At 40.7% G+C, this 71,853-nt stretch overlaps 4 protein-coding genes across 6 annotated transcripts; 3 read left to right on the top strand and 1 right to left on the bottom strand.

The window, feature by feature from the left end:
* Positions 1 to 29,425: 29,425 nt before the first annotated feature.
* Positions 29,426 to 39,612, top strand: synpo2b (synaptopodin 2b). 3 transcript variants are annotated; one of them, XM_068322660.1, is made up of 3 exons: positions 29,426 to 30,082; positions 31,375 to 32,666; positions 38,024 to 39,612. In XM_068322660.1, exons 1-3 carry the CDS (start codon positions 29,458 to 29,460, stop codon positions 38,546 to 38,548), a joined length of 2,442 nt encoding a protein of 813 aa, XP_068178761.1. In that variant the 5' UTR covers positions 29,426 to 29,457; the 3' UTR covers positions 38,549 to 39,612. The 3 variants fall into 3 exon arrangements, with proteins under 3 accessions (XP_068178761.1, XP_068178762.1, XP_068178760.1); XM_068322661.1 differs by lacking the exon at positions 38,024 to 39,612 and adding an exon at positions 35,375 to 38,013 and having other exon boundaries at positions 29,430 to 30,082; XM_068322659.1 differs by lacking the exon at positions 38,024 to 39,612 and having other exon boundaries at positions 29,435 to 30,082; positions 31,375 to 34,645.
* A 763-nt stretch (positions 39,613 to 40,375) lies between these two features.
* Positions 40,376 to 44,626, top strand: myoz2b (myozenin 2b). The gene is made up of 6 exons (XM_068321918.1): positions 40,376 to 40,515; positions 41,567 to 41,683; positions 42,307 to 42,473; positions 42,903 to 42,996; positions 43,876 to 44,041; positions 44,123 to 44,626. Exons 2-6 carry the CDS (start codon positions 41,602 to 41,604, stop codon positions 44,346 to 44,348), a joined length of 735 nt encoding a protein of 244 aa, XP_068178019.1. The 5' UTR covers positions 40,376 to 40,515; positions 41,567 to 41,601; the 3' UTR covers positions 44,349 to 44,626.
* A 4,363-nt stretch (positions 44,627 to 48,989) lies between these two features.
* Positions 48,990 to 66,899, top strand: usp53b (ubiquitin specific peptidase 53b). Its single transcript, XM_068321754.1, has 16 exons — positions 48,990 to 49,098; positions 49,226 to 49,389; positions 49,555 to 49,647; positions 49,752 to 49,886; positions 50,295 to 50,408; positions 50,517 to 50,599; positions 51,460 to 51,565; positions 52,799 to 52,945; positions 53,273 to 53,422; positions 53,507 to 53,675; positions 56,136 to 56,255; positions 56,331 to 57,057; positions 57,327 to 57,388; positions 59,373 to 59,451; positions 59,590 to 60,446; positions 62,973 to 66,899. The coding sequence occupies exons 1-16, from the start codon at positions 49,023 to 49,025 to the stop codon at positions 63,047 to 63,049; spliced, it is 3,159 nt and encodes a 1,052-aa protein (XP_068177855.1). The 5' UTR covers positions 48,990 to 49,022; the 3' UTR covers positions 63,050 to 66,899.
* A 1,156-nt stretch (positions 66,900 to 68,055) lies between these two features.
* On the bottom strand, positions 68,056 to 69,755 carry fabp2 (fatty acid binding protein 2, intestinal). Its single transcript, XM_068322087.1, has 4 exons — positions 69,515 to 69,755; positions 68,939 to 69,111; positions 68,482 to 68,589; positions 68,056 to 68,273 (listed from the first exon to the last, which is right to left on the bottom strand). Exons 1-4 carry the CDS (start codon positions 69,579 to 69,581, stop codon positions 68,223 to 68,225), a joined length of 399 nt encoding a protein of 132 aa, XP_068178188.1. The 5' UTR covers positions 69,582 to 69,755; the 3' UTR covers positions 68,056 to 68,222.
* Positions 69,756 to 71,853: the final 2,098 nt, after the last annotated feature.

Genomic DNA, 71,853 nt, shown 5'->3' with positions numbered 1-71,853 from the left:
AGAGCAGATGTAACTTCTGGGTGCTTCTCCATTCCTTTCATCACCATATTCTCAATCACATTATAGCCGATAATTGGTGGCTCTGCTACACCAGGTTCATTAGAGACTAGCACTGGTACCGTTATCTCTGACTGTGGGCTTCCATTGGATTTAAGCTTGAACTTCAGCTCAACCCAACCCGAAAAGGGGATGACGGTCTGGTTTGCTGCTCTGCCAACAAGGGTCTCATCTTCCCTCAAGAGCTCATTCAACCTACGTAACCGAACGTGTGGGAAACAGGACTTTCTCCAGCTTTCATTAATGATTGTGACCTGTGAACCCGTATCCCACAGCGCTTGAGTGGCTACTCCCTCAAAAAAACAATCTACCATGCACTTTTTACCGATAAGGGCATTCAGCTTAGCTTAGCTTGTAAAGAGAGATGACTGGCATAGGTAGCACCCACAATCTGTTCAGCCCTCTCACTTTTCTCTAACTCCACCTCTAGCTGCCTAATTCTATCACAGAGAAGCTCATGCACCTTGTCATCTGGTTCAGCTTGTCTTGAGGCTGAAGAATTTGGGGGCCCACCTGTCTGAATTACCACCTTCATGCCGTCAGGTTTCCCAGGCAGCCTCCTTTGTCCTCTGCAGCCCCTTGAGAAGTGCCCAGACAGTCCACATTTGAAACAGTGTTCACACTGGTCACCTATTCCCTGTTCCTGGCACACTTTACATCCTTTCTTAACACTCGTTCTCGCTTGGTGGCTAGACCCTGGAGTGTTAGTCATACTTTTCCTTATTTCAGCCATTTCTTCTCTCAACAACCTGATAGTCTCACAAAAGTCAGAGTCTCTTGAACTGGCAACAGCAGGTGTTTTGCGACTTTTAAGCTTAACTTCAGCGGCCTGTTCCTGAACACCCACCCTGGCTTCAGCTGTATACTGACTCTGCTGACTGGTCTGTCTTTCTGTCTGCATTTCATTTACTTTAGGGACTCTGCTGCTTGCACTTTTCTTTTGTTTCGATTGTCTTTCTGATTCAACACTAGCTGCTTCATTCATTCTGTCAATGAGTACTTCATCTGTCACTCTCTGATCATCCAGATAAGGCTTGAGCTGAAACTTAATATGATCACTTAACAACCCAGTACTTACTGACCTCAAGAATTTCTTCTGTATGAGCTCAGGACTGTACTGTTCATCAGATCCCACTTCTCTTGAAGCAAGCAACAGTCTCTCTTTTAACTCAATTGCTCTGAAGAGAAAGTTCTGAGGGGACTCACGACTGTCTTGCGTTATGTTTACTAACTTGTGATACAGGTCTGTTGAGCTGTCCTCTTTGAAATGTCCCTTTAATATTGTCTTCAACTGGGGGAGGGTCAGGTCACTTTTTATCTCCAGCATATCACGAATACTCAAACCTGGACTAATTGACTTGATCACAGCTTCCACAACCTCAGCCTCACAGTGTCCTTTATTCAGACCTCTCTCAATCTGATGCATCAGGTTTGTATAGGAGAGTCTGTCTTTTTGTCCCTTCTCCCCAATTTGACCACATATCTTGAATTCTCGTCTTATTGTTACTTCCGGGACGCGATTCACGGCTGCAGGAGTCATATTCTGTGGGGCTGAAACTTGGCTTGATGATGCATTGTCCACTTTTTCACTCAGCCGCCTCACTTCATCCTGCAATGCTAGACTGTTTAGCTGGAGCTGTGAGTACTTTTCTGCTAAACTACTTTCGTCAGTTGTGTTTTCAGCGGTTGGTGCTGTGCTCTCTGTATTTACTTCACTGGTCCTATTGTCTGTAACTTGCTCAACATATTTCAGTAAAGTCTCCAGATGATGTATTGCAATATCCGGTTCTTCATCATTAATTACATTGTCCATATTATCTGTAATTTTCCTGATTAACGCTCGCCTCGTGATGACATTTCCACTCGGGATTTTAACCTCTGCACATACCACTTTGAGCTGGTCCAGGTGCAGCATCCAGAGTTTCTCGGACACGGTCTCTGCCAACGCCTCCAGATCCATTGCGTTGTGTGTCCGCGCTCCCGATGCTGCGCACCCGTCGTCAATTAAGGTACTCCCGCTTCTCGTCTTTTTTTCACACTGACCGCGACGTTAACCATCCCAGCGGTGCCTCCAATTATTGTTGCATACTTGGACGTAAATAAACGGACTTCCAGGCGTGCATGAGTTTTTACGTTCTTTTTACTTGAAATATGCTGAAACACACAGACACATGCACATCAGCCTCTTCTCTGTGCGCCGCAGGCTGTCCATATACACAATATGGAATAGCTAATCACCCCGCAACTACTTGAAACATTCCCCATATTCTGTACATTCATGCCAGTTGTATTTTGTTCAGAAGGCAACACATTCATACGCAAATTATACATCCACATCCTTACTTTAATGTACTTTTGCCTACCTGAAACACACAGACACATGCACATCAGCCTCTTCTCTGTGCGCCGCAGGCTGTCCATATACACAATATGGAATAGCTGCACGCACCTTCCTAAGGACCCCTAAGGCCACCTGGCTGCCCAAAGTGCCTGTGTGAACTCTGCTCATTGTACCCATGCATTCGTTACTAAAATACTAAATTTGACATTGCACCTGAACAGAATATGAGCCGACAAAATCATAAACTGAAATAATAAAAATTACAAAAATAATACAGGTTGATAGGGGGTGCTTAGTGTCTTAACATGTGTCCCACATATGTCGATGGTTACCTGCTATAGATGTGGTAACCGTGGTCATATGGCAAAAGCCTGCCACCAAAAGTCAGAACCCAAATGGTGCAGCTTCCACAAGAGCTCAAGCTACACTGATGAGACATGCAGAAGGAAATTAAAGTTCAAAGAAGATTCAGCAAACCAAACTAGGGAAATCAGAGACGAACATGAGCAAGATGAGCACACCTATTCAAGGTCACTCAAAAGATCCTCCCAGAAAACATAAAAGAAAATGGACTGATGGTGGACTGTGGTGCCACGTCACACATTATTACAGAACAAGACAGATTCACAAGATTTGACGAGTCTTTTGACCCAAGGAGACATTACATGGAGCTTTGGGATGGAACCAGAAGGAACAACATGGCATTAAAAAGAGGAGACTCAGAGGTGCTCCTTCAGGACGTCGATGGAAAACCTGTCTTGGTGACCTTAAAGAAAGCCTTATACATCCCATCATATCCTCAGGATTTCATCTCTGTGAAGGCAGCCACAGCTGATGGAGCAAGTGTGATATTCAAAGAAGGACAGAACAGATTCATCACCAAAGAAGGGACAGTGTGCAGCATAAAAGAGCATGAGAGACTATACTATATAAGAACGGTAAATAACCAAAAGAAATTGTAATGACATGTTATCCAGGGATAACATGTCATTACATGTTATCCCTGGATAACATTTACATTACATGTAAACTTGACTTGTGATGTGAAAACATGGCATGAGATTTTGGGGCACTGCAATGTTAAATATGTGTTAAAATTACCAGATTTGGTAGAGGGTATGAAGATCACAGGCCAGACAGAGGTTAACTGTAATGTATGCACAGAAGGTAAATTCACCAGGAGCAGGAATAGGCAGGCTGATGCAAAAGCCAGGTCACCTTTAGAGATGGTACATACAGACTTGTCAGGTCCTACTGACCCAATTGGCCTAGAAGGGCATAAATATGTAATTTCATTCACAGATGATTTTTCAGGGGCAGTGTCTGTCTATTTTCTCAAAAACAAGAGTGAAGCCACATTAGCCACAGAGAAGTTTCTTGCAGACAGTGCATTATACGGCAGCGTAAAATGTATCAGATCAGACAACGGCACTGAATACACTGGAGATGCCTTTCAATCTCTCTTAAGAGAAAAAGGCATAAGACATGAAACATCATCCCCATACTCTCCCCATCATAATGGGACAGCAGAGAGGAAAAGTAGGACTCTATTTGAAATGGGAAGGTGTTTGCTATTAGAAAAAGGGTTACCAAAGATTTTATGGCCTTATGCTGTCCAGAGCGCTGCCCATATTCGAAACAGATGTTATAGTAATAGACTCGGACATACACCATACTTCATGTTAACAAGGCAAAAGCCTAATCTCTCAAAAATGTGGGTGTTTGGGACCAAGTGCTATGCATACAAGTATGATAGTAAAAAATTGGATCCCAGGCATGAGAAAGGAATATTTGTGGGATACAGTAAGAGCAGCCCTGCATACCTGGTCTATAATCCACACACAGAAAAAGTGTCAAAGCATCGACTAGTAAAATTCATCGAAGAGAGCCGAGCTGAACAACAGACACAAACGGATGATTGTGATTCTGAAGTCCATGTATATGAAAGCAGAAAACCTACAGATGAGAAGACATTGGAAACCACACAAAATGACAATGAGGAAAGTACTAGCACAGATGCATCACAAAATGATAAATCAGAAGAAAAAGTAACAAATGAAAAGGAGACAAATTCAGACACAAAATCCAGGTATAGCCATGTCACTCGGTATCCTAGATGAGAAAAAGTTGCTCCAAAATGCCTACATGATTATCAGACAGACCTTAATGATAGTGATGATAGTCACGCAACTGTTGATTATTGTTACAGGGCTGTGAGTAGAGTCCCTCAGACTTATAGTGAAGCAGTGAAGTTACATGAGGCACCCGGATGGAAATGTGCCATGAAGGAAGAAATTGACTCACTTAAACAGAACGACACTTTTGAACTGACGACTTTACATGTGAGGCTGAATATATTGGCCTAGCCACCACTGCCCAAGAGAACACGTACCTGTCTCAACTACTGAATGGGATGGATGATAGGGTGTACAGTTGTACAGTAATCTATGGAGACAATCAAGGGGCCATTTAGCTCAGTAAAAATCCTGTGAACAGACAGATCTAAACACATTGACATGAAGTATCACTTCATTCGTGAAGCAATCAGTGAGGGTAAAATAAGCCTTGTCTACTGCCCATCAGAGGAGATGATCGCAGAAATCCTAACAAAACCCACAACAAAGTCCAAGCTAGATAAATTTAAAAAGTAGCTCTTTGGGAATTTAAAAAGGTCTAGTTATGTTTTATGTCTAAATGTCTAAAACGGTTTTGATGATGAGATCAAGAGGAGGTGTTAAGATATGTGATCTCATTAATCTTTATATCTATATTATAATATTGGGTGGAAGCTCTCATTAGCTGCTGTATTTATGTTTTAGTTTTACGACAGTAACGGACTTTACGTTGCATTGGTTTACGTCAGATGGGATACGTGATATTTGGCCGGTGTTTCTCTAGGTGATGTGCCACTAATTTGGTGTGTTGTACCGTTGCTGTGAGTGTGTGCTGCTGCGGCTGAGAAGACTACCCAAATAAAAGTTACGGATGTTCAACCAATGTACCGCCACATAATTATGGATGAAGAGGAATTTGGAAATCATTATGCAACACATACTCATTAGTTGCATGGACTTAGTTGGCTGGTGGACTGGTTATACCACTGGAGAGAACTATGTGAGAAATTTGACTTGTAACTTGTAGGATGCTTTTTAAGAATGTTGGGGTGATATATGGCCAGTACCATCCTAAAGAAAGAATAGTCTGTCTGATCCAGTCAGAAGAGAGGGAGATGCAACTGCATTAACTGCTGAGTGGCTTTCGAGATAAAATCACTAAGCAATGAAAAATATTAACTCTGCATAACAATTTGAATCAGAAGAAAAAGAAAGGTACTTTATTGATCTCATGATGGAGAAATTTTCTTTCCTATCTACTGATATACATGCATATATATTGTATGTATAAGCCCCTGAAACAAACACAGTCACACACAAGGGGGTCTGTAGGCATGCAAATTAAACACAGTGGGAGGTAGAGCGATGTGCCCCTAAATGAGCAGCACCTTGCTCGAGGGCACCTTTGCAGTGACCAGGAAGTGAGCTGACACGTCCCACTGTGAGCTCACGCTCCGTGTGGCTGGGCGGTAGCAGGAATTGAACCGCTGATTTATGGATCATAGAACGACCTGCTATACCACTGAGCCACTGCTGTCCCTGCCACTGCCCACAGTTTTCCAAGAGTTCCATATTCTAGAAACCAATAATGGAGGAAGGGTCACATCCTTTGCTAAGGCTGACTGGAGTGAAATTGGTTGACAATTGCTTCAAAGATTGCATGGCATCCATCATTGTTGTCTGGACTGTATAGGCAGCATACAGTTAATTCCCAACTATGGCACAAGTTCAGAAGCTCACTGTTCTTAGTGACCCCGGCCCATGAGAACAATGCTATTGTTATCTTCGGGTCAGTCAATCAATGTTTAACTCATCAGGAACATCAGAGCCCCAGAGAGTATCATGGGGTTCAAACCCCTGAGGAATAGCCACTTCTCGACGACCCGGGATGGTTCACTTAATTTGGAGATCATGATGGTGTGATCTGACACGTATACTGGGGCACAAATGGATGACCCAGTGATTGGAAGAGAGGTATAGACATCATTTTTAGACAGACACCAGTTGTTAGTCTCTGGAAATATGCAAAATTTCCTTGGAGCTGCATTCTCATGAATGGGGATACAGTTGATGATGGGAAATGGTCCATGGCCTATCTGTTCAATCAATCAATCAATCAATCAATCAATCAATCAATCAATCAATCAATCAATCAATCAATCAATCAATCAATCAATCAATCAAACTTTATTAATAAAGCACTTTTTATACAAGTGAGTAGCCCAAAATGCTTTACATAAAAACAATACAAAAACAGTTTACATAGGAAAAATCCCCCCTCATCCCTAACACACACACACAAGCTAGACAAAAAGGTTAAAAGTAATAAATTCATTCATTCATGTTCTGTTGCTTTATCCGCCGTAACAGGTCACGGGGAGCTGAAGCCTATCTCAGCTTGCATAGGGCGTGAGGCGGAGGACACTCCAGGCATGACGCCAGTGCACCGCGGAAAGTAATGATTTAAAAAATTCTAAAAAAGGAAATAAATAACTGGATAAATACATTTTTAGTTAAAAGCCAAGTTAAAAAGGTGGGTGTTGTCCACAATCTCTGTTTTCCTCAGGTCCTCAGGCAAACTGTTCCACAAATGTGGGCCGTAGTGGTAAAATGAGGCCTTGCCATGTGTTTTGGTTAAAACTTTTGGAGTAATTAAAAGGGGAGTGCCTGAAGACCTGAGAGATCTAGAGGCCGTATATGTTAAAAGCAAATCAGATAAATAATTAGGACCAAGACCATTATTGTATATTGAATAAGAGTAAACAAATTTTCCTTTTGGTTTTCCTTTCCTTTCCTTTTCCTTTCCTTTCAAACATTCCATGGTTATTTTACCCCCTGCATCTGGCAATGTATTATCATAAGGCTTATTCATACAAGAATAGCTGTGTTTAGAATTGCAGTTGCATTGCAATGATCATTTCTTTCAATGGGCGCTCTTAAAAAATGTCTCTTCATCATGAAAAGATGCACAGATTTTGCATTGTGGACCTGGTCTGGATAATTTGTCAAGAAGAAAAGGTGTCTAGGGGCGGCACGATGGCGCAGTGGTTAGCGCTGTCGCCTCACAGCACGTTGGGTTCGAGTCCTGCTCTGTGCAGAGTTCGCATGCTCTCCCCGTGTCCCCGTGAGTTCTCCAGCTTCCTCCCACCTCCAAAACAATGTGCTTCAGGTTGATTGGTCGGTCCCAAAATTGCCCGTAGGAGTGAGTGTGTGTGTGTGCGTGTTTGTATGTCTTTGTATGTGGCTCTGCGGTGCACTGACGTCGTGCCCAGAGTGTCCCCCACCAGCTGGGATAGGCTCCAGCTCCCTGTGACCCGCTACGGCGGATACAGCGCCGGTACATGAACATGAATGAAAAAAGAAAAGGTGTCTAATTTGTCCCCTGGAAGTCAATGAATGGGATATTTCAAGACATTCCGCTTTGAAAAAGCCTATAGTTCGGAACCACATTGATTTCTTTAGATAAGCTGCTATAGGCTTCGACTGCTGAGGGTGTTTCTCTCTCTACCAGTAAAGGGAGTCAGATCAATAGCTTTAGGAGCATCTATTCCATTTCTCTTTCTTTCCTTTTCTTATTCATACAACATTGAACATGTGAAGGTTCAATGTATCTTGCAAGCATGTGCTTGCAAGATACTGCTGCTATCTATGTGCTTCTACTTGACAGGTGTGAACAAGTATAAAAGACAACAGCCTAGGAGTCAGTGAACGCAGCCTGAAATTCCCGTCCCCACTGTATCTAAACTCTAGACAGCGACTCTATATAGCCCATCTGCCACTACGTCACTCTCTCTCGCTTTCCCTTGACCTGTCCCTATTTATATTGTATATCTTTACCACTCAACCGGTCAAGGGGATGGCCGTCCTCCAGAGTTTGGGTCCTGCCCGGAGTTTCTGCCTCAATGAGGGAGTTTTTCCCTGCTACTGTTGCTTATGCTTGGTATGGAGGGTTCTGTTGGGTTTCTCGGTCTGTAAAACTGCTTTAAAATGTCTACTGATGTATTTAAGTGCTTAATTGATTGCTTGATTGATCGATTGACTGATTGATTTTGTGGCACAAGTGTTAGTTGTCCTCTAGCTGAGATGTCTTGAGTCCAATGTCCAGGGCAAAGGATGTCAATCAAGGCTGGGGAACTCCCGTACATACATTTCACAAAACAGTTGTGCCGCAATAGTTGGGTTTGGGCCAGAGGACCAGAGGTTGGTGGGAAGCAATCTAGGGTTATGGTTGGGGTTAATAGGGTTAATAAGTGGAATCATTCTGGTGGGCTAATTTCAAATGAAATGTTAACTGATCTAGGTGGCGCAGTGGCACAGTGGGTACACTGTTGTGTGGGTTTGGGTGGGTTCTACCCAGGTTCTCCAGCTTCCTCCCACTTCCAAAAGCATGCACTTGAAGTGAAGTGGTCACACCAAATTGTCCATAGCTGTGAGTGTGTGCCTGAGTGGTTGTTTGTTTATGTGTGGTCCAGCGACCATCTGGCGACTAATCCGAGATATACTCTGCCTCTTGTACGGGGCAAGCTGGGATAGGCTCCAACAACAGCAATCACCCACAATGTGGATGAGTAGCTGTAAAAATGTATGAATGGGTGAATGTTAACCGATCCAGTTTCAAAAGTGAGGTGTTGCTGGGAAAGATATTCTCTGATTTTGACTAGAAAAGGTGGAATCTTTGGAGTATAGTAATGCAATAACACCATGGGTTGTGTTGGTCTTTAGTGACACGTATCAATGTGAGGGGTTTTTGTGATTGCTTTTGCTAAGGCTGCCAAATAATTTTCATGTCCTGTTTGTCCTTGTTCAATGTTGTCAAGTTTTTGGCTGTAGTACGTTAACACAGTTCTTTTTTCCCCATTTCTCAGAAATAAGATTGCTTTAATGACTCCTCTGGTTTCAGAATAAAATGGTGTCCGGAAGGCAGTGTTCAGAAGTTTAAGCAAGGAAACTGTCCTCTGCTTCATGGAAGTGTCATTTTTTGCAGTGTCTGAATTCTTATCATGTGACGGAGGGAACCCTACTACAGCTTGGCATTAGGCCACCTGTTTGAGCCCACTAGATGACTGCCTATTATTACTATTTTTCTTTGATGATCCCCAAGTCTTTGATCCCACATCTTCGGTCTGGTGGTGCCATAATGAAATGTGACATCAGTGGATGGCCAAAGCCCTCTCTGTTTCCATTCTTTATAGTACTTTTCAGCTTTTTATTTCATCTTCCTTCTATCTTTGGTATCAGAGACAGCTTCGAGTAGGTGGAGGGTCTTTTTTTTTTCTTTAACCACACTGGACTCAGTGCCGTCAATCAGTATGTGGACTGCTCAACAAGGAAGTACAAGGCTACTGTATGCTAATGACAGGGATGCATATGCAACCAATTACCCAGGAAAGCAGTTAACATGGACAACGTATGTCCAAAGCTGATCAGTGGCTGTGCTACAAAGCTTGGAGAACCACTGCAATACATACTTCGATTTGAACCTGCATCTGGGGAAGATTTCCAGTGAAAAGTGGAAAATATCCTGCCTCATCCCCTTACCCAGAAGGAGGCACCCCGGCAGGCTTAATGACTTCAGACTGGTAGAACTCACATCCCACCTCATGAGGAATTTGAAACAGCTGACTATCCACCTCATCCAACTCATGTGAAACTTGCCAAGGATCCTTTTGAGTTTGCTTACACGGAAAAGGTGGGTTTAGAGGACCCCACTCTTATCTGCTGCATTGAGCCCTCACTAACATGGAGAAGAAAAGTGAGGCTTTGACAAACCTGCTCTTTTACATCTCCAGTACTTTTAACACGGTCCACATCTCCAATGTCTTTAACACAGACAATCCACAGTGAAGTCTGGAATAAATATTGAACTTGTGATCAAGATAAACTGTATTATTTGTGTATGATAGTAAACTAAATTCATGTCTGTGGTAAAAGTAGATTTGAAGGTGGTTTTACTGAATATCTATCCTTTCTGGTATGGTTCTGTTGGTGCATGGAGTTTGGAGATCCAAAAAACAGACATTTACAACAAAGAAATAGGTAGTGAAAGGAAATTATGCAAGTCAGATGGTGGTGGATATTGGAAGTGCAACATCATTGTCTTTGGCAGGTAGAACTTCTTCAGGCAGAATGACAGACCAACTGCAAAATACCAATGTTGAATTGACTAGTTGAGATTATGCTGCAACTTTTGCTGAATTTATTGATACATTTACATGGTAGATTTGCTTCACCACTACTGTGATCTATTAGCCTGACTCACCTGTTAAACAATTCTTAAGCATTTGTGAAACTCCACGCGGATGACTCTAATGTGGATGATGCCACATTCAGTGCTCCGTGGGGGCTGTGTGTCTTAAAAAGCATGTTAATCTCCCTCACCAGGAGGGAGAGAGAAATTTTTGCAGCGGGGGATAGTAAAGAACAATCAAGCTATTGAGAGGGCCTGCAGGTGGGCTGCAGCTGATGAGCTAATTGACGGGGGATGGTCTAAGGTTGTCCCACTGTCTTTCACAGTGATGGTAAAAATCATTCTTAAGTTGTATGAAGCTTTTATGGCAGTTTTTGATCCATTTCAGCCCTTTCCAAACAGAATAGAGTCAGATCAGTGTGTCAGAGTCTCCACAGTCTCATGTGCCCAAGTTTTTAATGTCCTCAAATCAGATTTAGACACTTTTTATGCCTGCATTGGAAGGTAAATCCCTATGATGTGTTCTGATCAGGGGACATATTTTGGTGTCTTCTCTTGTCCTGTTTTCTTCTGTAAACACAATGATTGAAACAAATGGATATCCTCTCTATTCCTCCATGTGAAGCACTTTACTGTCTTTTTTTAAAAACCTGAAATGAAGGGTAACTCCCAGTGAACCAGAAAAGCTGTTTCGTGTGACTAAACTTCTCTAAATGGAAACTGGCCAAGGCCAGTTTCAGTCATTATGTAGCTTTGCTGACCTGATGTGATCAGAGTGGACCTTGGATGTTAGTACAACGAAGCTTTAAAAGAAACTGAGAGGGGAAGTGTGAAAAAATATACATTTATATCTTTATTTATGACAAATTACATTACATCATTGACACCAAATACATTTAACAACTCCATAGTTTAATGTGACAGGGCAATATGAGCATTCTAGATTGATTGATTCTAACACATCTATCCATCCATCCATCCATCCATCCATCCATCCATCATCAACCGCTTATCCGGGGCCGGGTCGCAAGGGCAGCAGTCTTAGCAGGGATGCCCATGCTTTTCTCTCCACAGAAACCTCCTCCAGTTACTCCGGGTGGAGCCCGACGAGTTCCCAGGCCAGTCGAGAGACATAGTCCCTCCAGCGTATCCTAGGTCTTCCACACGGTCTCCTCCCGTAGGAAATGCCTGGCACACCTCCCCAGGGAGGCGTCCAGGAGGCATTCGGAACAGATGCCCGAGCCACCTCAGCTGGCTCCGCTCGAGGAGCAGCGGCTCTACTCTGAGCTCCTCCCTGGTGACTGAGCTCCTCACCCTATCTTTAAGGGTGAGCCCAGCCACTCTACGGAGGAAACTCATTTCAGCCACTTGTATCCGGGATCTTGTCCTTTCGGTTATGACCTAAAGCTCATGACCATAGGTGAGAGTAGGAACGTAGATTGACCGGTAAATCGAGAGCTTTGTCTTACGACTCAGCTCCTTCTTCACCACAATAGACCTATACAGCATCACTGCGGAAGCTGCACCAATCTGTCCGTCAATCTCACGTTTCATCCCAAGGGTTTGGGTTCCAGAGCCCAAGCTGTGGATGAAGGTGAGCCTGACTATATGTAGTCGGTACCTCTCAACCTCCCTCACAAGCTCTGGCTCATTTCCTCCCAGCGAGGTGACATTCCATGTCCCTAGAGCTAGACTCTTTGTCTGGTGATATGGTCGTCGAACCCCATGCTGACGACTGCCACTCAGTCTACACTGCACTTGTCCCCTGCGGTTTCCTCGGCGGGTGGTGAATCCACTGGAGGTTTGGCCCACGTCATCCTTTCGGGCTTAGCCCGTCCGGGCCCCGTGGGCAGAGGCCCGGCCACCAGCCGCTCGCATACGAGCCCCAAGCCCGGGCCTGGCTCCAGGGTGGGGCCCTGGTTGGGCCATACTGGGTGACGTCACGGTCCTTGATTTTGTACTCATTTGTCATTACTTGTTTCATACAAGTATCCGGTATGGATACGAGTATGATACGAATAAAACCCATTAATAATCGTGATCAGACTGAAGGAAAATCATCCTGACTGTTTTTACGCTCTGTGTTTGGCCAGTCACACATGCTTCCCGCCCCTCCCTACAGACTGCACTTGAGCGGAGTTTGTCCCTGTCCCGATCTACGGCACATGCAGACAATTACTGATCTCTCTTTTGGTGGCTTCACTATTCCTCACGTCTTTCTTCTTAGGTTTTCTTCAGCTTGCCTCTATTTCGGTGTTTGGTTACCTGGTGAATTTTCTTGTTGTTGTTTTTTTGCACGTACGCATGCTTTTAACAACCGCCTCCACTCATCTTTTTTTTTTACCTGTTTGTTCTAAACTCTGTTCAAATTATTAATTCTATACTTTATAAATATTTTAACTGATATTAATTTTAATATTAAAAAAAAGCAATAGAGAGCTTTAAGAAGGGAGATGATAAACACTAGAATGATAAAGATTCAGAAAGTTTATTATATTTTAAAACACAACATATTTACAAACTTTACTAAACAAGCACACTGTTTGGTATGAAATTGTGGTGAAAAATAATGACAGTATATCATGGTCTACACAGACTGATCATTAGATAGTGTACAGAATAATATTGGTAGTAAAACGTAAAAAAAATTCTCTAAGATAAGTGTTAGAATAATGTATATAATTTATCTCATATTTACTCTTTTATACTCCTTTAACCATATAATCTACTCTTTTATATCCCTTTAATCATATTACCTCATATTTATTCCATTGTATTCCTTTATTTTTTATCATACACAGCATAACCAAATAAATGCAAATGTCTGTGTAAGTGTATTGCTATGTATTTGAGTTCTCTTCCAGGGAGACGAGATCAGCAGGGGGACCACCAGAGTGATAGTGAAGACCTGTTTAGCATGATTTTGTCTTTCTTGATTACATCATTCCAGGTGTTGAACGGGGTGAACCTCGAATTGCTAAATAAGGAATGACAATTGTTGTTATCAAGATGACTTTGTCTTTCTTTGTTACTTCATGCCAGGTGTTGATTATATCAGTTTTTCGTCCCCCATCCCTTAGAGAATGAATGTAAATAGGGACAGCCCCAAATAAAAAGAGGGTTCGGCAGAGAGATGTTGGGAGCGGATAGACATCTGTAACTGGGCACATCTCTGTTCGTTTCCCCTCGCGAGTCTAACTGTTGTCTTCTCCTTTTTGAGTGTGTTTTGAATGTTTTAGGTTGCTTGAACCTGACAATAAGAAACACAGCACATCATTTTCAACACAAATCAACACATGCATTTTCTTAACTGCTGTTTCTGCTTCTGTGGGTCGCGGGTATTGCTGCAGTGTATTCCAGCTGACTTATGGGTGAAAGGTGGGGTACACTCTGGGCGTGACACTGGTACACCGTGGAGCTACACTCGTGATGACAATCACTCATCTCACAGACACACACACACACAAACACACACACAAACACATATGCACACACTCACACCTACGGACAATTTGGAAACGACCAATTCACCGGAGGTGTGAGGAACCCGGACAAACAGGAGAACCCGCAGACACGAGGAGAACATACAAATGGCATACAAAAAAAGACTCAAACCCGGCACTGGCGCTACCCACTGCGCCACTCAGTTGCACTTCAATGAGTATGAGTGATTCAAATTACTTTCTTGTCAAGTTGCAATTTATCTAGCTAGTAGTTGGTTGGTTTATTTTCTGTGGCTTATGAGGATCAATTTCTGCCTTCACGTTCTTCATCCATATTTCTGCCTTCACAGACATTCAGTATCAACAAAGGAGTCATAGCCATTGCAATATACAAGTGGATACCTGTCAAAAGACTTTAAATTGGCACTGGTAAAACATGGTAACGTATTTTATCAGTGCCATCCATTCAAATGTGTTGTTCAATATCAACCTTAATGTTGATGGACTGCTGGGACAACATTTTAGCAGACATGATCAAAAATGCACTCTTTACAGCAGTGCACCATATTCTATACAGCAGTGCACCATATTCTTGTCATAAATGAAGGGTAGGCTAAACCATTATGCCTTGAAAATCAAAGCAGTAAGTTTAATCTAAACCTGTACAGTATATTATGACCACAAATGTGGTCACAAGGCAAAAGGGTAATTTCCTGTAAATAAACTAGCAACGTAACTTGTTTCTTGTTTGTTTCTGACTAATCTTAGGCCGCGTCCACGGGATGCTGGAACTTTTTGAAAACGCAACTTTTTTTTCCCGGCATCGAAAACGATTCGTGTCCACACGACAGCGTTTTCAAAAAAATCTCCATCCACACTTAAACGCATCAGTGCGTTGATCAACACGTGTATAAGCAGAACAAGTCCGAGAACGACAGGAGAGAGGACCGGGACGTGTGGAAATTCACGCTGTTCCTCCTGAAGGACGACCTCCATCACAGAGTTCTACCACCAGCAGGCAGCGCGTCCAGGTCTGACCCAGAACTGGCGTCGGCGTCTTTGGCGAGGAACGTCAATGAATGAATAAATACATAAACTTTATGACACATAAATAAATAAACAGACGAATAAATATTTAAGTGAAAAGCATGTTTATCAACGCCCCTCGACGTGGAGCCATTATACATCAGAAAATAGCCGGTTTTAGCTCCGTTTGTACATGTAGATACGGGTCACATGCATGACGTCACAGCGGTTTTGGTCCCAGGGACATAAAAAAAGTTGCAGATACAGTGTCTACACGACAACGCAGACCCAGCGTTTTCCAAAAAAATCCACATTGGCCAGCATTTTCGAAAAGTTGCGTTTTTGTTCCGGATGTATCCGTTGTCATGTGGACGGAAGCCGTAAACGCAACAAAAAGTTGCGTTTTCAAAAAGTTCCGGCATCGTGTGGACGGGGCCTTAGACTTCAGTTCTGTAGAGATATGATTATGAATGATTCCTTTTCCAAGGAGTGCTAAAATAGTTTGAACAAACCCCTTTTCTAAATAAATGTGATTCTAAAATACCCTTTGTAGAAAACAAACTGACAAACTTGGGAGACGCTTCCATCTCCCAAGGTCTTCAACCAGATTTTTCCATCTCTGGCCTTTCAAATTTTAGTAAATAAATTTTATAAGGTATTGATTTTGTCCCAACCCTGCAATATTAAGACTTATTCCATAATACATAATAATGTAACTGTTAGGTTAACTACACTTGGACCACAAAAAGCAAATTCAGACAAGTTGAAAAGGAAAAAATCAACAGTTTTATTGCTCAGGCTGAAACATAAGTAAGCAAATGGAAATCTGGTGGCAGCAGAACAGAATATGAAATCCACAAATGAGGACAAGGAGCAGGCAGCTCAAAATCAATCAGGTACACGAACATGACGGATTTCTCTGGCGGTGAAGTGTACCTGGTACCTGTACCGATCTCTGTCTGATATGGAGAGGTTAATAAAGGGTGCAACTCAGGTGTGTCTCATCAGCTGTCTGCCTGAGGTGTGCCCCACCCCCTTGTAACGCAAACCCAAAAAACCTGTAGGAACATAAACACAAAACAACATAGGATCTTAACAGCAAATCCATACCTGCAAAACCGAAAGCACTGAAACTAGCAGCACAATTACAACACATTAAAAGACATGGTAGTAACATTGTGGGATGTTCCTTAACTTTTTGGATATGTGTCTTTTGGTATGCCATCCTTTACTCATAAGGCATACTGTGTATTATATTTAATCTACTGCATTAATGCCTTCCCGGTGTCTCATCTAGGGTGTACCCCGCCTCTTGCCTGTGACCCTTGACTTATGCATAAATGGCTGTAGATGAGACAATTAGGGTCATATTGACGTTAAGAAGATGAATAAAAGAATGAATTTATTGCATTAAGGATCTGTCTGTCTGTCTGTCTGTCTGTCTGTCTGTCTGTCTGTCTGTCTGTCTGTCTGTCTGTCTGTCTGTCTGTCTGTCTGTCTGTCTGTCTGTGTCTGTCTGTCTGTCTGTCTGTCTATCTGTGTGTATATACACAAACACAGCTTTTAATGAGAAAGCACACGGGGATGATAAGAAGCAGGACCGGTTTGAGCCTGAGCAATTCACGAAATTCAAAAACACAACTGTTTACCTGCTATGACCGCCAACTGGAATGTTTTTCTCCTTTTGTGGTTCAAAATGGAATGCCAAGGTATTGTATGTTAATAGATTATTAACGCCAAAACTAGGCGTTTCCCTTTGTGTCTTATCCAGTGCTCATTCTGAGGATTATAATAATTGCCTGACTAGAACCTTATGAGTCATCACAGTCAGAAAGATAGTGTAAAAACATATTTCTCAACTGTTGACCAGTAAATATATTATTCATATATTATCATTCATCTTCATGACCTCCTTCTTCCAGGGTGCTGGAGCCGATCCAGGCTGGCTGGGATCAGCGCCAGGTCACTCCAGGCACAACACAGAGCCACCTGAAGTGGGTGCTTTTGGAGATGACATGTGACACGTGGAGACCATGCAAACTCTGCACAGAGTGGGACTTGAACTGACAAGGCCTTGCCGTGCAACAACAGCGCTACCCACTGTGCACCCTCATTCTTTTAATGCAATACATTAATTAATTCATTGGTCTCCGTGAAGACAACTTAATTGTCTCATCTATCCGAAGTTAAGGGTCACGGGTTCTGCTAAAGCCTATCTCAGCATGCAGAGGTGGGATACACCCTGCATGAGACACCGTCTCATTGCCAGACAGTAATGCAGTAGATGGCATACCAAAAGAGTCACACACAAAAAAACAAAGCTAAGTTGCATCCCACAATATTGCTGCTATGCCTTTTAATATGTTGTAAATTGTATAGATAGTTTCAGTGCTTTCAGTAGCAGGTGTGGGAATTACATTCATATATTGTATATTATGGAATAAGTCTGATAATGTAGACGCAAGAAGACACCAAGAAGAAGGACATGCAAGAAGACCAAAGAGGAGGTTTATGGATGTAGTGAAAGAGAGTAGAGGGAGAGTAGAGTCTAACTTTATTTATCCCTTAAGGAGGTTTCATCAGGGAAATTAATTTCTCCGTTGCACACAGCACAGTGAGTACACAAAACACAGAAGAAGCACACAGAAAGCACCAGCACATAGAAAGTAGTACAACACCAAATAGAAAGATGAATGAATAACCGCTCAAGAATATACAAATAGAAAATCATAAATAGGCATAGAAATAAAAAATACAAAAAATACAATAAATAAATAAATAAATAAACAAGCCTAGTTTAGCATGGGTAGAGTGAAATGTCTATAGTGTTTGCATTGTTTTTGCTGTATTGTTTGTGTCATCCCTCAGTTCTCGTGTGGACTTTCTTCTTCTTCATCTCCCCCAGAGAGGAGTTGAGCAGCATAATGGCTCGGGGGATGAAGGAGTTCCACCAAGTCTGGTGGTCCTGCATGTTGGGAGGCTCAGCTTCTGTCTGGTCAGGCTTCTCTGGTTGTTGGTAATGGTGTGCAGAGGGTAGCTGACATTATCCATGATGTCCAGCAGTTTGTCCAAGGTTCTCTTCTCTGCCACCGTTGCCAGAGGGTCCAACTTCATTCCGACCACTGCGATGGCCTGCCTGATCAGCTTCTCCGGCCAGGAGTGATCAGCCTTAGTAACACTCATTCCCCAAAAGACCACAGCGTACGACAGGACGCTGGCAACCACAGACTAATAGAACATCCACAGGAGCTTCCTGCAGATGTTGAATGCCCTCAGCCTCCTCAGGAAGTACATCCTGCTCTGTGCTTTCTTTTACAGCTGCCTCGTGTTGTTGGTCCAGTCCAGCTTGTTGTCTAGCCACATTCCAAGATATTTATAGGTCTGCACAACCTCCACCTCCTCCGTTCCTATCAGAACTGGTCCTTATTGGGGTCTGTCTCTCCTGAAGTCAATGACCAGCTCTTTAGTTTTGGAGGTGTTGAGCTGCAGGCTGTTGCTGTGATACCAGTCAACAAAGTCCTTCACCAAGCATTTATACTCCTCCTCCTGATACATCCCACGATAGCTGTGTCATCTGTGTACTTCTGGATCTGACACAGTTCTGAGTTGTAGCAGAAGTCCGCCGTGTACAGGGAGAAGAGGATTGGGGACAAGACAGTCCCCTGTGGAGCACCGATGCATCTGACCACAATATCAGACGTGGCGTCGTTTAGCCTGACAAATTGTGGTCTGTCGGTGAGGAACCAAGACAGACCACAAGCAACCAGGCCATGGTCCACTTGCATTTGTAGGAGTTTTTCCTGTAGTATACAGGGCTGGATGGTGTTGAAGGCACTTGAAAAATCCAGACAAAGCATCCTCACAGTGCCGCTTTCCTTGTCCAGATGCAAGTAGGCTCGGTGTAACATGTGGAGGAAGTCGTCCTCTACACCAACCTTTTCCCGATATGCAAACTGTAAAGAATCCTCAGCATGTTTGACATGAGGTATCAGATGCGATGTGAGCGTCACCGGTCGGAAGTTGTTCAGCTTGCTGGGCCGGTTCTTTTTGGACATGAAGGTAGTTGGTGTAAGAGAAGAGGATGCAGAAGGCAGGGTTAGATGGAGGCAACTGATTCGCTGTGGCGACCCCTGAAGGGAAAAGCCGAAAGGAAAAGAAGAAGAAGAAGAATTTAGGCATGTTATACTATTCATTTTGAATTGCTGTATTGAGTCAGCTTTAGTATTCAATTTTTTTGAGAGTCTGCTTATGTGCCTATTTGATATAGGTTGGGAGATAAAAACAGTGCGCCCTCGGTCTTTGCAGTCAATGCGTTCCAGGAACCACACACGATTAAGGAATCCGCAATCAAAATCTATTTATCTTATTATTTACAGTAATTTAAACATTTATGAATTTAAACATCTATGAACCCTCCCCATACTAATAAACTACCTTCTATCTGTGTCACCTTTTCCCACACTCTTATCGACTGTTTAAAGCACTTTTGTGTCTCATGAAGTCTGAGACTGACGGACCACAGCGCACTTCCAGATGCTGTCAGAATGCGTGTACGGTATCACCTGAATTCTCGCCTGAATCCTCCTTCACAAGGTCATTAAAAATTACAGTCGCCTTTTCGCAAATTATTTACGTAAAACTATCAGAACACCTTATGGGTCGAGGTCCGAATGACGAGGACGCTGCATAGACACCTATCTAGCTACACATAGAGGTCCCTCTTGGCCAATGGGATGCCAGGATGATGCTAGGTAATAGCGAATGGCAGACCAGCTATAAGAGTGTTGTGTTCAGGGAACTTTGGGAGCTGCGAATAGCATCCCACACTGTATTTTTACCTTTCGTATCCTGAAATTTCTTTCATAACAAGAGGCAATATTTTCCTGTTGAGGCGTTTCAAAACTTGAAAATTTCATATGAAGATACGTTCATAAGTAGAGGTACACACACTGTGTGTGTGTGTATATACAGTATATACTGTATATCTCAAGTCTAATTACACACACACAAACGCACACACACACACACATATATATGTGTGTGTTAGTGTGTTTGTGTATATATATATATATATATATATACAGTGATACCTCTGTACTCGACCGCCTCTATACTCGACCAAATCGGTGCTCGACCAAAAAATTCGAGTAGAAAATGTATCGGACCCCGAACAGATTTTCGGTACTCGACTAGCCGAGTCGACCCGAACGCGCTCCTCGGCCGCGCTCCTTGGCCAGCGGGTAAGCGTCAGTTCGACTCAGACCGCCAGCGGAGTAACACGTACGCAAATTACGTACGCAAAGACGTATGGAAATTATAGCAAAATATGAAAGTGGTGTACGAGTGTCCGACCTCGCGTCGCAGTACGAAATGGCAAAGTCAACCATTTCCACTATCTTGAAGCAGAAGCAACTGACAATGGACAGGTTCCTTCTTAAAGAAAAGAGGAAGGCTACTACCCAGCCAGATTCACCTCCACGGAAGAGAGAGAGAAGGGAGAAAACCCCTGGAGGCGCGTTACCTAGCGTGCGGAAAATACTGTACTAAAAATCCTCCACCTTCTTGATCTCTTCTCCCTGTAACCTCACTCTACCACTTGGGTCCCTCTCATTCACACACATGTACTCTGTCTTACCTTCATTCCTCTCCTTTCCAGGACAAACCTCCACCTCTCTAGCTTCTCCTCCACCTGTTCCCTGCTCTCACTGCAGATCACAATGTCAACTGCAAACATTATAGTCCATGGAGATTCCTGCCTAACCTTGTCTGTCAGCCTGTCCATCACCATTACGAACAAGAAGGGACTCAGAGCTGATCCCTGATGCAGTCCCACCTCCACCTTGAACTCCTGTCACACCTACATTACACTTCACCACTCTCTTACAGTCCTCATACGTGTCCTGCACCGCTCTAACATACTTCTCTGCCACTTCAGACTTTCTCATACAATACCAAAGTTCCTCTCTGGGCACCCTGTCATAAGCTTTCTCCGGATCTACAAAAACATAATGCAGCTCCCTCTGGCCTTCTCTGTACTTCTCTATCAACATCCTCAAAGCAAATCCTGCATCTGTAGTACTCTTTTTTGGCATGAAACCATACTGCTGCTCACAAATGTTCACTTCTGCCCTTAGTCTAGCTTCCACTACTCTTTCCCACATCCTCATTGTATGGCTCATCAGCTTTATTCCTCTGTAGTTGCCACAACTCTGCACATTTCCCTTGTTATTAAAAATGGGTACCAGCACACTTCTCCATTCCTCAGGCATCTTCTCACTATCTAAGATCCTGTTGAACAACCAAGTCAGACACTCTACTGTCACCTCTCCTAGGCACTTCCATACCTCCACAGGTATATCGTCAGGACCGACTGCCTTTCCACTCTTCATCCTCTTCAATGCCCTCCTCACTTCATCCTGACTGATCTTTGCTACTTCCTGGTCCACCACAGTCACCTCTTCTAGTCTTTGTTCTCTATCATTTTCCACGTTCATCAACTCTTCAAAGTACTCTTTCCATCTTCCCATCACACTACTGGCACCTGTCAATAGACTTCCATCCCTATCCTTAATCACCCTAACCTGCTGCATGTCCTTCCCATCTCTGTCTCTCTGTCTTGCCAGCCTCCCCTTCTTACTGTCCAACCTAGCATACAAGTCATCATAAGCCCCTTGTTTGGTCTTTGCTACTTCTACCTTCACGGTATGCTGCCTCTCCCTGTACTCCTGTCTACTCTCCTCAGTCCTCTCAGTGTCCCACTTCTTTTTAGCTAACCTCTTTCTCTGTATACACTCCTGTACCTCCTCATTCCACCACCAAGTCTCCTTATCTACTTTCCTTCCAGATGACACACCAAGTACTCTCCTACTTGTCTCCCTGATTACATTAGCTGTAGTTGTCCAGTCATCTGGCAGCACCTCCTGACCACCCAGAGCCTGTCTCAACTCCTTCCTAAAAGTCATGCAACACTCTTCCCTTTTCAGCTTCCACCATTTTGTCCTCCGCGCTGTCTTTCTCTTCTTCATCTTCCTCACCACCAGAGTCATCCTACACACCACCATCCAATGCTGTTTGGCAACAATATTCCCTACCACTACTTTACAGTCACTGATCTCCTTCAGATTACACCATCTACATAAGATGTCGTCTACCTGTGTGCTCCTACCTCCATTCTTATAGGTCACCCTATGATCCTGCCTCTTCTGGAAGAAAGTATTCACTATAGCCATTTCCATCCTTTTTACAAAGTCAACTACCATCTGTCCTTCTGAGTTCTTCTCCTGGATACCAAACCTGCCCATCACCTCTTCATCACCTCTGTTACCTGTACCAACAACCAACTCTTTTTACCTCCAGGACATTCCTAACAAACTCCTCCTTCAAGATAACTCATACTCCATTTCTCTTCCTATCTACTCCATAATAGAATAACTTCAACCCTGCTCCTAAACTTCTGGCCTTGCTACCGCCTGGTCTCCTGGACACACAGTATGTCTACATTCCTCCTCTGCATCATGTCATAGTTTCAACATTCAACATCCCTACTCTCAGTCCTATACTCTTGGTGTTCCTCTTCTCTCTTTTCTTACAGGCACACGTTCCTCCTCTCCTTCTTCGACCAACAGTCGTCCAATTCCTATAACATGCCTCTAAATAAGGCAACTAAATAGCAAGATGCCAACAGGCTTTTCCTTTAAAAGGCTAAGCTAACGTTCAACTCTGTGTCCTTGACATGTTTTGCATTTAAATGATACGTTAGGCTGGAGCTGCTTCGGTGATATGAAAATTCTCTTTTACAAAAGGTACAAATAATAATAACAATAATAATAATAATAATAACATTGGATTCGATTTATATAGCACTCTTCTGGACACTCAAAGACGCTTGACATCGGATCCATTATTCATTCACTCCTCATTCATACTTGGTAATGGTAAGCTACGTGTGTAGCCACAGCTGCCCTGGGGCAGACTGACGGAGGCGTCTACAGCGCAGATTGGCAGCGCAGAATCACTGTGAATTTGTTGATAGCCTGTCTTTATTCTTTATTTATTCTTTATTCTGACTTTAGCTTGTGTTTATTCTTTTTATAAATAAACTGTCCGCCCAAAGGTCTGAATGGGCTTGCCTGCTGTCCTGTGTCGAGTCCATCTCTGTTGTCAGTCACCCTGCTTTTGACTAGTGGCGCAGGTAGGAAGTGACGTGCCGCTGCAGCGTACGGGTCCCTCAATGGGCAATTTTTAAAATGGTTGCACATTGATTCGCAATTAATTGCGTTAATTTTTATAGCGTGTAAAACAGGATTTCAAAAAATTAGAATACTGTGAAGAAATCACCATATATTTCTCAGTTTTTGCAGAAAATAAATAAATAAATAAAGAAATCAATCAAAATATGGTACTTTCAAAAAGATATATCAATCATCAAAACTTGGTTGGGAATCCCATTGCCTTAATCACTGCCTTGATGGCATTGAGCCAATCAGCCTGTGGCATTGCATAGGAGTTATGGAAGCCCAGATTTCTTTGATGCTTGCTGTCAGCTCTTCTTTGTTGTTGGGTCTGGTGCCCCTCATTTTCCTCTTGAGAATATCCCATAGATTCTCAATGGGGTTTAAGTCTGGTGAGATGGCTGGCCAGTCAAGCACTGTGATGGCATGAGCATCCAATCAGGTTTTGGTGCTTCTGGCAGTATGGGCAGGGGCCAGGTCCTTCTGGAAGATGAAATCTGCATCTCCATACAGATCCTCAGCAGAAGGAATCATGAAGTCCTCCAAAACATTCTGGTAGACTGTTGCGGTGACCTTGGATTTAAGAAAGCAGAGTTTACCAACGCCTGCACTGGACATTGCCCCCCAAATCATGACTGATTGTGGATATTTCACACTGAACCTCAAGCAGCTTGGGTTCTGTTCCTCACCCGTCTTCCTCCAAACCCTTGGACATTGATTTCCAAATGAAAGGCACACTTTACTTTCATCGGCAAAGAGGACCTTGGACCACTGGCCAACAGTCCAGTCCTTCTTCTCCTTGGCCCAGTTGAGCCACTTCCTACGTTGGCTCTGGTTCAGAAGTGGCTTGACCTGAGGAACCCGACAGTTGTAGCCCATCTCCCGGATGCGTCTGAACGTGGTGGTTTTTGAAGCTGTGACTCCTGCCTCAGTCCACTCTTTCTGGATCTCTGCCAGATTCTTGAATCTTCTCTGTTTGAGAATCCGCTGAAGCCCACGGTCAACTTTTTTGCTAGTGCATCTTCTCCTGCCACATTTTCCCCTTCCACTAGACTTTCCATTGACACTTGGACACAGCACTCTGTGAACAGCCAGCCTCCTTAGCTATGAACTTTTGAGGTTTACCCATCCTATGGAGGGTATCGATGATGGTCTTCTGGGCAGCTGTCATGTCTGCAGTCTTCCCCATATCGAACCGAACTGAGAGAATTGAAGCAAATCAAAGAAATTTGCTTTGAGTTTAGTAGATGATTAGTGTGTGAGACTCATTCATGCCCTGATGATTTCTTCACAGTATTCTAATTTTTTGAAGCCCTGTTTTCATGGGTTTTATGACAACTTTTCCACAACATTGTAATTTTTTGGAAAGGGTCTGTATATATATACATATATACAAGGCTAGAAATTGCGCCCATTTTGGTACAATGCACCCAAATTTTTATCAGTGCGACTATTAAATATATTTGGGAGCACCAGTGCGAAGAGGGAAAAAAATCTAGTGAGCCTCTTTTTGTGAGGCCGCGCTCCTGCGGTCCTGCCAGGAAACAATGAGAGGGCAACTGCGGCTGCTCTCCTGGGCGAGGGAGAGAGCGCGGAATGGAGATGGACAGAGCGGTCTCTATCGCTCCGTCACTGCCTTGCTTTTGGGTAGGTGCTCCTAAAGTCTTTGCTGGTGCTACTAACTTGTAAATTTGGGAGCACCAGTGCTACCAAGTAAAAAAGTTAATTTCGAGCCCTGTATATATATATGTGTGTGTGTGTGTGTGTGTGTGTGTGTGTGTGTGTGTGTGTGTGTGTGTGTGTGTGTGTGTGTGTGTGTGTGTGTGTGTATGTAATTAGAATAATTGTTTTTTTCTATTTGATTTCCGTGTGTGTGTGGGTACGTATGACATGAGTGTGAGAGTATATTCAAGTGCTTCTTCATCACACCTCTTTTTTTAGATGGACATTTGTTCATTGAATGCTTTTGGCATATAGAGGTTGTTAATGATATTTATTTTGGAGTATGGGTGTTATTTTTAATAATTAAATAATAGTTTGGACCTATTAGTCAGACACACAGCAGACATATACATTTAGTTTTGTAAAGTAGATTGTTCATTTTTGTATGAGTTAAAGAATTTGAGAAGTGAAATTGTCATCAAAAGCATGTGCTGCCACCAAATGGGTCAGCTTGTATTCTTTCTCTTTAAGAGCTGCATGCATGAATGAGCAAAGCTACCCTAACCTTTTGAGCAAGCTGGTAGGCAGCTTGAACATCTGTAAACCATAGCTCATAAGTGCTCACATGTTCATCCACTGACTAGGTCTCCACCGTTGGATGTTGGCTGTTGGCTGTTTAGGGTGTTTTATTGGGGAGGACAAACTCTTGCTTCAGGCTGAATACTGTAAGTAAGAAGTTGTAGTACAATAGGAACAATTAAACTCTGAAATATTTGCACAACTCCAGGTCAGTGGAGATTATCATGATTTTTTTATATCATTCACCTTACTTACCTTTGTCAAAATCTGCTTGCTGATGGATTGGAAGCATTTGAGACCTCAACATATAAAGTGATAAAGTAGTGGAGTTAAATTTCACTGTGGTATCAATAATATTTATTAGTCTTTAATTGTATTAAACTTTTTTAAAAAACATTTTGGTTCTGTACTTTATCCTGTACTGTCCTGAAACGGTCAGATAATTTGCATTAATGGATACTGCTCCTACTAAATTGTAATCTGAATAAAATATATTTTAAAATATTTATTGATTACAAAATCTGGATTAAGACTGGTTTGAGTCAGACCCTTGTGCGTGTAGTAGAAGTAAGGCAATCTACTTATGTAACATGGAATAATTTAATCCCCTAGGGTCATCGTTAGGAACACGGTTTCACTCGCCTGTCATGGACACTTAAACATGTTTCTATGGCAGCCACTCAACATACTGAACTTAGTGCCATACTTGGAAACAGAAACTGCTGTGGCACCAAAGAAAGGCTTCCAAATGGTAATTAGAGTTCAAACGAAGTGGAACCAAGTGTGAAGAAAAGCAGGAACCTAGAATAACCTGTCAGAGTCCGTAAACTCACTAGTCCTGTGCTGGAGCTGCATGTGTCACTGGGTTGTTGCAAAGTTGGACTGTATGATTGGATATCAAGAATCTTCTGGTCTATTATAGCGTATGTGAGCCTTCATTTACTTTACAACCATCAATTCAGTGATTTTTGTGCTATGTCAGCTAGCATCACCCCTCTAATTGTAATCCTCACCATGGATTACGCAATGACTCGGCTCGCTGTGCTGGCATGCTATACAGTGGAACCGTAATGCTATCTCTCTATATGTCGCTAATAAAACATTCAAAAACGTTTGCTCTATGAACTAAATTCCCATAATTTAGCTAATGTATACAATGTACAGTGTTCTTTTGTCAGCAACTGCATGTGTGTAATGTCTTTCTTGAGTTGAGCAGTCCTGAAACCGCTGGTAAAAGGCACTACGTGAGGCACGATGCTGTCGTGCCTCATTGGTAGGGGGCGCTGGTGATCCGACAGATTCGGCCGAGGAGTCTTCTTCCTCAGCCGTAGAAGAAGTGAAAGCACACTACATCCATTCATTTGTTTTCCGCTTTCCTTGCCTTACTATATAATTTTTTTTTCGCTGATTTTGTTCAGAAGGAGCAGTGCAAGGACTTCATTTATAAGTAAATGTACCATATAAACAAACATGTAGGAAAAAACACAACATACTTTTTAACCAAATGTGCTTATTCGTGTGTTACAGTTTGTACGTTTAAATAATTCTGCTCAGAGACTTTAAAAGTAACCCACTCAGTTGTTGATAATTAAATGGTGAATAAGCTACACTGTAGGCTCATATGTAAATTTAATTATGATGAGATCTGTAACCAACAACCAGAAAAGCCTGAGAAGCCTGACCAGCCAGAGGCTGCACCTCCCAACCTGCAGGACAAGCAGACTTAAGAACTCGTTCATCCCCCGAGCCATTAAACTGCTCAACTCCTCTCTGGGGGATGTGAAGAAGAAGAACGTCCACACAAGAGCTGAGGGATGACACAAACAATACAGCAAAAACAATGCAAACACTATAGACATTTCACTATACCCATACTTAACTACGCCTGTTTATTTATTTTTTATTTCAATACAGTACTTTGTTATGATTTTCTATTTGTATATTCTTGATTGGGCATTTATTAATCTTTCTATTTGGTGTTGTACTACTTTCTATGTGCTGGTGCTTTCTGTGTGCTTCTTCTGTGTTTTGGGTACTTACTGTGCTGTGTATGACGGAGAAATTAATTTCCCTGACAGAACCTCCTTAAGGGATAAATAAAGTTATACTCTACTGTACTCTACTCTACTCTACCCTACTCTACTCTACTCTACTCTACTCTACTCTACTCTACCCTACCCTACTCTACTCTACTCTACTCTACTCTACTCTACTCTACTCTACTCTACTCTACTCTACTTTACTCTATCAATGCCTCACCAGCCATGAACCTCACCGCACATCACTGGTTCAAACCCCAGCATGTTTGGAATGCTGGGGTTTGAACCCATGACTTTCTTGCTGTGAGACTACCCACTATGCCACCGTCCACCACACTAACCATTAATTCAACAAATACTGTTCGAATGTCAGCCTCTTTTGAAACATTATTTATTTTTGAAATATGATCGATAAATGAAAATCAAACCTTTATTTGACTACTCATTTTCAAGCTAGTTCGTAGTGTATATGTTCATCTAGTGACCTCTAGCGGTAATATACCGACATTGCAGTCCACTCATGCTGCCATAAGGAGAATCTCCTTGGATTTGACCGCCGTCCGTCCCTCTAGCACCACCTCCTGGGTAAACCTCCACCATTTTTCATATAATGATTTTAAACATTAAACAGATTTTTGAGGAAATAAATTCTCAGCATCTGGAACAGATTGTTTGCATGCTGTGTTTGAATGTTTGACTATCCTCCTTTTTGAATTGAAATTATTTATTTTTTTCCAAAGTGGCTATTGTTAAATTAAATATGCAGTAAAGGAAAAGTACTGGGTCAAATTGATTAGTACTTTAAACTGTAATTTAAATCAGCCGTTTTTTGTGCTTACAAATTCCAAATAGGTTTCTCTCCACATTATTCTCTCTATTGATTTATGAGTTTTGGTCATATGTATGTAATCAGCATATTCAACTGTTGCCATGTTGTTATTACTGTGTATTAAATATGAAGAATTTAGAGCACTTTTTTTTAAAAAAATCTTGAGATTCAATCAAGTTGTGACTTCTGTCTCAGTATTATGTGTTTGAGTATAACAGATGTGTTTGGCTTAAAACTGATACGAAATAAATTCCCAGATCTTTCTTTTGTACGTGATGACTGACACACAAATGAACCATTTTGACAGCATGTTGAATGCATTTTACAGATCTACAGAAGACAATGTATTTATATCTACTTTAAAAAAAGCAAAATGCATGAATGTATGGAGGAAAAATTGATTGGCCGGAGCACTCTGACAATTTTTTTTTCTAATATGATCAGAAAAATCAAACTCAATTAGTTTGAAACTCATAAACAGATATGACTTGTCATCAGTCACAACAGAGTCTGTCTTTGAATGAGACAGAAAGAAACCTAGTGGTTCTAAAACAAGTAGTCTCACTGTTTTAGTTCTTAAAAGGAAATGCTTACAGTCTTTACTGGGCTGATTTTTTTTTTTTTTGCAGTGATTGATGAGAACAGAGAGAAAGCAACTCCACTGTATTGTAAGCAGGAGTTCGGAAAACAGCCACTCAATTGTTTTGCTTATGCTCTTGGATGTGACTTCTGTCTCTCTCTTGATATTACATACCATTGCATTTACAGCGGTGGTAGCAACTACTTATGCAAAGCTGCTTTTCCTATTAGGGATAGGAATAACCTGGAGAATTTTGTGGTCAATAGAAATATTATGAATGGTTCATTTTTTTGTGCTGACAGTTATTCTTATTTGTCTCCAATAAGGTCTTGTTGGTGACACAAAAGAGATTTTAACATCACACCTGGAATGGAACCACAAGCTGAAAACATGGACAGCAATCATGGCTCTGTCCCTTGGTCTGGTTCAGAGGGTTCCCAGGAGATTTGTGTTTCTGAATCCTTTTCAGACTCCTTCTGTGAAGACAACACCAGTGATGCAGGGTCCCCTGTAGATCCTCAGTCTGCATTTATCCTGGAGTCCCCACAACAAATTAGTGGACGTAAAGAAGAGGTTTCATACCAAGAAGAGGATGAAATCTGTCACAGCAAATCAGGACAGTTCACTGCAGAGTCTGCTCAAATCCAGACTTCACCAACATCATTATCCCCACATCTACAGCACTGTGATATTGAGGCAGGTCAGATATCACAGCCAAACTCAGCGCTATCTTCCTCCTCTCCTAGTTGTGTTGCTGATATGACCCTGGCCTTGACCCTGGCCACAGAACAACCCCTGGGACCTAGTAAAAGACAGGGCAAAGGGACTGGGAACAGAAGAGTTGAATCCTCAGAGGAAGGAGGGAGTGCTGAAGCACCTCCTGCTTTGGTCTTCTTTGGAATTTCAGACAAGCTTGCTGAGCAGGCAGAGAAGTGGAACTCTGAGTCTGACACAGATCTGTGCAGACCGGAGAGGCAAAGGGCAAGGTACACACGTAAGTATCTATTTTCTAATCTAAGTTTTTGTATCCCAGTTGACGTCAAGCTAGAACTTTAAACTCTTTAGCATGTTTTTTTTTTTGCCTACATTTAAAGTTGGTACATCATAAATTAAGATTAAATGCAACCAAATTCACAAATTATGTTGTGATGGTAACTTTAATCCTCTGGGGTCAAAGGGCATTTATTCATGTATTACAGGCATTCCTAAATTTATTTTTTTAGATTGAATGCAATGTTTTATGAAGATGCTGCTCCCATCTGTTCTACATGTGTATACAGATTGTTTGATACAAAGCAGGAAAAGCTCTATTCTAATTATTGAAATTCTTCAAATCTCTAAATCACTAACATTAGGCTGAATGATGACTTAGAAGTAAGCTCTTTGAATAAAAAATAAGGACCACAACTATCTTTTAAAAAAAAATCAAGTTAAATATTTTTGCCATAAATAATTAGCTCAGAAAAAACTTGGATCCACCAATCAAGGCAGGAGGCAGTAGAAGTATGTGGAGCTCTCCTCTCTGCATCCTATAGGTTGCTGTGAGTCATGCATGATCTCAGAGTAGGTAAACCTTTCTTCTATGTGTTATTATAAGGTTATTAATAGATATGATGCAAAAACATGTCAGCAAGTCCGTAGACCTTAGAGGGTTAAAGTAAATATCCCTTGTGGCTGCAAAGCCTTATAGGTGCTATTTGAGGCAAGAGACAACATTTGACGGATAAATAACTTAGCTTTTTAGTTCCTGGCTATGTTATTGGTATAACATTGGGTCTATTTTAGGTAGGAAATTCCCATGGCTTCAATAGTCATAGCACGACAAGAATAAAATATGACCATATGATGAGGTCGGCAGGAACAAATCTGACTGACACCAGCATGTGTCTGGCCTGTTACCCGATCCTTTTTCCAATCGTAAGACTCGACTCCGAGGGACAGCAAGCTGATCTTTTTCCTTGATTCATGGATCCCTCTGAGTTAGCTGTAAGAAAATATGATGCTTTTATTAGTGTGCTTGCTTCAGCAGGAGCATTTGTTTGTATGTTTTCTTTAATAATAAATAATAATATTGGTTTCAAACACAAAAACATGTAGAACTACAGTATTTAAAAAAATCATTAAATGACATGCAAATGTAACATTTAATTATTGACTGTTTTTTTCTTTCCGTATTAATCACCTCTCTTCCTTCTCTCTCTCTCTCTCTCTCTCTCTCTCTCTCTCTCTCTCTCTCTCTCTCTCTCTCTCTCTCTCTCTCTCTCACTCTCCCCTCCATTCTGGCAGGGATTAGTCACAAGAGTCAAGCCGAACGACAGGTCACAGAAAACAAGTCCAAATGTAAGCGAATTGCTCAACTTTTAACAAATGCACCCAATCCTCAAAATAAGGGGGCCTTGCTGTTTAATAAACGCCGGCAGAGGGTTAAGAAGTACACACTTGTGAGCTACGGAACTGGTGATGACAAGCTTGACAGTGAAGAGCAAATAGTGGAAGAAGTTGAAGAATTCAGAACAACAGGGTATAGCCAATCGGCAACAAGTGAATCTGATTTAGAAGAGGAGTGTGCTGTTCATCACTATCAGCATAATTTAAGACTGAATTGGAGAAGTGTTCAAGAAATGGAAACAGAAACAAAAGGGAAGGGTGTTTTAATGTTTGCCCTACGGCGCAAACGGATGGATGAGCTGACATTAGAGCAAGAAGAGCTCAATAGTAAAGGGACACCGTTTACAAAACCTGAACGTACAGACACACAGAATGTTTATGAAACAAAGGAAATGTATGAGCAGGCCAAATATATAGATGCAAATGTCAAACAGCACGTAGAATACCAAGATAATATTCAACAGATGAACCAACAACCCTATGTGCCGAAACCCTTGGTGCCAAACAGAACTGCAAAGCCTTTTCTAGGATTTCAAGATGGTACAACTGCTCCCATTATGCCTTGTAGCACTCCTCCCTTGACAAAGAAGCATGAGCCAAGATTCAAAGTACCTGTGCCCAGTAACACAAACCCACTGGTTTGGTCCCCAACTGGAGACATCATAGCCTCAAGAGATGAGCGAATATCAGTGCCAGCAATCAAGACAGGCATACTACCAGAGGCCAAACGGAAAATTAATAAACAGCCTACCATGCCAGCAAAAGATCTTCACCCTCAAAACAAAGGGGAAAGGAAGTCTTATATCGAGTCAGAGGAAGACTGTTTCAGTCTAGGTGCTGAAGCTTGTAACTTCATGCAGCCCAGAACAGTAAAACTCAAGAACCCCCCTCCAGTTGCTCCAAAACCCACCATCAACCCAGCCTGCCCACCATGGTTAAGGAGGAGTCCTTCAAGTGAGATTGTCATTGTGCCAAAAAGTCCAGGTTCACAACCTCCTCATAGTCCTGTAGATCCTCATAGTCAGCATTACTTACAGCAGCTAGACTTCGCTCAGCCTCAACAGATAGCCAACCATTGGAATCAAACTCAGGCAACACCTGCCAATGCCTGGGCTCCGGTCAAAACTTCCTCTCAGCTTCCTCTGCAGCCATCCACAAATAGCTGGGGTCAACAGCCGCCAAGATCTGCTGTAAGTATGCATACCCACAACCCTACTTACAGCCCACATCATCCACCTTCACCCGTGAGGAGTAAGACAGACAGTGCTCCACACTCTGTTGCCTCTTGTCCACCAAAAGCAGGGAAGGCGTACATTCACACAGCTAAAGCATCACATGATTCTACTAAGGGTCAAGTCTCTGACAGAGCCAACCGTCGAGATGAGGGTCCAACTATAGTTGGAAAGGGTGCAGCATTGTTTGCCAAAAGACAATCCCGTATGGAGAAGTTTGTCGTTGATGCTGAAAAAGTACAAGATAAAAAAACAAGATCCCCCTCTCCAACCTTGTCCCTCCCTAACTATTGGAGATATTCTTCCAATATTCGTGCCCCTCCTCCTTTATCATACAATCCTCTTCTTGCTCCTTTCCACCCACAGTCAGCAACCAAACAACCCCCATCAACAAATCCTGCAATTAAGCCCAAGACCAAACAGAAACCTAAAGCAAAACACCTCAACACCTTAGATATCATGAAACATCAGCCCTATCACTTGGACTCCTCACTGTTCAAGTATGATGCAGTCCCTGAAGTCAAAAGCCCCAGCCCCAAACCAATGCCAGCGTCAAAGCTTGAGGCTGCCAAATGTCGTAAACATAAATCTGCCTCTTCTCAATATACTCATAAAGGCACTGAACGTGAGCTTAACGGTAAGGTAGAAGTCCCTGTTAAGTCTCCTCCATTGGTAAGTTCTCAAAATTCTTCTGCCAGCAAAAACAAAAACACGAAATCTGCTGAGCTTCTTGCAACTGATAAGAACTTGGAAGAAAAACATGCTGTTACGCCTGTAGCTCGTCACATAACTAATAAGCAATCACCAAGCTCCCAATCACTGAATACATCTTCCCAGCAGCCTTCTGTTGTCGCCAACATAGCTTCAGCTTTTTCTCCCGCATCACTTATCGCTAGAGGCGCACGTCAAATGGCACCTCGACCAAAGTTTTCTGCAAAAAAAACAGTGGTGACTGGTTCACATTGGAGGCCTGTTGCTATGATTAATTAATACTGTATATAATCTTGTGTTAATTTATTTAAGACAGGTATGGTTAAACTTGAGAGCATCTGTACTTTAACATGTACACATACAGTATTTGCACTGTTACGTTTATAGCAATCAACCAAAGGAATATATTTAGCCAGCAACATGAGAAACATGTGAGAGAGCAGTTGAATGTTCAGCAAAGCTATATAAAACTGTAAATCTACAAAGAGAAAGTAAGACAACTAAAGTCACATGATGTAATGTTCCTCATACTTTGTAGGTGCATGTGTGCTTGAGAAAAAACATGTGAGTCAACATGATGTTGACAAATTCTCAGGAAGTGCTACGATATGTGCAATAATGTATACAGAGCCTTCAGCTAAGGTCTCTTCTTTGTTGGTTTTCCTTCTTATTTGTCTTTCTTTTGTAAAAAAAAAAAAAAAAATTATGCATTTTTATTTAGCAGATGTCACCACTGATCCCCAAAAACGCTTAGTAAAATTTATTAAAGCATATATTTATTAAATGTAAACAAAACTAATATACTTTTCCAGTTGTATTCACGAAATATGTTTAATCATTGAGGATATGAGGGGAATGCACCTGTTTTTTTTGGGATGCATACAACCATTCCAAATGTTTATGACATCACAACAACTTAGAGCACTGATGCTAGTTGTCATCAACAACCCTGATGACGTTAATGCTTTTTTCAAATGTAAATTTATTTAATTGTGAATCGTGGCCTGTAAACTCATTGTTAGTAAAGTCATTCTATAGGTCATCCTTGATGTGCTGTAGATATAAATATGTTATCTCAGATATTTCCTCTGGTGACTAACATCACCAGTAGCAACTCAAATTGGACGTAGGAAACTGGTTTGTTTCTGTCCATGTTTCTGTCTTTCAAACACATCACTGTATATTGCACTTCTTGTACAATCATGCTATTAAATTTCTCTTCCTTCTTCTTGTGTACTTTTTATGTGTCATATGCTTCTTTCCTCTTTAGTGTGAACTGCTTCTTCTTATTCTGAGCCACCTGTTAGCGCTCATTTGTCAGTCTCACAGCTTCACAGTTTCACACAATGTACTCACATATGCACCTTCAGCAGTATCAGTTCTTCTAAGGTTCAACGGTTGGCAATTGTCTATAATTAATTCTTTGTATCTTTATCAAATACACTGCTCACAAATATTAAAGGAACACTTAAAAGAAACAAATTAGATACATTAGATCTCAATATGAAGTTGGATATCTATACAAATAACAGGGCAATGTCTTAGGAACAAAAGGATGTCAAGCCTTTTAATGGAAATAAAAATTTTCAGCCTACAGAGGGCTCGTTTGTGTATACACCTTAAAATCAGAGTGAAATGGAGATGTGGCAGGCTAGTCCATTTTTTCAAAAACGTTATTTCTGCAACTCAAAATGCTTTTCAGTATCTTGTGTGGCCCCTACGAGCTTGTATGCATGCTTGACAACGTCGCGGCATGCTCCTAATGAGATGACTGATGGTGTCTTGTGGCATTTCCTCCCAGATCTGTGTGAGGGCATCCCTGAGCTTTTGTACAGTCTGAGGAGCAACCTGGCAACGCCTCATGGACTTAAACATAATGTCCCACAGATGTTCTATTGGGTTTAAGTCAGGTTATGTGAAGGCCATTCAATTGTTTCAATTCCTTCATCCTCCAGGTACCATCTGCATACTCTTACCACATGAGGCCGGGCATTGTCGTGCATTAGGAGGAAACGAGGACCTACAGCACCAGAGTAGGGTCTGACAATGGGTTCAAGGATGTCGTCTCGATACCTTATGGCAGTCAGAGCACCATTTCCTAGGCAGTAGAGGTCTGTGCGTCCCTCCCTGGATATGCCTCCCCAGACCATCACTGACCCACCACCAAACCTGTCATGTTGAACGACGTTCCAGGCAGCTTAATGTTCCCCTTGTCTTCTCCAGACTCTTTTACGTCTATCTCAGGTCCTCAGGGTGAACCTGCTCTCTTCTGTGAAAAGTACAGGGCGCCAGTGAAGGACTTGCCAATTCTGGTGTTCTTGTCGTGCTGGGCAGTGAGCACAGGGCCCATGACAGGATGATGGGCCCTCAGGCCACCTTCATGGAGCCTGTTCCTGATCTTTTGGGTAGAGACATTCACACCAGTGGCCCTCTGGAGGTCATTCTGTAGGGCACGAGCAGTGCTCAGCCTGTTCCACCTTACACAAAGGAGCAGGTATCAGTCCTGCTAATGGGTTGAACACCTTCTACGGCCCTGTCCAGCTCTCCGAGAATAACCACCAGTCTCCTGAAATCTCCTCCATGCTCTGGAGATAGTGCTGGTAGACACATTAAACCTTCTTGCTGCAGCACGTGTGGATGTGCCATCCTGGAGAAGTTGGACAACCTGTGCAACTTCTATAGGGTTAAGGAATCGCCTCATACTGCCAGTAGAGATAATCACTCAGGCCAAAACCAGCACGAGTGGAAAACCAACCAAAGACGATCGGGAGGGAGAAACTTGAAATGACCTCCACACGTAAAACCAGTCCTGTTTTGAGGGTTTTCCAATTGTTGCCACTGTAGTGCACCTGTTGTTAATTCCATGAACACCAATATAGCTGAAAGTGATTAAAAATGCCCTCAACCAGAAAATTATCAGACAGGTTTAATTGATTTCATGCCAGGCCCAATTAAAAAAGTGTTCCTTTAATTTTTGTGAGCAGTGTATTAAATGCTGAAGTTTGGCTGTGCCACTCATTTGCTTGATTGTATTAACTTCTCTGGACTATCTTTTTGCTTGTTTTCACAGTATTTTCATCAACCCAGCCTTAGCTTTTAGAGTATGAAAAGTTTCAAACTACGATGGTCTTCAAAGCATTTTCTGAAAACTCGGAGGGTGATATTTATAATCTATTACAAGGAAATCTACTGCCCAGCTGCACCTAATATTTCAGTAGAATACCTTCCGTCGAACAATAGGCAGGATTCTGTTTAGTTTGACACTATATTCAATAGTTACCTGTAATTGAATAATAATAATAATCGTTATTGATAATCGTTAGTTGTTCTCATAAAAAATAACCCTAACCCTAATTATAAAAAATGACATGCATGCATACCCATTGTTTTCTCGCAAGTATGATAATTATTGTTACATCCTGCTTAAAATCGGTGATGTATTGTAGTTGTCAGTGTTCATGTGTTCATCCGCCCTTTCGTTTGTCCGCCAAATATCTTCACAACCGTTGCAGATAGAAAGATGAAAGAAAAAGCTTGTTACACGGGCAGCAAAGGGGATGAAAATGAGATGATGACCTTGACTTTGAGAAAACTAGGTCAAGTTCAAATTTCAACATTTGTACACTAAGGAACCGGATAATATAGAAAGATGAGGGAGAAGGCCAGTGTGAGTAAGACCATAGATCAAAGCTAAAATTTTGAATTATGGGGTGTCGCGGGACGTTGCAGTCTGTGACTGCCTTTTTAATTAATTGCTCAAATAATTTAACTGTCCTGTTGACATACACTGTCAGACGTCATTAATACTTTCACTGTTTTAAACAGGAAACAAACCATTAATATCAACATTAGCATGTATGAAGCACCATCCTGTGGAAATGGAATCGCTAAATTTGTGAATCATACTTTGGCTTCTCAAAATTTGGTAAATGAGATCATATGGAAGACATTTTGCCAATTGACACATTCAAACTGTAGCCAGAATATATGAAAGCATGCGTTATGTGTATCAAGAGCCTTCAAAAATGTTGTATTTAGAATGGATTTCACTTTAAAGTAAACTAAATAAAGGAAAAGTAGGCAAAGATACAGTCCCACAAAACATATAATAACTTTAATTTACATCTTACACAGAAATATGTATTATAAGTGGTCTGTGCAATCTGGAGAATTTGAAAGTTCATCTAGATAAAGTGTAGAGAAAGGAATTATGCTGTTGGTTCCAGCTGTGGGGTGCAGGCAGCCAAAAAATCAAAAGAACTCAAAGCAGCCTCTTACTGACCAAAGATGGTGTCGAGTAAACGGTAAATGCTGCTGACGTAAGCTGTGTTGACTGTGGTTCTTTCGTCACAAGGTACGTGTTTTGTGTAATTTTTGTCAGGCATAAAAAAAAGAAGTTATCATCCATCCCAACATTCTGCCTTTTTTCAGTTTGTGTCAATTTAAAAACTTGATTAATTTTTTCTCCACCTCCAAGTTCTTTAAAGCCTGTCATTTTATTCAAAGAAAAACATGAGCTAACTACATTTATGTAATTAGTCTCCCTGGATCCCATGGAACCAGAGGGTGGCAGCAAAAGTCAACTAATTATTCTTCACTTTCAGGGATTCGGGAGAAGCCGCTCCCTGAGTTTGCCCAGGAGGCTGAATTCGATGCCTTCTCCTGGGATTTTGTCCCCTGTGAGCACATCTGGAGTCCAGTCATCTTTTTTACCCAGACAGAGACGGACATCCTTTCAAGAAATAGTCTTCAAGCCACTGTCGCCATGGGAGGCAGCATCCAGAAGCCCTGTAGGTTCCGTGGATGAGGCCTTCATGTTTCAGAGGCAGCCATCATCTGTTGCCTCTAACATCATTGCTGCAGGACACCGCCGGTCTCTGCCAGAGCCCCCTGATGAGTGGAAGCGCAGAGTGTCTCTGGAACCTGCCGCTGTCACTAGGGGCCATTTCCATACAGCGCCAGTTTTTCAGCCACCGGCAACAAGCAGGATATTTTCACCTGAGAAACCTGCCATCTATGGGCCTCCCTTCAAACCCGCCCAACTGCTGAGGCCTGGCACCAGTGTTAGATACATGGGTCAAAGCTCCAGCCCAATAAAGTACTCTCCCTTGTACAGTACAGTCCAGTGAAGTAAAGACCACTCTGAAGAGATCTGATATACATCAGTTAGACAAATATACTTTTATTGTGGCATAATGACGTGGAGTGCAGAAAGAATTTCATGTTGCGTATAATAAAGGCATACAATAAACTGATATATAAAATGTGTAGTTATAATTAACAAAAGGCAAAAGTGCACTCAGTCTGATTCTAATGATAAACTTGTTTAAAATAAAGGTCTGAGGTGTGTGCGTATTGTAGACAATTTATCCTCACTATTTTTAGTTGTTGATTCATCTCACTTGAAAAAAAAATTAGCTTTTTCTGAAGTGTGCAACTCACTGTAGCTATTGTGCTGTGTTGCTGACATGCTGAGCACTGATGGGTGTTTTTACAACTGTGTGTGAAAAAGGAGATCATTTTAGATTGATTTGGCAGCAATATTTTTTCATGGCAAATATGCCTAGACACATGTGAACCACTAGAGTCAAGAAATGTTAGATCAAGTATTATGAAAGCTAAAATGAATGACGATGAAGAAATTGTGTGCCAAACTTATGATTATAGTTGATATTTTATAAATGTGGAGTGGTGCTCACATAAAGTGATTACAAATACAAATAGAAGAGAACATAGAGAAGTTATTTATGATTTGTGACCCACCATTTCAGGTAGTTCTTATATATTTATTTTCACTAAGTAGCTCATTGAGTGATGACCAGTACATATATTATTTATGTTTTTAAAATCCATCTTTCCTTTCACAACAATTACAGTGTATTTTCAAGGGTTTAATATTTCAAGTAATTTGTCTAAGAAGCTGAAATGCACTTCTAGGGAGCAGTAACATTGACCTTATTCAAACTGTCTGATTTTTAAGAAAGAGCTTTTTATTATATATCATTCTAAGTAGAGAATTAAAGGTTAAATACATGCATTCATGGAATATGTCACCATTCACAATGTGGCATTCAACTGTAAGTGGAACAGTGTCCGACTAGTACTTTACCTTAGGGCTGAATTTTTTTGAAGATATTATTAATTATGCTGTTATTTTTTGCACCTTTTAAATCACAACTGAACAATTAAAAGCAGACACAAAATTTCTTCACGTCTAAAAGTGCTTTTTGTGTCTAATTCCATGCATGACATCCACTGACATGCTTTCTTCCTGTGATGAAAATTAGTTCTGATTAATTCTCTAATTAGGTGTTACTGTTTCAAATATAGGATATGATAATGTTGGAAATAAAAAAAAGCAATATTTTTTCTCTAAGTTACAAAGCAGCTTCTCATTTAATCATCACCAGAGGTTTTTCACCAGAAGTTTATTCTTATTTGCTTTATTACTTCAATGGGTAACTTCTTTAAAACTTCATAAAATTTAAGAAACAATTTCTAACTATGTAAAAAAAATGTGTCTGACTAACCAGCATCATCACAAAGACGAGCTCACACTTCCTGTCTCTCATTGGTCAATATAGGATTGTCCAGACCCTGTAACTATACAGATCTACAGTAACATAATTGGAAGGGAGCCCTAGTAGCTTCCTAGTAGCATTGATGACCTTCCTAACTTCAGTTCTTAGATAGTTACATCAACCAGAGACAAACTGACTGTGGGGTCTCGTGGAAAGAAAAGGAATATATCTTTGTAAGTGAAGTCTTGCCTCCTAAAACATCAGCCCAGACCTGTCTGCTGTCTGTCCTCTCTCTCTCCTCTTGTCTCTTTCAGTCTTTCTCTCTCTCTCTCTTCGGTAGTTATCCTTGCCCCACGGTGTTTGAGAGTGGTGTGGAGTGTTTGGCAGGTTAAATTTAGCCTATTGATGTAAGCTGCATTCCATTTACAACAGACACAGAGACACACTCACAGTTTGGCTTTAGTGTGCAGGAGTGTGAAGATCAGGGAAGATCAAACTACAGACAGTAGGTTGACCCCTGAGCCTCCGTGTCTCCCTTCAAGGATACAGGTTGCACACTAGGGAAACCGTCACAGGTATGGACGAGCATCTTTAGGTGTGAATATAGAATTGACTGAATTGCTGTAAGGGATGTTAGAAGACACACTTGATTGTGGTAAAAATCAATATGGCGGCAGCTGACGAATACTTATGTCCGTGATTAATTATGAGGGCCGTTTTCTGGGAAAAAAACCCATAAAAAAATTAATCACTTAATCAGATATGTATTCTGTTATTAGACTTGATTGGATTTGATTTTGGTTTAGTTAGGCTATGCTGTAAAGTCAGTACATAGTAGACTGACAGTATTCATTGAGGAGAATATTTAGCATTATGGCATCCAGTATCTCATTCTGCATAACAACAAAATGAAAAATATTTTTGATTTTGCAGATGATGCAAATGTAAAAATGTTATTTTGAATATTATGTTCAGCAACTTTTTTCTGTTGGGAACTTGTTCTGTGAAGCAAAGCATGTAAACTATAAATATTCACCCTTGACCTTTACACATTTTCCTGTGGGAACATTAAAGGGAGATGTGACCAACATCTGACACACTGAAAATGTGTAAATAGACCAATTTTAAGAATATGCATTTGCTTTGGTGTGTAAGTAAAAATGTTTTTGTGTAATAAGGCTTTAGAACTATTAAAGACTGGTACTAGTGTTCGATGTAGTGTAATTGTTAAAATGAAAAACGGTACAAAATATGCAGATGGTCAGCTTTAAACCATCTTTATGTAAAAATAGATGACAAAAAATAAATCAAATGGAAAAAAAATTAATATATAATGCAAAAGAATTCAAATAGTATCTAATTATTGCAGGAAAATACATGTAATTGGATTTTCCTTCTGTCTGTGCCATCTCTTCAATGATATCTGTTTCAAATTGAGACAAATACAACGCTACAAACTCAGGGCTTTCTTTGTTTGATAGATGATCTCATGGTTACTCACTCAACAGCCAAGTCTGTGTTTAACTGAAACTGGTTGATACGGACAATAGGTGCATTTTAGTAGGGGGTTACAGTTTTTGGAATAGAAAAAAAAATCTGCATCTTTTATCCTGTGGGTTTTTTCAGTACTCCCAAGTTCTGCCGACCTTGCCGAAGCACTGATGTCACAATTCTGCACAATGCCTGCTGGAGAAAGAAAGACACATGCTGCAGCTATTTGCCGAGAGGTCCATGGTACCAATGGTATGCTGTTTTAGCTGAGGCTCAGTCCTGCCACAGAAGAATATCCATTCTGATCTGGGTTCAAAATGTCAGGGCTACTCTCCAGCACTCACCATAAATACGCTAACAGAATGAGTTACTACCTATGGTAGCTAACCCTTTGTCGTTGTCCTTTTCAAAAGTCTATTTCTAGAGGAGGGGAGGGACGTTGCGGGGCCAACTGTGTAGCAGTTTGTTATGTGAAGGTTTATGACAGCTGGGGTACATTCCGTATGAAATGGTGGATGAGAATCCATGGTGTGAATCCAAAACTAATTCCCAAGTACAATGATAAATAATATTCCATGACATGGATTACAGGTTGGATAATATGAAGTCTGATAAAATGATAGCAGGGTGTGTGTGTGTGTGTGTGTGTGTGTGTGTGTGTGTATATACTGTATATATAATTGATTACCATACCATAAACCTGGGACCTTTGTGACTATAAAGAAACTTTTCCCAATTTCCAGCGTCTTAACATCATCAATGACGATTTAACATGATTACAAATCAAAGTTAAAAATGTATCATTGTCTGAAGTTCTGTTTGCAATGCTGTGTTAAGATTTTAATTTTATTGTGTGTTAACATTTTGCCTTTTAGGGGATGTAATTGACCTCGGGAAGAAGCTCAGCACTCCTAAAGACATCATGTTGGAGGAGCTATCACTGCTCTCCAACAGAGGGTCTCGGCTTTTCAAAATGCGCCAGAGAAGATCAGAAAAATATACATTCGAAAGCATCCGGAATGAGGCAAACACACAACTAAATGTGAGTAAATTTGTGTTAATCAGTCAGTTTAAAACTCTGGATACGCTAAGCATTTTCTATCCACATTTCTATTCACAATCTATTTCTATGTGGAGTACTGGCATGAGGACCATCTGCATGGTGTTAATGTATTAATCATTGAGAGAATTTATCAGAAAACAGACGATAACAACACATGGATGATAACAGAAACTTGTGCCTCGTGCTTTTGGCATCATCCAGCCAAATCCTCTAAGAGCATGCTCAGGCATTTTATTAAGGAGCTGTTCCCCTGATTATCAATTCCTGTTCATGTGCTTCTCTGAATGTGTGTGTGTGCGTGTGCGTGTGTGTGTGTGTGTGTGTGTGTGTATGTGTGCGTATGTTCATTTGTCACTCATTGGTTCACCACAACCCAGTAAATGTCCTGTACTTTATTCTGTCTTGCAGAATGATATTTTAAATCAGAATACATACACTGTGGAAATTAAAGTGGATCCACCAGCTGATGAAAACACTGTGAATGAGGATAACACTGTTTCAGGTATTGATGCTGTTCTGTTTGTGAAACTGCTAATCTTGACTGCAAAATGAAACACACTTTTTTGTAACATTAATCAAGATTTTAACATTTTAACATTAATTTGCTAAAATGAGGATTGGGAATATTTGGTCATCGAACACCATTCCTACAGCTGCAATTTCTTCCACAGTCAAACTGTGTTTTAAATTTAGCCCCTACGCAGCATAGTCAAATAACATTGACTGATTATATAATGATGTCACAATAATTTCAACTGGCATTGCACAGCAATAACAGCTCACCCTTTACGATAATTTGGTTTAATATGATGATTAATTATACAGTCTGAACTGCAATTTTAATTTTATTTTATTTTATTTTGTTATGCTTCTATTTCAATGGTATGCAGATTGTTTATTTTAAAATACTCCGGTAGGGTGTCATCCGGTGTCAAAAGTTTATGAGATGAGAGCACACTTCAACTATGTACTATTTTAAGGCATCAGATTGCGATGATGGACAAAGTCTGCCTGTGGAAGTGCTCTCTTAGTGCAGTCTGAATTCAAGATCTTATGTCCTTATGTTTGACTACTTAAAACCAAAGACTGAAGAAAAGAATGTAATGTTATTTTACAGCTGCAAACAGTGTCACGGCCTTCATTACATTCCGTTTCAAAGCAGTGATGTATTGTGATTGTCGGTGTTCGTGTGTTTGTCCGTTTGGTAGTCCACCATATATCTTTGCAACTGTTGCAGATAGAAAGATGAAACAAAAAGCAAATTACTCATGTAGGTCAGGGTAAAATTTTGAATTCAGGGGTGTGACTGCCTTGGTTCTAGTTGGTAATGTAAGAGAAATTATATACAGTATTTTCATTTGCATTTTTTTTTCCTTTAAAGAAAAAACTGCAAAGAAGTTAAGCACCTCCATAGCGACATGCAAGACCTACTCCTCCCCATGGGAGCAGGCAGTTCTCAGTGACCCCAACCTCGCTGAAACCCTTAAAATGAGAATGCCACAACCAGATCCACGACCTGATCTACCTGAATATAAAAGCTTTAACAGGTGAGAAAACTGCAGCAACGTTTTAGATTGTGATAAAAAAAAAAAGCATCATTCCAACTCAGTTTGAAATGTCATTTACAGGGTTGCCACTCCATTTGGTGGTTTTGACAAAGCGCCCAAAGCAATCACATTTAAGCTGCCTGAGCTGGACCTGAACCCTCCAAGATACCCAGAGCTACAGGATCATGGGATGAAGCGGCCGACCTTCAACAGGACGGCCCAGGGATGGATATCTGAGGGAACCCATCTGATCCTCCCCACCGTTACTCTTGAGTCCATCAAAGTCCCAGAGTCCGATGACCTGTAGATGCTGTTACTGTTATGTAATCTGTAGTATGTTGGCCCTGCCTGAAATGCTGGAAAACATTTATCCTTTATGAAGCACGGTTTACAATTCCTTAACATGCAGTATTTATTTAAATTGAGACAAATTATCAAAACTTTGAAACGCTTTAAAATGTACAGTTCTGTTATCATCAGAAGGAATGTGCTCTACATAAGCAAAAAACAAAAACAAATCAATACTGATTTTAAAGAAGGTCAGATGAATTGACTAATATGTGTGTAAATAAAGAATGAAACTTATTTATTGATGGAACTCAACTGGAGCATACAGTATGTCACATTTAATTATTGGTAAGTGGTGTTAATGTTCTACATTTTGCAAAAAAAACAACAACAACAAACTGTTCAACATAATTTTTTATAATCATAAGGAGTGATGTAATCCAAAGAAATAATTTATTATCGACTGCTGAAGAATAGGAAATCATGTGGAATTGCAGACATATAACTGAAATAAATGAGATCCATGTCACGTCAGTCCGGGAGGCGATTTAAAAATTTGAGCTTTGGCATGTGACCACTTGAAACTGTGCAGCTCTTCAAAACACACACTACAGTATATTCATGGACTCCACTTCACAGATCAATACGATGGATGTAGTTACATATATAGTTATTGTAGCTGATATGTGGCTAGAAATAATTCAAAAACAGATTTTGAGTGGAATAACACTACAGAGAAATCCTGAATCTGTTTTTGAATTATTTCTAGCCACATATCAGCTACAATTTTGCATCTCCATAGAACAATCTACAGTGATAAAACAGTATAAAAGTGCAAATCAATACTGTTTTTTCTGTACGCTGCTCTGTTTGACCTATGATATCATCTAAGCATGTCTTCTTATGCACTCTCACACAGTATAATAATTAACTCCACACACATCACTCTTCATTTTTTATGCTTCTGATTGTACCATTAAATACAACCTGGTTCAAGGAGCAATTCATATATTTTAATTAAAAGAAGGAGACATTTAGGAGAGAATTATGCATCAGGAATGCCTTTAAGATCAATGGGATCTCACTGAAAAATGGAACGTCTGGCTCTCATCTGTCTTCAGGCTTCAGACATCCATGGAACTTTAATGGCATTCAGGCAGGATAATGATGCATGTTTTACTGTGAAGTACAACAGTTACAGCAGGTGATTTCACAGTGGTGTATCTGCATAGACAAATGATAATAGCACCAAGTGAAGAAACTACTGGATGAACTCACACTGTCCTTGGAGCCACTGATTTTGGTGGCAACACATGGATATTTATAGCTACCGGAAGTCTAAATCTCTTTTTCATCAAAGACTGAAGTGCTGCACATTGACGGAAATGAAAGAAAAAAACAGATAAAAAAACCAATAACTCCCGAAATAACCAAAGGAAGTGTTAGTTTGACAGCTCATCTGAACAGAACTCATCTGTTCAACATTCAGCAGAAGTAATGTGAAGCTTTGCTTATTTCAGCCTTTTTTTTCTTCTTTTTTTTAAAGAATACCAGAAACTCTTTATGTGTCTCAAGGGAGATCTCAGTTCTATTTCTGGAGCCAGGATAGGATCGGATACATACACTGTGCTGTATTTTTACACTCACGCCATAGACTACGCATGGTGGTACATGTATTATGTAACAGGGCTTGAATGGAAATAATGGTTATGTCTGATTTAATCCTCTTACTGTGTGTTAGTTAAGTAGTTTATACACCCGTATCTGAAGTTTTTAATATTCACAAACAGATTTCAATCATTGATGCACAATCAGTAAGGACTTCGCAGAGCAACAACTCACTTGGTGTCGGACATGAAGATTTTAAGCATTGTGTCTGAAGGATGCACTAAAAAACGTAAGTGTAAAACAACAAGAAAAGTGAAGCACCAATTACTGGGTCTTAGTCTCTTTCATCATCCTGTCTGCACTTAAAACCTGCTCAGCTCTGCAGGCTTTTACCCCTTCCAGGCTCTCCATCTGCTCCACTTTCTTTTTGTGTGTTACTTCATGCCCCGTTTACTGAAAGACGGGAGTTACAGGAATGGCAGAGGCAAAAGATGTGACAATGAAATAAAAAAAATATGCGTGTGTAAACATGTTGAAAATATTTAGACAATCCTTGGTGTTGAGAATTTACGTAATAGACATTTCCGTTTTGCTTGCTTTGTTTTTCATCAATTGTTCCAAATAGATTATTAGATAGTTAAATTTTTAACAAATTTTTATTAGTTAAGGTTTAGCTTCTTATCATGCACATTCAATCACTGAAGACATGAATAGCGTATCTGCATGTGGAAGACTTTAAGTGAACAAAATTTCCCAATTGTAAGGCTAGTTGAAGGTGTCTGTGCCTGATCAGTGAGTGGACCAAACATGATGAGGTCTAACTGAGGATGAAGAGTAAATATGTTATCTCAGTTTCAAAATGCCTTCAAAATTTCATTTCAATTTCAAAGTGAAACTGACAGGATGACACACATTTAGAGCCATACCCCAAAGCTCCAGAAAAAGATGGATTAATAGTATTAGTATAGGATCTGATACAGTATGTATTGGTATGAACGAGTACAGTATTAAATATATACTGTATGTGTAGTTGTAGATAGATAGATAGATATAACACACACACACGCACACGCACACACACACACACACACACACACACACACACACACACACACACACACACACACACACACACTCCCTTACACTGCTGCATGATTATGAAACCAGTGCATGTGATGTCTTCTCTCATCATCATCATGACAAGTTGGAAGTCTGACCTTCCGCCAGCGCGCAGCTCTCCACGGAGGGGTTGAAGATTGCAGTAGAACAGCAGTGCACCCGCGGCTACACTAGGGGCGGAGTTTGACCTCTCAAGTCTCAGAACATCCCTAATCCTCGTCGGACATTCTGGCATAGACCAACACTGGCCTCGTTTGGACAGAAAAGGGACGGATTTTCACCGAAATAACATCGTCCCGACCGGCTCTGTGTGGGATCATACGGAGGCTGGAGCTGCTGCTGCTGAATTGGGGGAATGGTGCACTGTCACACATTACGCGTTACATGCGTGTGGACAGTTCTGCAGTCATCCACGGCCAGAGAATTCGCTGGCATTCGAAAAGAAGTCTTTGGGTTTGCGCGTTGACGGCTGGACCGCCCTGCGCCTCCGTTGTAAGCGACATCCAAGTATCCCCATTGAATTAAAGGTGAGTATTTGCGCTCTTAGTCTCTGAATACAAGTTGCGGCATATTTATTGCGCTGTAGCTGATCGGGCTGTTCCCATGGCTGTTGGAACACCGGCAGGTTGAGGGGTATTTTTAACACAAGGTAGTCATAAAATCACATTCAGGGCAGGATTCATGTCCTCTTCATGAACCTTGCTGCAACACTGGCGCTTATGCCATGCCTTATAGGCCTTCATAGGCATCCGATGGTGTCGAAGAGGCTGGTGCAGAAACACATGTGGGCTCTGATTCCAAATGTAGGCTTTAATTATGAATTCACTTGATGAAGACCTTCGAATATTCATGAAATTGGTCGTTTTATAATCTGAATGAGGCTTTAAAAGCTTGTCTGTTGTTGTCTACAATTTGCATAAGAATAAACAAAGTACAGTACTGTGTTTGCCTGTGATGTACTACTAAAATATATATATATATATATATTGAAAATAGCTGAATTACTCTTATTACTCTTATTCCTAATGTTGTAAATCAGTGTGTGGAATGTAAACAAATGAGGTCCTCAAGTGAAATCAGAATGGGTTGAATTGTTTCAGCTTGGAACCTTGTTGTAAATACAGCAGAAATAACAGCCTTCATTTCTTGTTGTGTCCTGTGGGTAGTCTTGTGAGTCTGTCTTTTACTTTTGTTTGAAAGGCCACAGCTTAAAAGCTGAATGTGATTTAATATAATGAAAAGATGGTAAAGTATCTTAGCCACATTTAAATAAAGTGTTTAAACTCAAAGCTAACCTGTTTGAAGTTGAATTTAATTAATATAACATGTTTTTAGTTTGTCAGAAATTGTTTGTGACAAAAAATTAATAATATGCCAAAATGTCTCAGAATTTAATGCAATTCATTCCTTGTCTTGTAATTGTTTCATTTTATCTGTCAAAAACAAAACAAAACAGTAACTCAAGTCTCTAATCTGTTGAAGCATATTTTTTCTCTGACCAGTTTAAATTGTTGTTAAAATTACTTCAGATTTTGCCGTGGCATCAGCCACTGTGATGATAGCTAAACACACTGTGAAGGCTTCAGGTCACGTAGGTTGTACAAAACTAAAAGTTTAGGCCTCAATATGTCTTAACAATACAGTAGATGTGTTAATGTTAACATTGTACAATGCAAAAATGATCTTCAGCTTGATTTTCATTTGTAGCCCTTCTGCTGTTGTTAGGATATAGGATGAAATTGGCTTCTTCTGTATTTTTTGCAAGGTTTAGTTGGCAGCTTACTGCTAGATGCAGTGGGAATTTGTACTTTCATGGTTTACCTCTCCTCTTCCATCTGTCCTTAGATATCGATCATATATCCTTCAATGTCAAGCAGCCCATGGCTGAGGCTGCCCTGTGGCTGATTCTGACAATGCCTTCCACCAACTGCTCTGCAGATGCGTGGGGATAAAATGGACAGAGCCCATGACCAGACCGACGCACCAGCTCCCACCTACCAGCATGTCCAGCCGTAGCAAGTCTCCCACCAAGTCTGGAGAAGGTAGATGACAGAATTCCACTGTTGTGTAGAATAAAATTATTATATTTTATATATGCATATAAAAAAAATCTACATCAGTTATATATTATAACATAATGAAAATGTTTTGTTTTTTAATTTCTATCAGCTGCATGCTCTAACTCCAAGGTAGCATGGGTGAAGATGTTCAAAAAACCTGCAGGAGGGCTGAAAAAATCCTACCAGCCTGGGAGCATGTTATCTCTGGCACTCACCAAAGGTTTGCTGAATAGGCCCGGGCAAAACAGTTGCTTTTTAAACAGTGCTGTTCAGGTGAGAACAGTAAAATACACATCTGTCAAACTCTGATGATTAAAGAAAAAGAAAGTGGATGTGGCTACATGCAAATAGCCATTTAATTTTCACTTTAAAATTTAAATTGAATTGGTTCCTGTTCCTGCCAGTGTTGAGATGTGTGCTGCTGTCAAACCTTCACAGGTCCTGTGGCAGCTGGACATTTTTAGGAGAAGTCTCAGGCATCTGTCAGGTCACTTCTGTCTCGGTGATGCCTGCATTTTTTGTGCTTTAAAGGTATGTGCGATGGTGTACTTCCTGCTCACCAAATAAATAAATAAATGAAATATGCATATATGAAAAACAGAGCCAATTTGCAAATCATCGTTTTTCTTTTTTAGAGTATTTTCAGTCAGTTTCAGCAGAGCAGAGAACGCGCCCTCCCCTCCGACAGCCTGCGTAACGCCCTTGCTGAAACATTTAAGGATGAGCAACGCTTCCAACTTGGCCTGATGGATGATGCTGCTGAATGCTTTGTACGTATGGATTTGTATCTGCTCTATGCCAATTATGAATCTGGCATCTTCAGCTATGGGATATTTTCAAATCTATTAGTATTGTATTTTGGATATAGTTGACTATAAGATGAATTTTAATTATTGTTTATTTTACATGTAAAGAATCTATGAAAAAGTATTGACTTTTATAATGTATACCCATTTTAAATACAGTAACTATTGTTAGGTATTTTGGGACAGAACTGTTGTCATAGTATTTGATAAATATGCAGATATTTTAAGGGTCTGACACATACCTAAGCATTATGTAAACCCTGTCACTAGCTGATAAAAACCCTGTGTTTCTGTTACTTTGGCTAGTTGTGTGGTGTAGCATGCGTGTTTGCACATACTCAACTGTATCTGTTCTCATTTTTTATATATTAGGAGAACATCTTGGAGCGAATTCATTTACACATAGTTTCAGACGCTTCAACTGAGACTTGCTCATCCAAGTCCTGCATCACCCATCAGAAGTTTGCAATGATGCTTTATGAACAAGTAACTATTTTTCTTTTCTTTTTTTTTAAATATATGTTTGAAGTCATGCTGAATGTTTAACTAAACATGAATATAAAATACAGTCATTTGCTTTATTTCCTCTTGCAGTTTGTGTGTCACTGTTGTGGTGCATCTTCAGATCCACACCCATTCACAGAATTTGTGCATTACGTCTCAACCACTGCGTTATGGTGAGTTTTATTCAGTTTCCTTCATGTCCTCTAACAGTCATTGATTCTGTCTTGTATCCAATATTCTTTGTAATTTTTAGTGTGGCAAGGTTTAGATCTCTTTCAAGTACTTTCATCAGAAACGTAGTTGAAAGACCCCCCCATCCCAGTCCTTGGCCACCCTGTATGTGATCAAATGCATTGATATGTAGCTGTGGGTACAGTATATAATAGGTTGGATGGGCCAGGCTTCAATAATAATATTTCTGATTTATAGCAAGTGGGATGTAGGCTGCTGAGCTGATACATCATTAATGAGGAAACTATTAATAAATTACCTACAGAGAGACCCCCACCCCCCCACCCAGGAGAAGAACCAATCAGTGCTTATCTTCAGTCTGCACTGTTTACATAGAAGAGATGGCGGTTTATGTTCACTAAGTGTTTAAATCTCCTGACACACCCAAAGCATCTGATGTCTGTGTCCTGACAGACGTTCTAATGTCACACAGTCCAGGTTCACAGAGAAATAGATGCAATCAGATTAGCATCCAGCGAGAAAGATCTTATTTGGACACTTGCTGAAAACAGTGTGGACAGTCGACCCTAGAAATCAGATATGAAAGGAATCTGATTGGAATCCAATTTGTCTGCACTCTGAATTCACCCTTAGAGTAGATCAGCTGTCTTCCTACAATAATCTCTGGGGCAAACATAGTAGTCGAGTGAAATACCCATTTTTGTACATGTCTCTGAATTGGAGATCATAATTTGTACAGGTGGACGACTATGGGTAGATGAAAATGTACATGTATATTCAGATGAGCTGATTGGTCGTGGCTGTACGTGTGTTTTACTACAGTATGTGTTTTTATTCACAGCCAACAGGTTAATCACATGTTAGGGAAGAATGAGCGGCTCAGGTCAGACATGTTTGGAGAGTTGCTGCAGGCGGCAAACAACACAGGTGACCTTCGAAGTTGCCCGGTATGTATTAGATTATGAATGAATAATTACATCCTGGCAAAGAAACATCTGTCTGACTCCAACCAGAACTAAATGCTAATAATTTATTACAGGAAGCTATTAATAAATGATGGAGCTAAAAAAAAAAAAAAAAGGTGTCACAATACTGCCACATTTACGGAAAATATTTCCTTGCATGCAGAGTACGCTGTGCTTTGTGATGGGTGCTTGAAGCAGCCAGAGAAAGACAGTGCCAGACTAGCGTTGGGATATAAATAGCCATAGGGGTATATCTACTTTTGTATCTCATCTGTATTTCCTACCACTCTTCAATGTGCATCAGTTTGGTGAAGCAGAGCTTTCTGCTCTCTTAATCCATTATTTTCCCAGAAACTACAAGCTCTAGTTTTGGCTCAGTAATTCTGTGTGTATCCTCTGGGTTTGGTCAACAGTGACACCGGTCCCGAGGGAGTTTAGACTACCCGGCACTAACCCTCACTGACACAACTGGAAAATAAAATACTTACAGACGCTCCGTGATCATGGTTTTACATACTATTTTAGATTTTTATATAATTTCTGTTTCAGTGATATCACATTGATTTTTGCTGAGATAAATAAATAAAAGTAAGACTATTAATAATTCATTATTACACGGTAATTATGTAGTAGTTACTACAGAAATTTTTTGCTGAGGTTTGTCCATGAACAGAAAAAGAAATGTCAAAGCTTTCTGGTTTTTAAAATGCTGAATGTTCTATTGCTGCTCTTCATGAATCAATGCAGTTTGAAAGTAAAATATTTATTATAAATTCCAGTTTTACTGCATAGTTTCATGTAGAATACATAAAACACTGTACTTTATGTACAAATTGAAAACAATGACATTGAAATCTCTGGTTGAACCCAAAATGTTGAGAATATACTCTCATAACATGGATATATATTAACTATATTAAAAGTGCTTACATATTTTTTATTCATTAATCTTTTAAACCTGCTTGATGCGCTGTCATGGATCTCGGGTTGCTGGAGCCTATCCCAGCTGAGTGGGGGCGTGAGGCAGGGGACACTCCGGGTGTGACGCCAGTGCATCGCGAAGCCTGCTTACATATTGTTTGTCTAAATATAAATCCACTATTGACAACTTCAGGGCTTTTTTTTGTTGTGTTATTTTTGTTTATGCAAGTTTTAAATATATATACTTTGAATATATTATGGAATTTGATTTTTATTTTTTGTGCATATTTGTAGAGCAACTGTGGCCAAAGCATCAAGATCCGCCGTGTACTCATGAATTGTCCAGAGATTGTTACTATTGGGTTTGTTTGGGATGCTGAACAGTCTGATCTCACGGATGATGTCATTTGGTCACTGGGTCCACGTTTGAACCTCTGTGGGGTAATAAACCAAACACACCTCACCGTCATAAATAGAAGTACATTATCTACATTACTTTTCTCCAGAGTTGTTGACCAGTTACTAGGTTATATATTTAGTAAACTATAACATAAAGCCCTAAGTGATCCACGTACCCACAAGCAGTAATCCAACGATGCCAGCCGTGTTTTGTTCATATACAAGTACTGTAGAAATAAAGGTCAACGAGTTGTAATCTTTTTTAAAAAAGACCTCAAAAACATCGACATAGCTTTTATCCTCACAGGATTTTGTCGCTGCCAAATTGCAATATGTGGAGATCAAACTTGTCATAATTTGCTCTTTCAGCTTTTCAACCGTGTTACTGATGAAAATGCCAAACGGAGTGAGCTGCATCTGGTGGGGATGATCTGTTTTTCGAGTAAACATTACTCAGCCTTTGCCTATCACAACAAATCCTCAAAATGGATGTTTTTTGATGATGCTACTGTAAAAGAGGTTAGAGTCTGTGTTATTAGTCTGCTTTATCTCTGACAAAAAGTCCACTACATTCTCTTATGTTAGCCTTTACCTTTTCCCCAGATTGGATCCAAATGGAAAGATGTTGCTTCTAAATGTATCAAAGGGCATTTGCAGCCACTTCTTTTGTTTTACACCAATCCCGAGGGATCGCCAGTATCAAATGAAGATGCACCGAGACAAACCACCATGTGTCCTCGCTACAAAGCCCAAGTAAATGGTGAAGTAACAGGTAAGATAATATTACAGCTTTCAGAATTTTCAGTATTAGTGCTATCCTTTGTCACAGACATTCAAAATATGAATATTAACATTTTTAGATTATTATTAATGAATACTTGGAAATGCCTAACTAATGTTTTCCTTTAACACACACTCTTTGAGAATAAATATTAATTTCCTGCACCAACAAAAAGCAAATATGCAGACTGCAGACAACTGAAGCTTGTAATCTTACAGATGTAGATAATCACTGGGAACAGAGATGAGGCCTTTACAGATACAGCCAATCAATATTCAGTGTACGGTCATTACTATTGAGTAGTCCCTGGAGCTATGGAGTGAAACTGGATTTTCAAATACACTTAACTGCCAATCAGAAATTATTGCAAGGAAAAGAACTTAATATTACTCCTTCAGCATTATGAAAAACTGCTGCAAACAAATTTATACAAAATCTTTAAGTTTTAATTTTCATCAGAGATACAAGACAGACCTAAATTGACATTTGTGTTGCGCATGTGAGCAGATTGCAGAAGGTACACTCTCACGGGTCAGTGTTCACGCTATCTGCTCAGGATAAAACTGGAATTTTGTACCTGTAAACATGAGAATAAACAAATTTTCAATTTATAAATACTTTAAATTTGTGAAGTTTTTATGGTCATTTGTTGTTGTACTCATATAAAGTAGGTTATAGGGATTATCTGATTGAACCTTCCATTGGGATGTCAGATATTTTCTGATAGTGGCTGCCAGACAGTCATCACAGAAATAAAGATTATCTTTACTGATGTGTTTGGCGCGGAACTTCACATGGAATGAATGCATAATGTACCATAATAAAAACTTTCAAGAGATTAGGATGGGATTGAAAGGTCAAATTCACTTTGTCTCATAATTTTATTTCCAGAAATCCTTTTGGTAGCAGTATTAGAATTGCGTTTATGAAAGTAATGAGTGAAAGAATGAACTTCTCTCCACAAATTCCAGTGGTGGTTTGCTTTTGGATTGCGATAGTGACGTTAAATCGCAGGCAGAAAGATTGTCCTGTCCTTGTTATAGCTTGAACTTGGCATGAGGATGATGCCTCTGTTGCATGCAGATTACCACCCACGCCTCCCTCCCTAATCCCCGCTCCTGTGGCCGAGCGCTCTCATGCTCCTACTCCACAGTTATCACTCCTCCCCGAAACATTTCTGATGTTTGCCGCCATTAATTTTTCTGCCTGCTTTTTTTGTTGTTGTGGTTGTTGTTGCTTTCTGGGACCTTCTCCCTTTAGATTTGCTTTATTACTGTGCCCTGGTAGTTTAATTGACATGAGACCGGATTCTTATGTTTTTGAAAATATTTGTAAGTATTTTACTGTCTTTTTACCTTCTCAGTAATATATGGCCCGTGATTTATAATGATATTAGGTGTTGTGTGCATTATTTTATTTCACTGTTGCTGAATTAGTCTAAATTTGTGCTTTCTAAAATTCAACACATATTCATTTTAACAACTACTAAACAACTGCCCTGCACTTTTACAGTAGTGATGCTTTACTGAGCCCAGCATTCTTGGTGTAACCTCAGGCAGCATGAGCAAAAGTGTGTTTGGTCAGTTGGCATTTGTGTAAGGTGCACCACATCTAAATCTAGTATCTGATTTCAGTAAAAAGAGTCATATGTCAGCTTTAGCTCATATTAACAACTCTGAAAATTCATAATTCTGCAGCTTAGTCACCCCCCTTACATCGTTTTTGTATCATTGCATGTGCACAGAGCATAATATATGTTGTTATTTTTATGTGTGTGTGTGTGTGTGTGTGTGTGTGTGTGTGTGTGTGTGTGTGTGTGTGTGTGTGTGTGTGTGTGTGTTGTGTGTTCATTTAGATGTTAAAAGCATGGCACATTTATGACAAGTTTAAAAAGAGAAACAGTGGAATTGAGGAGGAAATGTGGAAAAGTGCAGCTGCTGTATGAATGTGATAATTTGGAGGCAAATGTGCACACTTCATAGCATCTCTCACTTCTCACAGTGACCTGCTTGCTCCAGAGACAAAGAAACACACCGCAGGGTTGGCAAATGTGCCAGTAGTGTATTTTAACACAGCTAATGATGCACTGGCATCTGCTCCTTTGTCGGGTTTTTGCTTTGTTTCGTCTGCTACCCCATCAAAAGTCAAAAACAACCTCACTGGGTATTTATCAAACTAAAAACCTCCACTGAACAACTCAGTGTGAACTTGATGAGCTGCCTCTACATCATGTCGGACACTTACTGACCGTTAAAATTCTATGATGCTTCATGATGCTTCATTACTTTTTTTTTTCTTCACTAAGCAAGAAAAGATCACATCCAAACCTTAAAGTTAATGATTAATGATAAAAGGTCACATCCAAGCCCTAAAGTTAATGATAATTTATGTGTAATTTCTTCTTTGATAGAAAAGTCACTCATCTGTCATTTAATACATTTCTGTTCACAGTAAAAAGACCCTTTGGTAGTCCCAAAATTAAGGAACCACTCATGGAGAATTTGCAGAGGCTGAATGAAACATCAAAAAAAGAACGAGGGCATCGGAAAGTAGAATCCTCACAGCACAAAGGTAGAGCATACCTCTTAGAGAAATGGCAGTAAGCCAGTGTAGATGACTGCATTGATCAATGTCCACTCTCTCTAGAGCTGGCACATACAAGATCTTCATCTCCTCCAGTCATTGTTCCAATGTCTCCTGTGGACCCCAAAATAAAAAGCTGTTCACGCACTGACAAGTCATCAAACCATTTAAGCAGAGAATCTCAGGAGCCGCATGGACAGTCATTCGCTACACAGGCTGGAGGACACAGCCGGAGGAACAACATTTCTCTGAGTCACCATGGGCAAGAGAGCAGCCAGGAGCAATGTGAAAAAAGTGGAGGTGAAGGAAGCCGCAACAAATCGAAGTCCACGTGGAGGCCCATTCGTGAGGTGTTAAATGTGGACACTGTGCTGAATGAGTTGGAGCAAAGACGTCAACAGCAACACGACACCCTGCGGCACAGTAAGCCTCCATCCCAGGAGAGGTTACACACTGAAGACAGCCGGGAGCGTGAGAGGGAGTCCGTACGCTCCAGAGAAGATTGGAAGCAGAAGTCTCTAATGACAATTTACGAGGATGAACAGCGTCATGAGACCGAGAGTCACAGCTCTGTGGAGATGGACAGCAGGGCCAACCAACAAAGGGGCAGCAGACTTAAGGGTGGTCCCAAGACGCTATTGCGTAGTGACACCTGGACCATTCAAAGGACGGAGTCTGGCTATGAAAGCAGTGACAGACTCAGCAGCGGTTCCACCAATCCTGACTCACCTGGTGTTGATGGCTTTGTTGCCAAAGACCAGCAATCGACACCAGAAGCACAGCTACAGAGGTAGGCTTTTATTCAAAAGACATTTTTATATTGACAAAATGAGGTTTCACATTAAATACTGTAAGTTAGAAGGAAGAAAGGAATACAAGTTTGTGCAAGCTCAGATATATCACCGTTATAGAGATGATCAAACCTTTTAACAAAATCATAAGGCTTTTGATTTTATAGTCTGGTTCAACTAAAGCAAACGCTATATTTAATATGTTATTGTTGGCTTCTATTGTTTTAGTGAATAACTGTTTATACTAATTTAAGTCTTTTATTTTTAGCCAATTGCACCAAAAAGGAAGCGATGCCAGATCGAGTACGACATCTTCATCAACAAACAATGGTAAGTTCCTTCGTTTAAAAAGACTTTCAGAAACAAATAGAACAATAGAGATATATTTTATATAAAGGGACACACGATACTTATTGGTTTTATTAACATTGACTACTATTATCTAATGCACTCCCTTTTTTGTAACATGCATTAAAAGTTGTAATGTCATTTCTAGTTTGTAAATTAACACAGAGTTCTCTCCATTGAAATTTACAATAACATCAATCCATGTGATTAAAATTTGGGTTAGAGTCATCACTGCGTGTTTTTTCAGCGGGTACACACAGTATATTTGTAGAAAGGAGGTGTGATTTTAACAAGTTGATATCAAATAGATGTCTGATTGCCATTGTGGTTTCTTTGGAGCAGGATTTGACCATAATTTGGTGAGAAAATGGGGTCAAGAATGGTCACTTTTCTACACCTCTGTCCTGATCTGACCAATACCCCAATGATCTTGAGGAATAGTGGTTTAAGGTTTAAATCACTTCGTCCACTCGTTATCCAGTTTTTGAAATTAAGACATTGAACCCCGTTGTGCTCCTCATGACCGCTTGTTAATGTTTTCTTAAATTTTCAGAGGAACACAATGTGATAATATGGGATGATTGAATTTTGCAATAAATGCTCCGCAAGGATTCTGAAAGGAAGAAAATGGGGTTTAAGGCTATAAATCCAATTAGAGCTATGGAATGATAAAAATGCAACAAAAAACCTCAATCAGAATCTGTCTTACCCCTTTTCTGGGGGCACTCTAAATAAATACAAAAATGCTCGCTTTGTAGTCCATTCCCAAAACCCCAAATTGTCAGGTTTTTTTTTAAATTGGAGTCAGTCATAAAAAAGTAAGTAATAATAAAACAATTTGATATACTGTAGATGTAATTTTTTAAAAATTGCGAAAAGAAATGTATATCCCTTACTATAAAGTAGTCTGATAGTCTAGGGAATAATTTAACATCAAACAAAACATTTAGAAAGAAAAGAAAAAAAAAACAGGGACAAAATTAAGTGAAAATAAAAACAATTCAAACAAAATGGAACATCTTGACCGTGATACCACCACACATAAAAATGTAAAGAAATAAAAATATTGTCTGTTGACAGTGTTTTAGTGACATTTAGTACATATGTGATTAAATATTAAAGAGAATCAGAGCCAATGACTGTTTGCTTAGTATGACTCAAAATAGTTCTGTTCAATTCATCTAACAGATATCATGTGAGCCATCTCTGATAATGTAGGAGTAATTAAAGATCGATTAACGCCTGAGTTGTTTTCTGATCTTGGACTGGCTTCTTTCACCTCTTCACCCAGTCGGCTCTGCACAGGCATTAATCTGATGATAATCCCACAACGCTCATTCAAGATAGCACAGCTGGACACGGCATTTGTCATAAATATCTCTCTGCATCTATGTAGACAAGAGATATTTATGACAATGCTATGTGCATCTCGAGCCAGCGTTTCCAACCAACGGTTAAAGCTTTTATCCTTGCATGGAGCTCTCCAGGGCAACAGCAAGGGAAAAAAATGACACATCTATTTTTAAAGTGTAGGAATTCAGCGCCACACAGTCCCTCACTGCACTGGAGCATGGAGCAGCCTGCTGACTGGCTCATCCAGCTGTGGGAACGTCCGGAGATTGCTGCTGCCACCTTGTGTCCCGAGGGGATTTGTCAGATGGTCAATAGTCTCCGCTTGGTCTTGTGATTCTTATTGAGTGCTGTACTATAAGCAGAGAAGAAAACTAGGGATTATGTGGGGAAAATAGTTTGTGAGCTCTGACGGTTGTGAGAATTTGTCCCATATGTTACGAGCTATCGTATGGAGCAAAGGTTTGTGGCAGGAGTGATTTCCTGTTTCCTTTTCACAGTGGAGCTGCCACAACGTAGATTGACAGATTAATGCAATGCCGTATAATTTTTGTATCTTATTTTTTTAGCATGTATTTTTTTGCCTCAATATTTTGATTACGTTTGCAATTTACAGGTAAGCATCAAAGCAAAGCTCAGGGAAAGAGCCATGACCAACTTTCACATTCACATCAAAAGTCCAGCCCAAGTTTAAGGTAGTTCCTCTTATTATATTCATATAATACATGTACATTCATTTAGTTTTGATATGTTTGTATATGGACTCACGCAGTAGAGTTTTGTTTTGTTTAATGATGATTTTTATCACTCTGTTTACATCTTCTGTCTTTTAGAAGGAAATCAAAGTACACCTCCAGTACCTCCAGGAAAGCAGCACCTTTAGAGAGGGATTCCACTGGTTCAGATAACAGGCAAGGTGATAACAGGCAAGGTGAGCAGCAGGAGCTGTCAAACTGTAGAGGACACACGGGGGAATGTACAACCCTGAAGCACATCACAAAAACCAGCAGCTCAGAATGGAACAGTTCTGATGATCTTGCTCTCTCTGAGCCTGAAGACAGAGAAATCTCCTACCACTCCAGCAACAGCGAGGCTGTCACTTCAGAATCAAATTGTCCTCAAGTAAAGCTTCCGTACCATCCTCCCAGCAACGCAAATGCCGAACCTCTCCCAATGAGCAATCAGCGTCATTACGGCATGACAGGGTCACCTCACCTTCGACCAGCCCAGCGGAACGTATCGCACCAAGGGGAAGCAGGCCATGCTGCGTCACGTCCAAGGACTCTTCAAGAACCCTTTCCTTCAAGTTTTCATCATCCATCAAAATCCTTTTTCAGTCCTCACAGGAAGCCTGATATTTCAGGCAACAGAACCTTCTCAGATGCAAGCTCGAAGTCAGGCTCGGACCCAGAGAGGAGTACCCCATCTTCATGTGAAAGTGAGGAAAGACCACTCGGATGCAGACCAGAGCAGGCGGTGGTGCCAGCTCAAGAGGTTTCTCTGACAACTTACTTCAATGTGGATAACTGTATGACGGAAACATACCGTCTCAAGTACCACAACCAGAGGCCCCTTGTCCTCTCTGCCACAGTGCCACGGACAGTGGTTGTGACTGAGCGCAGAGACATGAGCCACACACTCCCCGCTGACATGTACTCTCAAGATGTGCCAAAAGCCAAATCGGAAACAAGTAAGCCTCTCTGAGCATATGTGCAAATACATATACTGATACCTGACATCATTTATAATGTAGAATCTTTTAGAGGATTGATGTTCCAGTGTCTATGTCACAAATATTTTATTGGACTTCAAAATTCCTGCATCAATGTTAAAGACGGTTATGTTAATTGTTTTTCTAATAAAGTCAACTTGTTAGTTTACATGATTTAGCAATAACACAATGTGGAATCATATTGGGGAAAACAATAATTACAATCCCTGTAGGGGACTCCATTGTTTTTTGGGGGTACATCAATGCGCACGGTCGACAATGATGGAAACACCTGGAAGGGCGTGATTGGGATAAATGGCCTCCCTGATCTGAACCCGAGCAGTGTTATGTTGTTTGACTTCTGTGCTAGTCATGGGTTGTTCATAACTAACACCATGTTCGAACACAAGGATGCTAATAAGTGTACCTGGTACCAGAGCACCCTGGTTCAGAGGTCAATGATCGATCTTGTGATCGTATCATCTGACCCTTGACCTGTGTTTTGGACACTCATGTGAAAAGAGGGGCAGCACTGTCAACTGATCACCACCTGGTAGTGAGTTGGGTTCATTGGCGGGGGAAACCTTTGGATAGACTTGGTAAGCCCAAACGAGTAGTGCGGGTCAATTGGGTACGTCTGGCAGAGGACTCTGTCCGAGAGGCCTTCAATTCACACACCCGAAGGAATTTCCCGTACATCCCTGTGGAGGCTGGGGGCATTGAACCTGAATGGTCGTTGTTCAAAGCTTCCATTGCTGAAGCTGCAGCTGAGAGCTGTGGTCTCAAGGTCTTGGGTGCCTCAAGGGGCGGTAACCCTTGAACACCGTGGTGAACACCGGTGGTCAGGGAAGCTGTTTGACTGAAGAAGGAGGCTTTCAGGGGCATGTTGTCCCTGGGGACTCCTGAGGCAGTTGCAGGGTAGCAACAAGCCAAGAAGACTGCAGCCTCAGTTGTGGTGGAGGCAAAACAGAGGGTGTGGGAGGAGTTTGGAAAGGCCATAAAGAAGGACTATCAGACGGCACCAAAGTTGTTCTGGAGGACTGTCCGACACCTCAGGAGGGGAAACGGGGACCATCCAAGCTGTATATGGCAAGGATGGGACACTGTTGACCTCGACTGAGGAGGTTGTCGAGTGGTGGAAGGAACACTTTGAGGAACTCCTGAATGCAACTACCCCAACTGACCCGTCCTCTGTTGCAGAGGCAGAGCTGGAGGATGATGGGGGATTCAAATCAATCTCGCTGGGTGAAGTCACCGAGGTAGTTAAACAACTTCATGGTGGCAAAGCCCAGGGTGTTAATGAGATTCGCCAGGAAATGCTATTTACTCTCGCAGGGGCCTGAACGGGCTATGGAGTATGCCCATCCAATCTGCATGTGTTTTGTGGACTTGGAGAAGGGCGTACGATCGGATCCCCAGGGACTTACTGTGGGAGGTACTGTGGGAGTATAGGGTGAGGGGGCCTCTCCTTAGGGCCATTCAATCCCTGTACACCCAAAGGGAGAGCTGCGTTCGGGTTCTCGGCAGTAAGTCGGACTTGTTCCGAGTGGCTGTTGGCTTTCGCCAGGGCTGCCCTTTATCACCAATTCTATTTGTGATTTTCATGGACAGGATATCAAGGCGTAGTCGTGGTGAGGAGGGTTTACGTTTTCGTGGGCTGAGGATTGCAATGCTGCTTTTTGCAGCTGATGTGGTCCTATTTGGGCCATCAGCCTGTGACCTACAGCGCTCACTGGTTCGGTTTGCGGCCGAGTGTGAAGCGGCGGGGATGAGGATCAGCACCTCCAAATCTGAGGCCATGGTCCTTAGCAGGAAGCCGGTGGACTGCCTTCTCCGAGTGGGGAATGAAGTACTTTCAAAAGTAAAGGAGTTTAAGTATCTCGGGGTCCTGTTCACGAGTGAGGGAATAATGGAGCATGAGATTGGACGGAGAATTGGGGCAACAGGAGCGGTATTGCAGTTTCTTTACCGCACTGTTGCCACAAAGAGGGAGCTAAGCCGAGAGGCAAAGCTCTCCATCTACCATTCCATCTTTGTTCCTACCCTCACCTACAGTCATGAGCGATGGGTCATGACCGAAAGAAGAAGATTGTGGATACAAGCGGAGGAAATGGGCTTTCTCAGGCAGATAGCTGGTGTCTCCCTTAGAGATAGAGTGAGAAACACTGCTATTCGCGATGGGCTCAGAGTAGAGTTGCTCCTCCTTTGCATCGTAAGGAGTCAGCTGAGGTGGTTTGGGCATCTGGTGCGGATGCCTCCGCGGCGCCTCCCTAGGGAGGTGTTCCTGGCACGTCCAGCTGGGAGGAGACCTCGGGGCAGACCCAGGATCAGGTGGAGGTGTTATATCTCAACCCGACTCTGGATAAGGGGTGGAAGATGGATGGATGGATGGATGGATGGAAAAATTGCAATATTTTATTGTTTCCTTTTCTGTGTTGTAAAATGTACATGCAGGGGAAAACACAATTTAAACAAGTTTTTTTTTTCTTTTTTTTTCCTTTACAGGCCATAATAGCAATAAACCCACAGCAAAATGGAACCCAGTAACAGCCAAAGGACTGGATGAAAGAGGTTTTTTATGAGTGGATAGATGGTGTGAAATAGAATGCTATCTGGATGCCAAGGAGTTTACAGAAAGGAAATATCTCATGAGGCCTGATATTTATTTATGCAAGTTTGTTGTACAACTGAAACCTTTCTAAAAATGCTGCTTTTTACTGATTGATGGAGTGTTGACTATGACAAATAATTTACTGTCTTCCACTGACCTGCAGTACCACTACAAGAAAATTCTGGTGGAAACTAATCTGGATTGTTTCTAGTATGCACAATTTTGTTCTGTTGTTGACTAAATTAAGTTTAAGATGTTTTCAGAAATGGTGCAAAAATGAAGATATATCAATAGAGTGCAAGCAAGGCCAGAGAGTTGATGACCAGCCACAGTTTAATTATACCATGGTCTATAAGACTAAAAAGAGCGATGTGGAGATAAATCTCAGTATGCTGACATGACAGGGTATGTTGAAGATCAAAATATGATGTCATTTTACACAGTAGCGGGTTTACAGCAGTTCAATTCTTTGCAGTATATCCGTCAAAGCAGTCATTTCAGAGGAGCTTACCAACTTGCATATTGCTTGCAACTATGCATATTGAGTGCTTTCGTTTGCCAAGGAACAGATATCACAATTACATATATTCAGTGAATTATTTGTTCTTAACATTATACTTTCTTGTTTATTTTGCAACATTTATGTGTTAATGAATGACTGGGGGCTGCCCTGTTGACCCCCTACGTTATGTCTTGATTCATTTTTTCTCCAGCTGTTTGTTCAGTTTCTGGAAGATCATTGGCAGATACCATGGCATTGACTTTTGCCTGTATAGACTTTTGAGATATGCATTCTCTCAGAATGTGATTTTGCACGCCTTTGGCATCTAGCAGTATACAGACCTTTTAATTTGTCAATTCAGTTTGTAGCCAGGGCGGCCCTCAGCCCTCAGGTTAGTGAGCAGTTCTATATAAAAACTACGACAGTGTCACCTCTTGTTTTCTACCTTTGATGGTTGTTGTGATTTTTTCTGTAAGTCACATTTTTATCAATTTTAATTTCTTTCAGTCTTCCTTATATTTTAAATAGATATACATGCAGGCATTTTCTTAATGATGCCAATAGAGTTAAAATGCTTATTGACCATACAACACAATGATTGATGTTCTGAAACCTGCATGTGGCCTTTACAAAGTCTTACTAGCTCTGTGTACAGCATTAGCATGGGCATGACAAAATGGGCTGTAAGTCCAACTAACATGAATTCTATTGGATTTTATATAGTTGTAATAAAATACACTGCTCAAAAAAATTAAAGGAACACTTTTGTATAGCAACCCATCAGTCAAACTTCTGGGATATTGATCTGGTCAGTTAAGTAGCAGAGAGGGTTATTCATCAGTTCAAGCTGCTTTGTTACATCCCACTTCAAAGTGGTAATGTATTGTGATTGTCATTCGTGTGTTAGTCCGTTTGTTCGTCCATTCGTATGTCCACCAAATATTTTCGTAACCGCTGCAGATAGAAAGATGAAACAAAAAGCAGATTACTCTGGCGGAAAAGGGGATGAAAATGAGAGGATGACCTTAACCTTGAGAAAATTAGGTCAAGGTCAAATTTCAACTTTTGTACACTCAGGAACCGGATAAGATAGAAAGACGAGGGAGAAGGCCAGTTTTTTTGTTAATGAAATCAACAACAGGCGCATCAGAGCGGCAACAATGAGACGGCTCCCAAAACAGGAATGGTTTTCCAGGTTGAGGTCACTGATACTTTGTTTCCTACTCATCTCTTCTGGCTGATTTTTTTACTGACTTTCTACTACTGTAGGTTTTCGTTTGGCTTGGATCAACACCTCTGTTGATAGCAGGTGCCGTACCTGGACACTACAGAGTTTGCACAAGTAGTCCACCTCCTCCAGGGTGGCACATCAATATGTGCCATTGTAAGACGGTTTGCTCCGTCTCCAAGTACAGTCTCAAGAGTATGGAGGAGAGACTGGACAGGAGCGTAGAAGGTCCTCAAACCCTCAGCAGGATTGGTATCTGCTCCTTTGTGCAAGGAGGAACAGGATGAGCACTGCCAGAGCCCTACAAAATGACCTTCAGCAGGCCACTGATGTGAGTGTTTCCGACCCAACAATCAGAAACAGACTCCATGAGGGTGGCCTGAGGGCCCGACATCCTGTAATGGGCCCTGAGTTCACTGCCCAACACCGTAGAGCTCGATTACCATTTGCCATAGACCACCAGAATTGGCAACTACGCCACTGGCGCCCTGTGCTCTTCACTGACAAGAGCAGGTTCAATCTGAACACATGCGACAGACGTGAAAGAGTCTGGAGATTCCGTGGAGAACTTTATGCTGCCTGCAACATCATTCAGCATGACTGGTTTGGTGGTGGGTCGGTGATGGTGTGGGGAGGCACATCCCTGGAAGAACGCACAGACCTCTACAGGTTAGATAATGTTATCAGGAAAGATTCAAGATCATTTTTCCCACTTTTAGATCTGATGTGTCTTTAAAGTGTTCCTCTAATTTTTCTTAGCAGTGTATTTCCATTGCATAGCAATTTGTACAGTCAATTTTGAAACTTTGAATCTTATTCTCCTCTTGCTCATGCAAGGACACGTACTTTTGATTATGCACGCACTGTAAATATACTCACACCATACAAACAGTGTGTTGACATAGACATACTACGCATTCACTAAAAATACTTTCAGATCACTTTAAAAGTGTATTTGAGTGTTTTTAAGGCTTTGGTTTTGTACAATTCACATTCCTTACTGCACACATAAGTGTTGTTCAAATTCTGATGTCAGTCTTCTTTTTGTGCTCACAAGATTGCCAAGGCTTTTCCTAAACATCCTGCCTCTTTAATGCATGTTTATTTTTTGTACTTTTTATCACAATAATCTTTTTTCCAGGTATAGTATTTCTCACATATTCTTAGTGCCCACTTGTAGTCACAAAATTTACTGTGTTTATGTTGTATTTGTTCCATCTGACACCAACGGATGGTGTTTGTAAAGTTATGTATTCGCTCATACATTTGTGAGTTGAGAATCTACTTACATTTGTTACGTGTAATTTATACAGTAGACACTGCTACAAAAAGAAAGCATAACATTGAACTTATTTCTTAAATCAGTCTAATGTTTAAAATAACATACAAATGTTCATTGTACTGGTATTGTTACAACCCCAATTCCCCAAAAGGTGCAGATATAAACATAACAAAACAGAATGTGATATTTACCAGTGTACAGACAATATGTGTAATGTTTTATTTCATTATCATTGATTTTTGTAAAAGTGTATTTATTCTAACGTGAGTTGGGAGATTGAAAAAGAAAACACTGCAACACTTGATAGATACACAAGTTGTCTGGTTATAGGTGAAACTATAATTAAAAGGTTTCCTCTCAAGACTCATTCAAGGATGTAAAACACATGATTGTATTAAGAATCTGGCTCAGGAACACTAAAAAAATAGTAATATTTTACACAGTGGCCCAACTTTTATGGAATCGTGGTTGTAAAAAACCATTACTTTTAGTCTTATTCTAAGGTATTTAATGTATTGAATGGTGAAAAAACTCCACAAACAAATCAACTTTTAATGAGTTTATTTGTGTCCTGTTTATTATTTCTTTTCTTTTCTTCTGTTGTTCCCACAAACCTACGCCCTGACCTTTGTGTCTTTGGTTTTATTGAGAGTGCCTTGAAAACTTCACTGCTTGTCGTGAGTCAATCCAGTTGATTAATGAAGGCAATGAATGAAAAGGATGACGGATGTCAGACAAAACTTATAAATATGCAATACTGTGTATTTATGCACCGTTTCACTGTGCATAGGTTGATGGTGTGTGTGTGTGTGTGTGTGTGTGTGTGTGTGTGTGTGTGTGTGTGTGTGTGTGTGTGTGTGTGTGTGTGTGTGTGTGTGTGTGTGTGTGTGTGTGTGTGTGTGTGTGCATGTCGGAGAGCCAATAGGAGGTATATGGGCTGAGTTCACTCTTACTTAAAGCCCTTTCAGACATGGAGGCTACAAACCACAGCGTTAACTCAGTGGTTCAGGCTGTATTCAGGTGACATCAGCATGTTCACTTGGAGAAAATGAGATACTTGTGGCAAGTGGCAAGTGCATTCATCCCACACCCTGGACAGCAAAATGTCCTAGTTTGGTAGTGTTGTAATATACAGTATATGAACTGTTTTGTGCTAATAGTAGTATTATACTTGCTATTCAATGTGCATGCTCACCTTTCTGTCTGTCTGTCTGTGTGTGAACTTGGAAATGAAGTTGGTTGATTGCTTCTCTCCTGCCTCATGATCTTTAGCCTTCGGTTACCGTAAGGCACTTACTGTACACTATTCAATTAGTCGATCAAAAGGAAATTAACTACAAACTGTTTAATGTAATGAAAGCAATTGTCGTAATTTCATTATTTAAAAAAAAAAAACTATTCTGATTTCTGGCTATTGGTTTGGCAAAAGAAGCACATTCGATGCATCATTTTGGGATTTTGGGAAATGTTTTGGACATTTTGAAAGTCACAAATGAATAAAATTATTAGTTGCATAGATAACTTTCTTTTTTGTCCATGCTAAACATGTCATTTAGCATTTCAACAGTCCATTTATCTTGTCTTTCACCAACTTTACCAAGACAGACTCTTCTTAGACATCAGCAACAAACTTCCCACAGTATTTCATCTGAAAGGTGTCCTGATGTTAGAACGTATGCCTCACTGAATCAAATTGTCCTACCTTTGAGTGTGTTGATGGAATGAGTTGTTGGTGCTTCGATGAATGCGTCATGATTATCTAAGTACAGAAAATGTGTCTACACTTTATATTTTTGTAGATGATATATATATATATACATATTTATTTTTATTTATTGTTGAATAAACTTCAAATTATTAAATCACTATTAAATTAATGACTTGATTGTGCTTGATTTTTGTTCCCTCAAGCCCCAAATCCTCGCAAATGATCAAAATGATCAATTTGATGGAATGAAGAAATATGAAACCGCACACAGTAGGCAGGTCCAAAATGGCTTCATTAACACAGTTATCAAAATGACATGCAGTTTAAAATTGTAAAAGTACAGGCATTACTAGTAATGCATATCTCAAAGGTTCTACTGGTGTACTGTAAGTGGTTGATGCTGAGCTCTGGTGATCTGTCCAGTCTAAGTCCTCTTAAAAATCCTCTTTGCTTCCACACCCTCGTAGCTGTAGCACTGTTGAAAAAAAAAAAAACCCAACATGCTGGGATTAATAAATTACTTCCTAAACTCTCATTTTTGCTGCATTATCAAACAAGTTTCCGCACTGTTAAAAAGACATAACAATCTCCTCTTATTTCTTGGGTAAATCTGATCTCAGCACTTTCCAAAAATACTCCTTGAGTAGAAGGTGTCCTTTTTATTGCACAAGTATTTATTCTACCTGTACAAGTTCATCCGCTTGGATGCATCTGGTTGTTGTCAGTTGCTTGTTATTGTCCTTTCTGAAGAAAACTCCCTTCATTGTGTCCCCCTCCAGCGTCCATGAGCCCTGTGGAGTGAAACATGCAACTGTCTCATTTGGGTAAATGTTTAAAGAAGTCCTTCCTGCAGGAGCAACGAGTTGGAAATCTGCCTGGTAGTTTTTATATACTTCTGCTGTCGACCCAACAACATAAGTGAACATTAGATATTCAAGCTTTTGCAGGCAAATAAATGATTTCTTGCACCCCTGAGTCCTTAGCAACTTTATGACCCAGCCATTACAGAGTACTCACAAATTACTGATTTTTACAAAAATGACAAATTTTAATGAGTACATGTTTTCATGTAGAGTCTCTGAGTCATTATGTGGTGAATTGCATGAGAGTGCTGCCCCAGTAGAAGCTACTTTTACTAACCGATAACTCCGTTCCATCTGCGAGGCTGTAGTCAAAGGTGACTCCCAGGGTGAAGTCTAACTCCAGAGTGCGGAAGTTGCTGCTCTCCTTGATGTGAAACCTGTCTCCCTTCTGTTCAATAGTTATCTTGAGGTTGTCATGTGTGGCCAGCTTCCTCTTCACTATGTTTATCCCTATCAACAGAGACACCGTGTGTGTTTAAGAGACCTCTAACCAATCAGGGAAAGGTTATAAACACTTCTCATTGCACAGGTAATTTCATTGTTTGCGCTCCTTTATTTGCAGAGGGTGGATTGTGCCAAAAATAAATAACTTTTCAGGATAGAACATAGTTCCAGTATTGAGTCCAGTGTTCAATGATGTAACTGCAAATCTATCATTCATCATTTAAATAATCTTAAATCTTTATTTACTGTGAATTTCTGGTCAGATCTGATTGTGTTATCATTTGGTTTTGCTGCAGGTAGACATGAAGATTAGACACCAAGGGATTATTCCACCATTGCATCAAATTCCGTATTTTTGAGAAACATCTGTCACAGGTTTCCAGATTTTTATCGATATTTAAACACTCACCCATTTGTGTCATGAAGCTCTCATAGTTTTCACTGCGGTCAACTTTCCAGGTTCCGTCAAAGGCCATGATTGCTGTCAGGTGAAGTGGACAGTGGTGTGGCGTGTTACTCGCAGCCTTCCACTCCTTATAAACCAACGTCTTATCTCATTAACTCTCTACATGCTGATGTGGCCGTCTAAAGCTCAGTTTAGAGCAGAAAGTAGTGGCTCTGACCCGAGCCACACCCGTCATCAAGTAGTGTATTCTCTTTGCTGAATTTAAATGCTAACTTCCTGTTATACCTGTATCCCCGATTACAAATATCAAATAACCCTGATTACAAATAACCATTCCAGTGGCATTCAGTGAGTGAGAATATCTCTGACACAAGAAATAAGATCATGTCTATTTTTCTTACATCAACGTAAATCATGTGTGAACTTTGCCTGTCTCTAATACAGTTTTGAAAACCTTATCACATAGACAAGGCTTTACTGCAATTCAGAAAATTGCTTTATTTGAACGCTAATTTGATCAGTCTGTCAGTTAATGTATTTCCAGTGATACAAGTGACCTCAGTCTGCATTGGTGATAAATGAGACCTTTGATATCTAGAGTTAATATTGAACAAAATCTTGTGTGCACAGTTATTCTTAGTGACTGTGTGTTAAGGTATACAGTACTCAATGGACACAAAGTTTTATTGTAGTTTACTAATTATTACTTGCTAACAAGAGGGTCCAAAATTGGCAAACATAAATAGAAGCAGGAATACCGGCAAAAATGCACAAGAAAAAAGGATTTCACGAGATTCTCACAAAGGAAAGCACGTCAGTTTTCCTTCATATCAGTTTAATCTTATCTTGTAACGTGTCATAAGAGACTTTGCCTGGCCTTCATGTCCCACTCGGTGAATCTATCTCTTATCACATGAAAGCAATGATGAAATTTATCGGTGATCTAATTCACGTCCTTTGAATCTTTGACAAAATCATATCCCATATGTTACATCTTCATCGCCATAACAGTTTTGACATGCAATTTTTGTAAAAGCACAAAATACTGTAGGTAATACAGTAGGTCATTGCAGTGTTTCAGTTTTGCATACGCAAAAAGACCCAGACTTTTTAGTCCCTGTAAATGCTTCCTCGTACATGAATTGTAGCTCTAACTGAGAGTTTGGCATGAGGTCTGGGTCTGGGTCTGGGTTTTAGCGACAGAAAATAAGCAGGTGGATTGCATGCAAATGTGTTGAGCATAAATCTTGTGATAAAGATACTCCAAATGCTGGGGGGGGGGCACCATGAGAGGTTATTGACGTAGAATGAGGCTTAAACTTGAAGATCTCTACAAGGCAGCACTAAAATCTTAAAATGGATTCTAACATTGACAGGAAGCCATGGAAGTTAAACGCCCCGCTGCTGCATTCTGGTTAACTGTAGACATGCAACAATAGTTTTGTTTAAACATATACTGTACTTCTTCTCCTTTTGGCTTCTCCGTTCAGGGGTCGCTACAGCAAATCAGTTGCCTTCATCTAACCCTGTCTTCTGCATCATCTTCTCTCACACCAACCATAGAGCATATCTAGAAGTGAGAGAGTTGTCATTAGTGCAGACTTTTATGGACATGTTGGCGCAGGAAACAGAGGTGAGGAGGTGATGGGCAGGTTTGGTATCCAGGAGAGGAACGCAGAAGGACAGATGGTGGTTGACTTTGAAAAAAGGATGGAAATGGCTATAGTGAATGCTTTCTTCTAGAGGCGGCAGGAATATAGGGTGACCTATAAGACTGGAGGTAGGAGCACACAGGTAGACTACATCTTGTGTAGACGGTGTAATCTGAAGGAGATCAGTGACTGCAAAGCAGTGGTAGGCGAGAGTGTAGCCAAACAGCATAGGATGGTGGTGTGTAGGATGACCCTGGTGGTGAGGAAGATGAAGAGGGCAAAGGCAGAGCAGAAGACGAAATGGTTGAAGTTGAAAAAGGAAGAGTGTTGCATGACTTTTAGGAAGGAGTTAAGACAGGCTCTGGGAGGCCAGGAGGTGCTTCCAGATGACTGAGACAACTACAGCTAATGTGATCAGGGAGACAGGTAAGAGAGTACTTGGTGTGTCAAACAAACATCCTTATATTAATCTACTGATCTTTTCCAGATCCTGTCTTGTAACCATTAACAGTAGATTTGAGATATTTCTCAAATGAAAAAAGCAGCTTTTCACAGCTGGTTTGTGCATCAATGCAATGAATTTGATTTGTCAAAGATGATTTGACTTGTGAACTTGTTAGGATGGAGGACCGTCCAGACCTATATATAAACCTATACAAATGTCTCCTTAACAAAGGTGTTGCGCTATCT

This window comes from Antennarius striatus, chromosome 8, assembly GCF_040054535.1.
Source record: "Antennarius striatus isolate MH-2024 chromosome 8, ASM4005453v1, whole genome shotgun sequence".
Lineage (NCBI taxonomy): Eukaryota > Metazoa > Chordata > Actinopteri > Lophiiformes > Antennariidae > Antennarius > Antennarius striatus.
Note: the sequence above shows the minus strand (reverse complement) of the source record. Positions and strands in the feature narration are given on the sequence as shown.

Coding starts and splice junctions, on each gene's coding strand:
- synpo2b (XM_068322659.1), top strand. CDS start 29,458: ATGGAACCACAAGCTGAAAACATGGACAGCAATCATGGCTCTGTCCCT. Junction 30,083..31,374: donor GCAAAGGGCAAGGTACACAC/GTAAGTATCTAT, acceptor CCATTCTGGCAG/GGATTAGTCACAAGAGTCAA.
- myoz2b (XM_068321918.1), top strand. CDS start 41,602: ATGTCACAATTCTGCACAATGCCTGCTGGAGAAAGAAAGACACATGCT. Junction 42,474..42,902: donor AGGCAAACACACAACTAAAT/GTGAGTAAATTT, acceptor TCTGTCTTGCAG/AATGATATTTTAAATCAGAA. Junction 42,997..43,875: donor TGAGGATAACACTGTTTCAG/GTATTGATGCTG, acceptor TTTCCTTTAAAG/AAAAAACTGCAAAGAAGTTA.
- usp53b (XM_068321754.1), top strand. CDS start 49,023: ATGACCAGACCGACGCACCAGCTCCCACCTACCAGCATGTCCAGCCGT. Junction 52,946..53,272: donor CACGTTTGAACCTCTGTGGG/GTAATAAACCAA, acceptor TTGCTCTTTCAG/CTTTTCAACCGTGTTACTGA. Junction 57,058..57,326: donor CCAGAAGCACAGCTACAGAG/GTAGGCTTTTAT, acceptor TTTTATTTTTAG/CCAATTGCACCAAAAAGGAA.
- fabp2 (XM_068322087.1), bottom strand. CDS start 69,581: ATGGCCTTTGACGGAACCTGGAAAGTTGACCGCAGTGAAAACTATGAG. Junction 69,112..69,514: donor GAGCTTCATGACACAAATGG/GTGAGTGTTTAA, acceptor CTCTGTTGATAG/GGATAAACATAGTGAAGAGG. Junction 68,274..68,481: donor AAGCGGATGAACTTGTACAG/GTAGAATAAATA, acceptor TTTTTTCAACAG/TGCTACAGCTACGAGGGTGT.